Source organism: Eucalyptus grandis, chromosome 2, assembly GCF_016545825.1.
Source record: "Eucalyptus grandis isolate ANBG69807.140 chromosome 2, ASM1654582v1, whole genome shotgun sequence".
In the NCBI taxonomy this organism is placed as follows: Eukaryota; Viridiplantae; Streptophyta; class Magnoliopsida; order Myrtales; family Myrtaceae; genus Eucalyptus; species Eucalyptus grandis.
Window position 1 is genome coordinate 23,473,832 of NC_052613.1, and position 72,089 is coordinate 23,545,920.

Sequence of the window (72,089 nt, forward strand, 5' to 3'; positions counted from 1 at the left end):
TAAAATAAAGTAGTTCAGGAAAGAGAAAATGCACATAAAATTTATAGTGGTTCGGCTTAGATCAAGCTTACATTCATTCTCCATGTTGACAGCCTTCTAGCTAGTTTCCACTATGAATCGAAAGAGAATGTTACAGCCCTATGATCTCGACTTTTCAGTAAGGTGATTCTACTGCTCTCACAAAGTCACTCTCTAGACTTTCTCTCTTTCGGAGTTTGGGACACTTGGAATGCCATAACTTGGCATGGTAGGACATTAAATGCCATAACTTCGAAAATGTACACTTAAGTGCCAGTTTCGAAGTTAAATGGAACACTTAAGTACCACTCCGGCGAAAATCTGGGCAAATGGCTGACGTGGCAATTTTCCGGCGAGTTTAGTTTAAAACGACGTTGTTTTGCACGTCGACATGGCGAGAAAATGCAAAAACGACGCCGTTTCATGTCTGATGTGTAAATAATAATTAAAATTTTAATTTAATTTAATTTAAACTTAATTTTCTTTAAAATATTCTAAAAATTTAAAAACTAAAAATTAGAAAAAAAAAAAAAAGGAGGTTGAAGGGGGCGGCTAAGGGCTAAGCCCTCGCCGCCGCCGCCTCCCCACCATTGCCGGAAAGGACCGGCGACGGAGGGGGAGGGTTGGTCGGGGTTGCCGACCCCGGCTGACCGGCGGCGAGGCCCACGAGCCCTTGCCCAGATTCGGCGAGGGTCATGGCCCTCGCCCGCATTCGGTGAGGGCCGCGGGCCCTCGCCGCCTCCCCCTCGCCATTGCCGGGACGGCCGGCGATGGAGGGGGAGGGTCGACCGAGGTCGCCGCCCCCTGTCGACCGGTGGCAAGGGCCACGAGCCCTCGCCCAAATTTGGGGCGAGGGTCATGGCCCTCGCCCGATCCGGCGAGGGCTGCGTGCCCTCGCCGCCTCCTCGCCGTCGCCGGGAAGGGTCGGCGACGGAGGGAAGAGTGTCGCAGGGGTCGCCGGCCCTCGCCGCGATCCGACGAGGGCTCGCAACCTCACCGCCGGTCGGGCCGGGGCCGATGGCCCCGACCGACCCTCCCCCTCCGTCGTCGGCCCTTCCCGACCCTTTCGGCCTCCCTTTTTTAATTAATTTTAATTTTTTAAAATTTTAGACTATTTTAAATAAAATTAAGTTTAGATTAAATTTAATTATTTTTATATTATTATTTACACATCAGACATGAAACGACGTTGTTTTTACATTTTCTCGCCACATCAACATGTAAAACGATGCCGTTTTGGACCAAACTCGTCGAAAAATTGCTACGTCAACCATTTGGCCAGATTTTCACCGAAGTGGCACTTAAGTGTTCTATTTAACTTCGAAATTGGCACTTAAGTGTATATTTTCGAAATTATGGCACTTAAGTGTCCCACTGTGCCAAGTTATGGCACTTGAGCTGTTCTTCTGCCTTCTCTTTCGAATACAAGTTTAAACACTAAATAATGAAGGACAAGAGATTTTGGAAGCTTCAAACTTTGGAATTTTGCTTTCACGCTCTCTATCGAATGACTTGAAAAACCTCCTTAAATAATCCTCCATGCCTTGTCGACCGTAGGCACTTTTCAAAGGAATTCTTCCAATCAATGAGATCTTGAGCCGTTTGAAGATTGAGATGAAAGTCTATCATTTCTAGTCGCCCATACAATCAGGATATTAGTCTCCATAAGTAGATTCTTTCCAAATAAGCTTGCATTCCGAAATGATTTGCTATTTCCAAATTAATTCCAATAAAGATAACCAATATAGTAGGTGATATTTCCAACCAAAAAGCCTGATATATCTTGTACGTACTGAAGCCTTGAAGGAAGAAAAATAATCTAGAGTCTGATTAAGTCTTCATTCTTCATTTGCATTTAGTTTGGAACTTGTCAGAGTGGACAGATTTCTAATGTAAGATAATTTTGAAAGGCTTACACAGAAGTCTGGTATTCTTCATAATCAAAGTTTTGTCAGCTTCAAAATCTGATAAGAGTTTTCTCCAAAAATCTCTCCCTTTTTGATGGTGACAACTTTCCTGCATATTTAACACTTATATTCTGCAAGATACACCTTAGTAGCACATGAAAACTTATAATAACAACAGATTATTATAAAACTAATTTGCAATGATTCTGCATCCACAAAAAACATATTAGTCATGATAATTTAGAGTCTACAAAAGTTCAATCCAAATCCAAATTCTTGCATAACACAATCATTCACAAAGTTGATACTACCAAAAAGCAAACACAAAAACATAGGAACATTTAAATATGTTCTCATTCTCCCCCTTTTTGTCAACAACAAAAAGAAAGAGAAAGTTCCTTTTGTTAAAGGGGATAAGAGAAATGGAGTCCTTCAGGGTTGTCTTGGAACACGAACGAGTCGGAAATCCCCCAGCGATTGCACTACCTCGTCAAGCTTCTCCTAGCACTGATGGTAGACATTCTTGACTTTGGCTACAGTCTATGAAGCTTGTTGATTCAAAGTTTGAACTTGAGTATCTAGAGACTGTACCTTGCTAGTTAGAAAGTCTGAAGTAGATCTCAAGGTAGTGTGTAGCTTATGAATCTTAACATCCATTACATATTGCTAAGCTTTTATCTCCAATAGGAGCTCTACTATCTGTGGATAGTTTGGATCTGGTTCTATTTGAGCACTAGTTTCGGCAAATTGAGTCTGTGGAGTATTTAGAAATGAGGGAACATCAACTTGATTGAGGGCAATTTATTTTGTACCCTGTCTTGGAGTTTCTACATCAATTTTAGGAAAATGAGATGCGAAAAAATCTTCAGCGTTTGTAGGAGATCTACTAATTCCATCACTAGCAGTAGGTATAATGTGAGGAGTTTTCTCAACATCTCCCCCTACTTTGTTGCCTATAGGTGGAGAGGAGACCTCATCTTCTTGTGCCTGTTCCTTCCCAGCACTAGATCTCTTTTCTTGTTCAGTTTTATCTCGTTCAGACATAGCTTTTTCCCTGTTGTCTACAGAGTCATCCGATAGTGGTATTGCACCATTGTCTCTTTCAGAATCTTCATCCTCATTCTCATTTCCTGCTGATCTTTCAGCATCACTCGCTTCCTCTTCTTCTCAATCTCTTTCTTCTTCTTCTATTGCTTCAGAATCAACATCTTCATCCTTCTTTTCTTCATCACTCTCTTCTTTTGCTTCTGGTTCTCTGTCCTCTTCTTTTGTCTCCTTAGAATTAACAAAACCTTGAAGATTTCACAAGGCCAGCGTAGATATTGTCAAATCCTCCTCCTCTTCTTCATCTCTCAAGAGGATAGACTTCTTTTTCTTTAAAGTTGTTTGTGCAACATCCTTTCCTTTTCGCTTCCTTGCAGCAGTAGATCCTTCTTTGATTCTGCTTGAGGATTCCTTCTTCAAAAGCTCAATGGCCTTAGTCAATTCCTTCAGCCTCATTTTGGAGATCATCTTCATTCCTATCTCCATAGCACTGACAGTTCTTGAGCAAAGTTGAGAGGGAAACTGGATTTGAAAGTGTCGGAACAATTTTGTAATCAAAGTAGAGTAAAGCAATTGTCCTTTTTCTTTCATTATAGTCCCGTACAAATGCAAGAAGATGGCGTGCGGCGAAGGAGTTCCATTGCAAATAGCCCACATAATCTTTGCTTCAAATCTTAAAACATTAGTTTTGGAGGCTGCTTTGGGTTTGATGCAGTTAATGACAATTTTGTGCAACATAATGTTTGATGCTGGCAATCGAGAATATGTGATATTCCCACTTGGTAGTTTGTCCTTTACCAAAAATCGAGTGGCTTGACTCATGGAGACATTGATTGGTAGAAAACCACTACGTTCAACTCCAAGAATATCAACCAGAGTGTTTACATCCAAAACAAAGACTTTGTCACGAACAGTGAATTGAATGTGAGTTCAATCCAAGAAAGACAGATTAGAATAAAAATATGCTGTCAATTCAGGATAAGCCACAGTAGTCTCATCACAAAACTTTTCAAGTTGCAAATTGGCTAACCTTTCCCTCAAGTTAACCTTTATTGAGTCAAGGAAGTCAAAATCTACTGTACGAGGGTTTATCACCCCTCTGTTCAACATTTAAGCATAAAACCCCTTATGCTCCTTTGAACGAAACAATCTCGTTCATTCTCCAGGGACGTCAGCAGCCACACCAACGCGGGGTTGGAAATTCATAAAATCGTTTCATCATCATCCTTATTCTTAAGCTGACTCTCTGAACTGAATCGAGGATCAGAAGAAAAATGCAGAAAAGTCTCTTATACCGAACCTTTTGGTGCCACTCCTAATCTTTCCATGGCTCTTAAGAATAGAGTTTCATTTCCATGCCCATGACCTTTTAGAAAACTAGTGATAAAGGACATTGGAGACAACCCTGTTTCAAATAACAATAATGCTTATAAAGAACTTGGGGTGTCAAAACTCTAAGAGGAACCATTTCTTGATCAACTTCCTCATCTATAGGTTGACGAGGAGAGTTCTACGGAGAGTCTTCACCAGTAAGATCGAAGTGTGTTGGTCCTTCTGGCATGTTTCGAGGACCCTAGCTTGCAATGTGAGAGGATTTCCACTGGTACGCCATAGATGCAGACTTGGAGGATTTTGATGACATGTTCGAGTGAAGGAAAGATGGAAACTTGTAGGGAAATTTTGAGAGTAAAAGTCGAGGGAGAAGAGATTCAGTATTAGGGTTTTGAAAGACTATACTTGAAATGAAATGTTTTGAGGTATTTAAGGAATTCAAAAAAGGGTAAATGAAATGTCACAAAAGAAATGCATTTTCTAAATCAAATATAAAAATGGTAACTGCTAAAAATTTAAAATCGAATTTTAGCAAGAAAATATTAATTTCTAAAAATAAAATAAGCAAGCGATGATTAAGATAAAATCATACATGTTCAGAATTTACATTCTAAAAATAAAAATACCTGGATTTGAGAAAATGTACATACTGAAGTGGCTTCCTCAAGTTGAAGTTCTAAGTCGGATTATCTTAGACTTTACTTGAGAGAAGAGATGATATTCAGCTTGCTGCGAATAGACTCAAATAAGCTTTTCTCTAATGGTTTTGTGAATATGTCTGTCGGTTGATTCTTCGAATCAATAAACTGGACCATAATTTTGCCATTCTGAACATGATCCCTTATAAAATGATGACGAATCTCAAGTGCTTTGCTTTAGAATGAAGAATTGAGTTTCTGGTGAGATTGATAGCACTTGTGTTGTCGCATCTGATCTCAGTGCAGGATTCTTCTATTCCACTGCCTCTTAGTTGTTGTCTCATCCAGAGAATTTGAGAACAACAACTCCCAAGAGCAACATATTCTGTTTTTGTTGTTGATAAAGCCATCGTACTTTGTTTCCTTAAAAATTATGATACTAGCATTTAACCCAACAGTTGACATGTGCCAGATGTGCTCTTTCTGTCGACTCTACAACCGGCTAAATCATCATCAGAGTAACCAAAAAGAGTAAAGTCTATTTCTTTTAGATATCATAGACCCAGCTTTGGAAAAGCCGCAACATTTTTTATGAGGCGTTTAACAGCACTAAGATGAGATTCCTTTGGATCAAACTGAAATCTAGCACAGATGCACACACTGAATAAATATCAAGTCTAGAGGTAGTAATGTAAAGAAGATAACCAATCATGCTTCTGTACAATTTCTGATCTACTTTCTTCCCTCATTCATCCTTGTCCAGTTTTGATGAACTTGGCATAGGAGTTTCTGTCCTCTTGCAATTCTCTAGACCAAATTTCTTGATGAGATCTTTGGTATATTTCTCCTGGTGAATGAATATACATTTCTTTGATTGTTTGGCTTGTAGTCCCAACAAGAATGTCAATTCACCCATCATGCTCATATCAAATTCATCTTGCATAGATCTTGAAAATTTCTTGCAGAGATTTTCATTTGGAGAACAAAAAATTATATCATCTATATAAATTTGTACAAGCAAAAAAAATCTTTTCCTTCTCTTTTTATAAATAGAGTAGTATCGACTTTTCCTTTCTCAAACCCATTCTCTATTAGAAACTTACTCAACATTTCATGCCAAGCTCGTGGTGCCTACTTCAGACTATACAATGCCTTTTTTAGTCTGTAGATAGAGTCTGATTTTTTTGGATCTTCAAATCCTGGTGGTTGTTCCACATAGGCTTCTTCTTGAATGAATCTATTAAGGAAAGCACTTTTGACATCCATCTGGAATAACCTGAAATTTTGATAACAAGCAAAAGCAAGCAATAATCTAATCGCTTCTAACCTTGCTACTGGTGTATAGATCTCATCATAGTCTATCCCTTCTTCCTGAGTGTAGCATTTTGCCACAAGCCTTGCTTTGTTTTTTATCGCTCAACCTTTCTCATCCATCTTATTTTTGAAAACCCATTTCGTTCCAATAACAGATTTGCCTTTGGGTTTTGAAATCAGCTCCCATACATCATTGATGTTGAATTGTCTAAGTTCTTCTTGCATAACTTTTATCTAGTTTTCATCAGACAATCCTTCTTCTACACCTTTTGGTTCTATCTCAAAAACAAGTGCTATTGCACTGGAGTCTTCTCTTCCTTTGGATATGGTGCGAATTCCTTCATCAATCTTGCCAATGATGAGTTCTTTAGGATGACTTGACTTATGCTTCCAGTTGCTATTTGATTTGAGAGTTTGTTGATCCTCTGTTCTGTTTGAGTCTTCTATTTTGCTTGTTGTTGTACTCTAGAAATCTGAACTTCACTGGGGAGAACGGACTTTGTTAAGTCTGGAACTGGTTCAGACTCTTCAAGTTGAACCTAATTTGGTTGAATCTACATTTTTTCTTGGAATCTGACGTTCATAGATTCTTCCATAGATTGAGTCTTTTTGTTAAAGACCCTGAAAACTTTGCTTGTTAAAGAGTACCCTAGAAAAATTCCTTCATCTGATTTTTCTTCGAATTTTCCAGATCGATCATTTGCATTCTTCAAAATAAAGCACTTATAGCCATAAACATGAAATTAAGAAACAATTGGCTTCTTTCTTTTATATACTTCATAAGGAGTCTTCTTTAGGATAGGTCTTAAAAACACCCTGTTGATAATATAATAGGTAGTAGAAACTGCTTCTGCTAAAAAACGAGAGGATATTTTGCTTTTTATCAATAGAGTTCAGGCCATCTCCTGTAGAGATCTATTTTTTCCTTTCCACAACCCCATTTTACTCTAAAGTATATGGAGAGGAGAAGACATGCTAAAAACTAGATTCATTACAAAAGTCTACAAAATTCTGATTCTCAAATTCACCTCCATGATTTGTTCTTATGCTAGAAGTAACATAACCTTTCTCGTTCTGAACTTTCTTCGCAAAGTTTGAGAAGTATGCAAAAGTCTTAGACTTGTTTGCTAAGAAGAACACCAAAGAGAAACAAGAATAATAATCCACGATTACTAGACAATATTTCTTTCTGCCAAGACTCTAAGTTCTTGTTGGCCCAAAAAGATCCATATGAAGAAGCTACAATACTCGACTAGTAGAAACTTGATTTACTGGTTTAAAGGAACTTCTGACCTGCTTTCCTAAGACACAAGGAGTGCATAACTTAGTCTTTTGATAAGCCAAATTATGAAGCCCTCGAACCATCTTCTTAGAAGAGATTTTGGCAATCTACTTCATATTTATGTAACCGAGGTTTCGATGCCAAAGACTTGCTTCATCTTGAATAGAAGTAAGACATTGTGTATCTTCTGGATTTAAATCTAGAAGGTATATATTGCCATGCTTTCGCCTAGTAAAGGATCGAGAGAAGTCTTGACTTATTCTAGAACAAATGCCTTCTTGAAAGTTTATTATGAAACTTGTATCACAAGGCTGACTTATAATCAGCAGATTGTAATTTAGACCTTTCACCAGGAAGACATTATTGATAGTTAGACTTTCAATCTTCACAGTTCCGCATCCTATGATCTTTCCTTTGTTGTTCCCACCAAAAGAAACTTTTCTTCTTTTTAGTCTGTCACGTTTTACAAAAAAACTTGAGTCTCATGTCATATGCCTAGAACATCCACTATCCAAGTACCATTTGATCTTTCTTTTAATAGTGACCTACGATTAGAAGAAGAACTCACACTTTCTTTGGTATCCAAATTTTCTTGAGTCCAAGGGTGTTAGTGTTAAACACAGTTCTTGCCCAATCTTTCTTAATTGGTCTCCAAATCTTGGTACAATCCTTCTTGAAATGTTCTAAGCTGTTACACTTAGAACATCTAAGAGCACTTCGGCCAACAGGTTTTACAAACACTTTTTAAAAATAATTTTTATAAAATGTCTTTGCAGGTTTTTGTTTAAGTCTCTCTTTTACTTTAGGATAATCAATTAAATGAATAGTCTCATTATTCATACCCATACTAGACTTGTTAAAATGGGGTATTTGAGCTGTAAGAATTTTCTCTAATTTTTATGATCATTTTGAAAAAAATTTTGAAATATCTGAGATCTCCCTTTTTAAAACAACATTTTCTTTTGAGAGAGAATTAGAATTTTCTTTCAAATCATCAAAATTTCTTTTCAGACTTTCAAACTTTTCTTTCCAAGAAATTTCCTGTTGCCTGAGCTTTGAATTCTCCCTTTTTTGTTTGGAGATCTTTTTAAGAGAATATTTAAGATTGAGGCAAAGTTCATCTATATACAGGAATTTCTGAGTTACTAATCTCGACTTCTTTGTCAGAGTCTAAATTAGTGCCTGTCTCTAATTCTGAGTTTGATTCTGAGTGAGCCATCAAACATATGTTTGCGAATTCTTCTTCGCTTTCTTCACATTCGGTGTCACTCCAGGGTTCCACTTTGAGAGCCTTTTTGTATTTCTTAGTCTTCATTTTCTTCTTTTCAACAAGGGACAGTTTGGTTTGATATGCCCATTTTTCTTATACTCGAAGCATGTTACATCCCTGTTAGTTTCAGCTTCTTCTATAGGTTTCTTTTGGGAATTTTGCGAGCCTTGCTTCTTCCAATTGAACCTTCTACCTTTTCTGTTTAATCTTCTGAATTTCTTTATCATAAGGGCCAGTTCTTCATCATCCATACTTCTGAATTTGTATAATTAGAATCAATGTTAGATTTTAAAACAATTGATTTCTTACCTTTTGGATCTTCCTCATCATTGATTTGCTCCACTTCGTACGACTGAAATGTGCTTATTAATTCATCTACTGATAGAGGCATAATCTTTTAAGTCTCTCTGATTGAAGTCTTCACATGATTCTAGTCCTTTAAAAGTCCGCGCAATTGTTTATTGACTTTCATTGGTCCAAAAATTGGTTGTCCTTGATAAGCTAGGCCATTCACAATTTTTGTAAAGCGACTAAACATATCAAAGATAGATTCTCTGGGCTTCATTCTGAATGCTTCATTCATCATCCACCATGGCACCCAAGAAAGCTTACACTTTTGACTCATCAAGCTACCTCGGCAATTTGGTTGCTCTTCATATAGGGGAATGTGCCAAAGATTGTCACTTTAATATGTTGAATGCCGTTGAAGGCGAATCTGGTTGCTTCATTTTAGGTCCCAATCCTTTTTACCACAAAAAGGTCACACCTCCACTCAAGGCATGCTTTACCTCCAAGTGTGAGACCTTAGCCTTTTAACATCATTCCTTTTGAGATATTTGGTCTTTAGTTTCTCCCCAATTTCGAGGGTTCCTTCGTTTGAACCAAATTTTCACAATGGGTACCTTCGGCTAAAAAATGATAATCCTATGCAACTCCTCTGGATTAGTGTTGGAATTGAAAAGGCACTTGCCATCAACATGTCTTCTTATGACATAAACTTCTAGTCCCCCTTAACTAATTGTTTCTTTTTCCCTTGAGGACTCATGACTGTCACCCACTAGACATGCACAGAGAGGCCCGAAATGTTGGCCCAACCCACGACTTTTCTAAAGCTTTAAAAAAGAATTCTAAGCCCATAACTTTCTAGGCCCACGTATACTTGGCCCACACGCAATTGGATCTACTCGATCCGAACAAGAAACCCTACTTGGTCAAGGACCCACATCCGATCCGACTCAATAGTCGCAACTCGGCTCCTAAAAACCCTATCCGAATCCAACCCGACTTCGATTGCGACCTGCTTCCTGTGAGGAACCCTCCCCGAACATTAGCCCGTGCCCAACCGCTTTCCAACCTGGTTTCTTCTCCGCAGAATCGAATTTTTGGAACCCTCGAGTCCGGTGATCTGCGGCATCAAAGGGGGTTGGTTGGGACATCACCAAGTGGTGACTCAACAGCGGCGACGTGACGAACGAAGGCTAGGTTTTCGAGGGGGAAAAAGATGGCAACGACGACAGATGGCTACGAGATTCTCGGAAAGAGTGGCGGCAATGACGACGAGCGGTTGCTGGGTTCTCAGGGAGTGACTGTGGTGACACAAGGACGGCGTGAGGGGGCTGAACAATGGCGGCGCTGGGCTTACCACGACGGCGTCAGAGGCTAAATGGCGGCGGCGCTGGGCTGGTGCTGCGATGGGGCTAGATCTTGCAATGACTCGGCACGGCGGGGATAGGGTCGATAATAGGCGTCTGGATAGGCGGTTGATGGAGAGGTGCGGACTAGCGGTGTCATCAGCGATGGCCCAGCTTGGCAAAGATTTGGCACAACGATAGCGTCGGGGATAGCGGTGGTGGCTCGGCAGGTGACGACAAATGGTAGGGATTCGAGTCAGTGACGGCAATAGGGTAGGGCTTCAGCACAGCAACTGCGACAGGGGTTCAACTCACTCCCAGTCAGCCACTGGATGGCGATGGCGAGCCCTCTCCCTCCAGATCTGGCACCTAGACGACCCCTCTTTTTTCTCTGGCCGGCCTCTCCTCTGAATTTAACCTTCTTTGCTTCTTAGCCCGACCCTCTCCTTCGGATTTAACCTTCCTCCTCTGGCGAACTTTAAGATCTTGGCTTGCAGGCGTTTAGGCCTCCCTTGAAGTCTCTCAAGGGAAGGTTTCAAAGTTTGCATCCCTTTGATCTTACTCGCGTCGTCAATGGTCGGAGCTCAAGTAAGCTAGATGGCCACGAGCTTGGCCTATTCGGAAGCGAGGCAACAAGTAGGGGGTCGAGGAATGCTCACCTTCTTCGGGGATGCAGGCTGGAGGTCACCGGGGTCATCGAGGTTGAAGCAGCAGCCAATGATGGGCGGTAGCTTTGCTGCATCGGACCCGATGGCAGGGGACGGCAGTCCGCCCTTTCTCAAATCCACCACTAAGGCTTCCGGCTTCTCTTTCGCTTGCCTTTCTCTTAGATCTCCAAATCTGAAACTCAAATCTCAACTTAGAACTCTCACTTCGACCAGATTTAGATCTCGGGGTTGGCCGGCTCTCAGACCTCCTCCGATGTCTCTCGAGGGAAGTGATCGGAGCTAGCTACCTTAGATCCTCTCTTGGCCGTACTCTTGGCCTTCCCCCAATGTCCTATTTATAGGTGAGGGGGAGGCTAGTCGACGGAGGTCCGGGCGCTAGTCCTTTGCACATCGGATAGTCTTCGCTGGCCGAACCGGCATCCCATCCGTCGAGGTGGCTCTAGGTAGGGTGCCATGCATTCAAGACATGTCTTTTCCGCCTGTTGTGCTGTACATCGCCGTCTGCCCCTCCGTCCAACATTGCGCGTGTTGGATCTCCCTACGTGTGTTGCTCATCCATGGAGGAAGAAGACAAGAGGAGAGACGAGGGGGCTGGGCCAGGTTGCGCGAGCCGGGCCGTGGGGGCGTGCAAGAGAAAAAAAAAAGTCAGGGCTAGGCTTGTAGGCCTAGCCCCGATGGTTGCTACTTGTTTCCTTTTCTTTTTTGTTTGTTTTTATTTAATTTTTTGTTGTTTTTGTTATTTATTATTTATTATTTGGAAAAGGAAAGAAAACATAAATAAAGAAACTAAGGCCTAATTAAAAACCTAATCAAAATTTAGGTGTCAACAAATATACACTAGAATTTAATCAAGGGAAAATCTCAAATAATGACCTAAAATGAGCTTATTTTTTCAAATAAAGACTTGAAGTAGCCGTTGTCTCAAATAATGACCCGAAGTGGCTAACAAGTCTCAACTAAAGGACTTGAACCCGCCGGGCTGGCAAGCGTGTGACATTTCTGGTGGCCGGAATATGGACAATTTTGTCCACAAAAATATAGATAGAAATTAACAAACCCTAAAACTGTTGACACATAAATTTTGGACAAACCATTTAGTCATTTATTGCATAAAAATTGTGGATTAATTTTTAACCCCTAAAAAAATATTATAATTCAATCGCATAGCATATAATTTTTAGGTGCATTTATTTTTAATTTACATGTTTTGCATTTTATTTTTATTTTTAGGACCGGTGGTGGATGAGCTCAAATTTTATGTTTTGAGCTCTAGTTTGGTAGGCCGGGCTAGGTCCATGAAAGAATAAAATTAACCCAAGCCCGTCGTTATTTTAATTGATTATCTTTGCGAAAAATTAAGATTTGATGCGATATTATGGTTTTTTGAAAATTAAAAAAAATCGCATTGTAATCTTATTTTTTATCAATAGATGATGAAATTGGGAGAGAATATTTTTGAGATAAGGATTTGGGTGATCGAGAGGTTATAGATTATCTTCGTGCATATTGAAAAAACAAGATAAAATATTCTACGAAGATTACCTATTTTTACCTATAAAAGCAATCGTGTACGGAGAGAGAAAGGGGGCTTCTCTGGAAAAAAATTTCAAAAAAGAAAAGAAAAGGAGAAGCTGCAGAAAGTACACAGGGGGCAAGAAAAAGAACGTGAGAGAGAGAGAGAGAGAGAGGGAGAGAGGAGAAAAGTAAAAAAGCAGAGGTGATTTGACTCCTACTGTTCATCATCTTCCCCACTTTCACCGCCCCAATCGCCAGTTTCTCTTCACCCGCGCTGCGCTCACACCGCCGGTCTCCACCAGCCATCGTCGCGCCGACCCACGACGACCCAAGCGACGACCAGTAGCCCGCCGCGCCCACCGTCAGTCCCTGCTTGCGCCTCCACCTCGGCGTCCCCGTAGCCGAAGTCTCACCGCGCACGCCTACGCCGCCTGGAAGCCGAGGCCAGCTGCGACCACTTCGCTTGCAGCCCATTCCAGTTCCAGTGCCCGTCTCCCCCACGGCGACCCAGGTGCCGATCGCTCCTGACCCGATTTCGTTTTCATCCGAGATCCGACGAAACCGGAGCCCCACTGCTCCCGATCCGCGCAACCCGACGCCGCTCCTACCCCTGCTCTGCTCGTGTTCACTCCGCCCGAGCGCCCATCGATTGCCATCCGCAAAGCCGTCGCCGAATCGCTGCGCCAACCCGCGCCTCCGCTTGAGCCTCGCTCCGAACGACGCCCCTGCTGCCTTGCTACCGTCGCTCCATCGCCCGCGAGCTGCTCGTCGCCCAACTCGACGACTCGTGAAGCTCCGCCGCGCCTCCGCCTTCCCCGCGCCGACGTAGCCGCCGGTCTCCGTCTACGAGCCACCACGACGTCGAGCCTCACCGTGCCTCCTTCGCGAGCAACCCGCGACGCCAGCCCAGTCGTCCGTGACTCCCCTTGCCGACGCCGCTCGGATCCAAACCCCCTGCACAGCACCCGCTGTTCGCAATTGGTAGTGACCCGCGAGTCCCCTTCCGGAACTCTGCCACCTGCTGCCGCCGGAGTTTCTTCCCTGCCAGGCCTCTGATCTGCTGCCCCTCACCGGAGCCGGTGACCAGCCGCACAGACAGAAAGCTTGAAAGGGAAAAAGAAAAAAAGGGAATCAATTAGGTAGTTCTTTTTTTTATTTACTTTATTTTATTTTTTTAATGTTATTCTCACTTATTTACTTTTTTTTTTTTTAGTAGGATTATTCCTAAATATATGATTGATGTTCCAACATGAAAGTCCCCCTCAAGCAAGGGATTGATCGAAAATCGATTTTCGCGCCCGAAATCCGACTCGCAATCCTTATAAAATCGACAATCCAATCTCAAGTCCCGAGATTTGATTCGCGATTTAAAATTAAAATTAGTCAACCGATCTCACGCGAGATACGGTTCGCCATTTTTAGATATCAATATTGTCTTGCTTGATTTGATATCGTGTGTTTGGATCAATTTTATTTTCATAAGAGAAAAATCAAAAAAATTCAAATTAGGATTAAGTATGTTTTAGAATATTCTTAGTCTTAGGGTTAAAATCGCAATCTGATTTCGAATTTTTTAAATAAGAAAATCAAAAAGAAAAATCCGAATAAGGACTAGGTTTGTTTTTGTTATCTTGCATATTAGGATTGCAATCTTATTATGAATTTTTAAATAAAAAATCCAAAAAAAGTGCATTCATTTAGGTTGTTAGTTTTTTATTTGAATTGCATGTTAATTAGGTATTAATTTTAATTTCGAGATTAAAGAAAAACATAAAAAAAAAAAAAATCATTGTGCATATTAGATTAGAATTGCATGTTTCATTTTAAATTTAGATCATCTTTTTTAGATAAATGGCATTTTAGATTTAGATAATGTCTTAGTTTAAATTAGGATTTAATGACTTAATCCCTAGTTTAAATTAGATAGAATCTTAATCTAGCTAGATCATTTGAAATTTCATAAAATTTGTCTTAGGATAAATTAGTTGCAATTTCAAGGATAGATTGCATTTTTTTTTAAAATAAAAAAATGTTATTTGCATGTCATATAGATTTAGGTTCATGAAATGCACGTCATTTAGTGATTATTGTTAGGTTCATTTCTAATTAGAAATTGCCCGTCATTAGATTAGGTCATTTAATAAATGTCGCGTGACATATACCTCGCATATTAAATTGCATGTTGCATGTCATTTTAGTTGAAATAATTTTGTACGTCATTGCACGTCATTAGAATTAAGTCATTTTGGTTAATGTAGATTGCATATTTAATTATTGCATGTTCATTAAGAAATCACAAAAATTCTTATTCATTCAACATATTGCCATGACATATCATTTCATATTAGATTAGAAGCATTGCATTGCATATGGACTATATTTTCATTGAAAAAGATGAAATAAAAATTGAGTAATTGCTTGTTAATTAGAAACCATATCTAGGGTTGTTGATATGGATTTTAATTTAACATTGCAGATGCTTTCGTAGCTTTGGAGGTAAGTCCTGCATTATTTAATTGCTTTATTGGGTATTAAATTGGTGGTTTGCGCACCTGCATGAACACCTCACATGTTAAGAAAATAGATTTAAAATCAATCCAAATTGCTTGCCAAACGTTTTTTCAAAATAAAAAAGAAAGGTACCGAAAGGGCGTTAGATAAATCTAACGTAACGAAGTCCCCGTACCCTTAGTCTCTGGTTTGTAGGAGTAAAGTAAATCTCCCGTTACTTTACTAGGGTTTCTAATCGACCCACCAAAAATAGATTAGTGGCGACTCCTAATTAAAAAAATTGCATGTTAACAATTCAAACCTAAGTCGCGAATTGGTATGGGCTTGGGAGCCCGAGTTAAGTCTAGGCTTAACAATCCATTAGCCAAATCCTAGGTGGTTCACCCCGAAAAAAAATTGATCGCGACAAAACGAACCCCCCCCCAAACTCTTCATCTCGAGTACCCAACCAAGAGACAGAGAACATCTCCATCTCGAGTACCCACATCTTGGGCACAATTCGAATCCACTTCCACAAACCCAACTAAGAGAGAGAGAGAGAGAGAGAGAGAGAGGGGAGGGAGGGAGGGTTTGTTAATTTCTATCTATATTTTTTGGGACAAAATTTCTCATATTCTAGCCATTGGAAATGTCACACAGTCGCCGGCCGGCGGGTTCAGGTCTTTATTTAAGATTTATTAGTCACTTCGAATCCTTATTTGAAACAACGATTACTATAAGTCTTTATTTGAGAAAGTAGGCTCACTTTGGGTCATTATTTGAAAATTTCCCTTTATTAAATGACGGGAATCTTGAAAACTACGACTAAGGTGTGATAAAATAAAGATAAAGTAAATGCAATTGATGTGTTGTTTGGGGGAGGGCCTTCTCTTTGAGAAGCTGCATTATTTATAGTGTGGACTAATGTTCCTCAGTCGGTTACTTTTCCTTGGTCACTACTCTTCACAATCTCCACGTTTTTCATTCCTTCTAGACGACCTTATCCTTTAACAATCGCTTCTTGACCCATCGACCTTATGCAACTTGCTCATCAAACAAATAACCGTTCCCCATTTTCATGTGCATTTCTCATAGCAGTTATTCTCACTTGAGTTCTAGTACTAATCCCATATTATCTTTAAATCCGGTACACTACCCTAATAGCCTAACATGTGGCCATCAATTACCTAGATGTCGACTCTAGAGTTGGCTTCTAGAATTCCATGGGGACTTAGCTTAAGTAGCCTTCACGAAAGCTGTTTTCCTTTAATTTTGTGAACCAAATTGGGGCATTTCATTCAATCAAAACAGGGCATTTCATCCAATATTCTCTTGTGGCTATCACGTGATCTCAGGAGTGATTTTGGGTGTCAACAACGACATTAGTTACATAAATAATGATGTCATTTTGTGAGACACGCTGGCATTACGTGGGTATCACATGTTGTCCTCGTTGTCGTTGGACTTCTCTCTCTCTTTTGACCATGAAGCTAACCACACCGCAAACCACCGCTGGCTCCATCCGCCGCAATCCATGGACTTAAATGCCGCCACCACCAAACTTGACCGTATCGGCCACCCCCTCACTAATGTCAGCCGCCACCAGCCCCATCCTCTATCTCTATTTTTCTCGGACTTGCGACGCAAATCAAGTTGAGTTTGATCTTTAATCTTGGCTGCACAACCTTGATTCGTGCTTAGAGATCACAATTTTCATACGCGAGACCCTGATTACGGTCTGAACAAAGAGAACTAGTGGGATTCCATCAATGGTGATTAGGGAGAGATGATCTAGGCTCTGTTAATGTTGGTGATTGAAAAGAACGAGTGTTGTAGGCAGGTCATAGTGACGGAGTGATGAATTTTTGACAACGGGCGATGGGTTTAGATGGTGAATCTATGCAGCCGCAGTCTCTACAGGTGTAGAGGAGGAAGGGTGAAAGAAGAAGAAAAAAAAAAGAAAAAAAAAAGTGATAAGTGCATTGAGAGTCTTAAAACTTATCATGAAAGTGCAACTAAGTCATAAAATTTTGAAAAAATGCAATTAAATCCTGAAATTTGTCATGAAAGTATAATTGAGTATTAAAACTAATAAAAAAAAGTGCAATCAAATTCTAAAATTTACAAAATCAATCCAATCAAGTATTTTTGTTGATTGTACATTTTGAAAGTTTTAAAACTCGATTGTACTTTCTTGAAAAGTTTTAGAAATTGATTACACTACTTAAATATTTTAGGACTCGATTGTGCTCGTGACAAATTTTAAAGCTTGATTACACTTTCTAAAATTATTAGGGCTCAATTACATTTTCTTGATAAGTTTTAGTACTTCTAGTGCATTTATTCAATATATATAAGTGTAAATTAAAACATGTGCGATGGAAAAAGAAAAAAAGAGGTGACGGTCTGCATTTATATTTTTGTCCATTCATCGCATTGGCGGTGCCAAAAGCACGTGACAAGACGCTTAATTTAACAAGAAGATCACATCAAATCGATATGAAAAAATTTCAGTGATTAAATTAAACGAAAAGAAATTAGGGATAACTTTAAACCATGAGAACAATTGGGGGAACGCCTGTGGCATTAGCACAAAAACTTACTAAAGTTTGCCTACCAAGCATATTGACAATATTAGATTGAATTGTGGGTGTGTCCCATCTTTTCAAAATCCAAAGTGATTTTTCTTGTGAACTAATTTAGTAAAAAGAATTTAGTTCATGCAATATTATTCTTTTCATTTAGCAACTTTTATTGCTCAACAAGAGCCCTCACTTGTGATTTTACATACTTAAGAAGATCCTCTTTTGAAAATCCTCGTAACAGAGAGAGAGAGAGAGAGGGAGGGAGGGAGGTAACTCGTACTTAATAAATACTTAATAGGCATATAACAATATATAATTCATAATACATATTGTAAAAGTAACATTTCACATCACATATTATTAATCTTTCTTGAATTGTGGAGTAAGTGTTTGATTTCATTCTAAAATGATTGTTTATATTATTTACAAAAATGAATATAATGAAAAAATCTACGAAAATATTTAGATATATATTGTTATGAATAATGAAAGTATATTTCACTAATTAATTATTTTAATTGATATAATCAATCATTTTTAGGAAAATATTATTCAAATTATCCATTTTCGTAAAACATAGGGAGCCTAAATAATCACCTCTTTGTACATATGTCATAAATCAAGCCTATCATGGCACTAATCCTGTAGAATCCATGTGCACTACTAATCTAGGCAAGAATTCTTCCTCATTATTGTTAATAGAAATGAGTCTGGCGTGTCATTACTTATAGAAAGAACTTTTACGTGATTCATGACGATTGGACGTAGCCGTCAATTTGGAACATCTCGTCCTAATATAAACATTGCAAAAGTAATTATAAAAATTAAATGGATGAGTCAGTAATTTGATAACTTCAAATGAATTGGGAACTTTGGTTAGCCGCCGCATGCAACGTCAGTTGCCTGTATAGCACGAGATCCATGCTTTTTCTTCGGAGGACCAAGGAGGAAAGGTCGTCATTTCAAATTCAATCTGGGCTGCGCATTTTGCCTGGGTGACGTCAACGTGCAAGGAAGCGTCGATCAGAATTCCGGGGACAGAGACAGAGAGAGATCATTGGGTTGGTAGTCCGTTGAGTTTGTTTGCACTTATTGTTGGCCCACAAATGCTTGCACAACGTCACAGAAATCTTTGGGTAGATTTAAGTCTAAAAAGTTTTTAGAGTCAATACACGAAAATCATTTTAAAAAAATCTAATTAATATATCTGTGACATATTTACTTGATGGTAATTTTCTTAAGATTAAATTAATACAATTTAAAATCACAAGCTGGTTCATCTATAATAAATGAAAGGTAAAACTCAAAACTACTATATCTATCAACTATCACGTGTTATCTAACTTAACAATTTTAATTGTAAAATTTAACAGGAATTAATAAAGAGTAAATTATTCATAGGCGTACCATTTTGAAAAAAAATTATATTTCAAAAGCTAGTTTTTAGTAAATTTATCACATGTGTACCTATTTAATTTTTAACCCAAAATTTTATTAATTACATGTTACAAAACATTAGATTCTACCAACCAAAAAAAAAAAAAAAAAAAAACACACAAAATATCTTAGTACTTTTATACAACAATTGGCTTTATTTTCTAACTTTTTTCCTTTCCTTTTCCTTTTGCTGGTGGCCAGCCATCACCAAGTTGCTCTCTCCTATATGGGGTGAGGCTAGCCTGCCCAGCCATAGCCGGTGGCTGGCCAATGGCAAAAGGTATAAGAAAGGAAAAAAAAATATAATATTATTAGGATAGACGATGTTTATATCAATAAATTCCAATCAAAATTGATCGAATAAATTTAATGGGCAAAATATGAAAAATTTTATAACTCAATTGACAAAATTTAAAGATTCAAGATTGAATTAACAAAAATATAATAAATTTATGACTTTTTAGATAATTTTCTCCGGTTCAACGTAGTGAAAGACTGAGATAATGATTCCATCTTGTTTTGGAGTGCCCCGTCATGGGTGACCATAGATTATGTCAAAGGGCTTTACTAGTTAAAATGTAATATCATTTCTACGATCCCACAATATTGGAACATGTACTTCTATATTAGAAACAGGGTTGTTCAAGATGGTCCCACCCCACAGGGAAAATCCAAATGGTCAGCCATTCCTGACCGTTCACGTCCTCCTCTCCCAAAATTGCTGGACAAAGACGATCGCGTCAGGATAGATAAGACTTGCGTCATCCTCGCGCTTATGTTCTCGACCGTCGTAGAGCCGTCAGGACATCTAGAAAGTGAGACACATTTGTGATTGATTTCCTTACTCCCACACGAGCTCACACGTGTCCTTGATTTTCCATTGTTGAGTTATACATGAAACATTTACATAGAGAGGTAGCTATTATATACTCCAAAAAAAAATCTATCTTCAAAATTCTCATTACACATCGAGATCAATGTCTAATGGTCAAAGGATAACGATGGTGACGGTTGCTTGGCTAAGCAGAGTGGAAGAGAGAGAGAGAGAGAGAGAGAGAGAGAGAGATGGAGATGTTGAGTTAATTTGTGATTAATGAAGATTAGTAGGCCCGTGCAATATTTCTAAGGATGGATTTTCTAAGTTCTCTGCTCTTTGCACCATCCACCTTTTTATTTTGCTGGGAAAGAAAGGCGGGGTTGGGAGACTAGCCCGAATATATTTGATAATGCTTTCATAAAGATTCAATATTCAATCTAAAATGTTGGGATGTATTACTTAACATCACTCATAATTTAGAGGGAACAAAGGAGCATTTAAGTTTGTTTTTTATTCAATGTAGCTTTGGCATTTCCAATTTATCGTATTGGTTCGATAACAATTTAGTTGGCATTCTACAGTAGTAAAAGTCACATGACATCTAGTTCAATGTTGGGATGTATTACTTAACATCATGTTTTTTTTTTTTTACCAAAAAAAAAAACATGATGGGGACCCACCACAAATAATTTTAAAATGTTCTATATCTAATTGCACTAAAGGATTGTGCAAAAGTTCAAAAATAATTGATCTCATTACCCTAAAAGAAGAGGGAGAACAAACAAAGAAGGGAGATAGAAAGCCTTGAACTACATAAATTACCACCTTGCCTAAATTTGCTATGGATAAAATGATTTAAATCTTTCTTTTTTTTTGTCAGAGATTTGAATCGCTAAAGATGTCAGTTTCTTAGGATCTAGATAGTAAGATTTATGAGTCTTATCTAGTATCCCTAAGATTAAAGCATTCAAATCATTAAGTATTGTGGACTAAGTTTAGATAAGAACTTAAGTGACTCTTCTGAAAATCACAATTAAGTTTGGCTAACATGTGGACATATTCAGTGTTTTGACATAATATCATGGGATGGCACATTATTTGCATCCCTTAAGTAAGGGATACAATATAAGAGGACAACGGATGATAAATCAAAGGCCAAGTATGAAGTATGCCTGATTCAATAGTGTAGATGCATATTTACCATCACCCCTCTAACTAAAAGGAAAAAAAATCAGGTCCATGCTCTAATTTGCTACTAATTTTGCTACCTCACCGTGCAAGTCATGCACATTCATGCACACGTATCTGAGTTTTGCTCCCAACCTGGCCCAATTTACATAAATATGTGAGTGACATAATAAATAAGTTGAAAAATAAAACCATCGTCCAATCAGAATTCCACAAGGCAACCTGGGCGTCATGTTGCTCAAATCCTTTTTGTCTCTCTCCGAACTTGAAGGACACAAAAAAACACGAATCCCCCGCCGTCAGAAAGGAACTCCCCCCGCCCGACCCCAAACTTTTCAACGCGTCCGATCTTGCCTGACCAAACCCTATAACCTACCAACCCTCCATCATTTGTTTGTTGCCTGACCAAACCCTATAATAGTTTTTGAGGTATTACGAGAATAACAGTTTAGTGTGAGTTATAAATTTTTGAAAAAGTGAATCCCACAACAATTTATAATTATTTGTGATTTGATTTTTTTTTAATTCAGAATAAACTATTATTCTCACAAAGATACAATAAAGACCGTCGAGCAATCATTTCTCATTTGAAATTTATCTTCTTAAAGTTTACCGAAAAAGTACACGCACAAATTATCTCACTCTTCACTTCCGATTTGACATTAACTCACTTTGCCATGGAAGGATCTTCTTCAAGAGGTAATCAGAATAGTGAGAACAAAGATGAGATGGGGAAGAAGAGGGGATCACGGTCGCGATGTGATCAAAACCGGTACTGTGCATTCCGGTGGCGCCCCTGGGGCAAGTTTGCGGCTGAGATCCGGGACCCCTTGAGGAACGGCACCCGCCTCTGGCTCAGGACCTTTGAGACTGCGGAGGAGCCGTGCCTACGACCGGGCTGCCTTTGCCTTTCGAGGCCATTTGGCCATCCTCAACTTCCCCAACGAGCAACAATATTACACTCAGAATGATTACAATGTCTCCAGCCACCACAGTTCTTTCTTGGCATCCCATTCGCTGTCATCATCGTCATTCTCATCAGCAGGTTCGTCATCATCCGCTGTGTCAGCTCTACCGAGCCTTCCAGAGACATGATCGAGTTCGAGTATCTGGACCATAAGTTGTTGGAGGAACTACTGATGTCGCACAGCGACATGTAGGGTATATGCGGGTAGGCAAGTTCATCTTTAGGGTTTCCAAAAATTTTAGGTGAGAAATCTTTCTGTTTCTTGTTTCGATCGACTTCTTCGGTGAGAGTTTTCGCTTGAGGAAAGAGATCGCATGGCATTTCAATTGCAGCGTTTCATATTCTGCTTGAATAAATTACATTTGGCAATCATCAAGGGTGCATTTTCACAACGGGGCTTAATATGACTAGGCAATATTGTAATTTGTATGATAACTTCGACCAATATTAGTGGAACAAATGGTTCGTCATACATATTTCTTTCTAAAGTACTTCTCTGGGTACTTGCATTCAATTTAAGCAGTAGTATTCATACAAAGACAGATTTCTGGGACGCTTAAGTTATTTCTTTTCAATAAACCTTTGCAATATATCTTAGGTTTCTAATGTTAATTACCAAGATACAGTTTCCGAAATTCTTTCGTAGTAATCTAGTCTGGAAGAGCTTCTCTGTGTCTGAGAACAGGTTGATGTGAGACCAGGCTGAGCTAGGGTTTTGCAGTTTTAAGGTGCGATTAATATTTTTTTAAATTTTTTTTAGTGATTTGGGTACTTTGAAGTAGGGTTGATATGGTACAAGGTGGGTAGGTTCTAGACCTAGACTCTGTTCCCAACCCTGTTATAACCACTTCTCATTTTTTGAACCTTGTACCCGACCCTTTTTGCACTAAACCTTATTTTAGAACCAACCTATTTTTTCTGTTTGGTTCCTGGGTTAAACCTGTTTCCATCGAAACTTATTTTATAGCCATCCAATATCCTACACGATTTCAAATTTTACATTAATACGCGAGAAAATAACGTAATCCTCCTAATTTATATTGAAACATTAAGCACATATAATCAATAAGTATATGAACTTTTTGACTAAATGAAACTAAGGATCCATAAGGCTATTTATCCTAAACAAATATCATAAGGAAAAATAAAAATCCTATGTGATAGATGGTGCGACCGCGAGCCGGCAAGGGAGGGAAGCGAGTGAGAAAGAGGAACGACGAAGGAGGAGTACCGTGCGAGAGGAAAAACACAGTTCTAAGATTAGAAATCAGGGGGAAAAAAAAGATAGGGTTTTGGACTTTTTGGCTTAAGAACTGGTACCCAAACCAATCTGGTTGATCCGGTTCCCCGGTGGGTATTACTTGGAGCCGGTTCCCAAACTTGTCTTTTAGGTGGGCTGGTCTGGTTCTTGGGTAGACCCGGTTTGGTGGCATATCCCTACTTTGAAGCCAAAACAAAACTTTTAGTATATTCCAGAATTATCGGGCTCCTTATTTTGAATAGGACATGATGAGAAAGGCGACTGAGAATGTTGAAATTGTTCTTGATGGTTTGATTCTGACCTGAATTTTCCGGTCGCCAGTAAGCGTTTTCGCTCATTCACCTTTACAATTTTTTGTGCCTTGACCATCAACAGGAGAAGTAAAGGGATCCAAACCAGTGACTGTCACACGCACTGTTGCACCATAAAGTCGACCGCCCCCTAGCTGGACATGGCCTGCATCACCGACACGCCCATGAGGAGGACCGTGCACAGTGAGAACGCCGTGATGCCGTTGTCGTAGCGTGCCTGGTTGCCAAACCTCCCTCAAAGGGCAAGGATCGAGAGGGTTGCAAGTTTTGACACGCTGTCGGCGGCGAGGAGGCCTCGGGATGCAACTCGAGAGGGGAGATTGATCTATTAACTATTCGTGCAGCTTTCGTGCAGTTTTCGTTCATTGACCATGCCTATGAATATAAAACTTTTTAAAAGGAATTGATAAATCTAAATGAGAATTTTTAATCGGTTCATCACCCTCTTGTCTTCCCCTCTTCGACTTTGAATTCACTGCCACATGAAACCCTTTGCCATGAACTTTTGGTTCCTTACTATCGGCGCCCAAAATTGATTTGAATCTAGCAAAAATATGCTTACTGTATAAAACAAAAGAGGTTCCTCAAAAAAGTCATTTGTATGCTTTCTTGTAAGGAATAAAAGGAGGGAAAATTATTTTAAAAAATTTAAACTTGTTAGCACGAATATCAATTCAATGTTAAATCTTTCAATTTGACCAATTTAATCATAACATGTTGATAATATGCCAATGTAGCCCTTTTCACCAGAATTAGATAGAAATTGTTGATGTGGATGTCAGTTGGTGCCAATATAGATAATTTTTATAATTTTTTTTCCTTTTCTTTTTCTTTTGGTCTTTTTTCTTTTCATACGTAAACTTGTTTGAAGTTCAAGCTACCACACCACTATCTATAAGGTCCTCCAGACTTCAATAAATTTAGCAACGATATCAACAATATGTACATAAGAAATTTAAAATAAACATGCATAGGTTATATTTGCACAATCACAAGAGCTCATACATAAACTTGTTTGAAGTCCTCGATACACCAACAACTACAGCAACCATGTCAATAATACCTACAAATCTAAAATAAGCATGCTTAGGTTATATTCGTACAATCACAAGAGCTCATTTGTAAACTTGTTTAAAGTTCAAGCTGGCAAGCCACTTATCTATAACTATAAGATCCTCTAGACTTCGACAAATTCAGCGACCATGTCTTTGCTTAGTAGATGATCAACTGCTCTTAAACTGCTTACCACGAACAAAATAGCCGATCAACAATTGAAGGGAAATCACCGTCCCGAACACCACCCAGCAGAGATTTAAAAGAGAGTTGATAATTAGCAGTAGTTCATCATTCATTATAAATTCTAAGCAATTTAACCCAGCAATCTTTTAATTGAGAAAAATGTAACTACAGAACGACGTGGTTAATCAGAAAAAATTGAGTAGTACTCATGCAATGGTGTAGACTTTCACATGCAATCCATATTCGTTTGCAAACACAAAGGAAGCAATGGTCTATGGATGTGCCGCCTGTATAAAAGAAAAAGTAATTAAAAAAATTAAATAAGAAATATATTATCAAATTAAAGCATGTTTGGTGAAATTAAAATAGTTGTTTATTGTTGTTAATAAACAAAATAAACTAAAGTCAACCTGAATAATGGCAAGCGTAAGGCAAAACGCAAGCTACAGCAAGAGAAGATAGGACCATAGTTGCCCAATTACGACCCTCGACACCACGCCAAAAACTACGGTCTAATTCCGCATGCTATAAGTTTCTCTTGATTGCTATGAATATCCCTGTATCCATATGCACCATACACTTTCATTTATCGTCCAAACCATAGTGAGTTCAAAAATAAAATAAAAAATATTTTATCACGCAAGAAAATATTGAGACATAAATTATTATCGATAATGAAAATATTTTTTATTGACTAAATATTTTAAGCGATATGAGTGATGATTTTTATATAAATAATTTTTACTTGATTTATGATAATCGGATGTTGAGTGTGGCCATCAACTTGGAATATCTCGTCGCAACATAAACATCGCAAATTATATTATGAGAAGAGGAGGTCGTCCTTTCAACTCCAATATGGGGGCGCATTTGCTGCGGGTGACGTCAAAGTTCACGGAAGCTCCAATCAGAATGGAGAGAACCGAGAGAAAGAAACATCATTCGTTGCGAGTTGTTGAGTTTGTTTGCACTATATATTGGCCCACAAATACACGTAACTCCTCACGGATACTGTTGGGCGGACTTTAGTCTAAAAAGTTCGTATTAATGTCATAAAAAGGAACATTCGAATCCACGTAGAGTCCACCAAAAATATAATATTTTTTTATATTGTGATTGGCCATGTTCCTATCCCATTTATAAAATTAATCTATCCATCTTCTCAATGAAAGATTTCAAATAAGAGTTCAAAATGAAATCATTTTGTCAAAAAAAAAAGATCTAAAGTGGAAAATATCTCAAATTTTGATATAAACTTCAAATCTTATTCATAAACAGGGGCATTTCATCCAAGAACATTTTTTTTTTATTTCTTCATTTTCACTTTATTTTTGTTTTCTTTCTTCATCTTCCTCATGCCTTCATCTTTTCTCCAAATCACCTTCGACCCCATCATTAGCCTCCCCACAGCAAGCTCGTGAGCTTCGCGTTGTCATGTAGGCTCTCATCGATCAAGGTGACACGAAACTGACTTGAAGTAATTTGATGTCGGTCGCCTTCTCTGACAACAAAATCCTAAGTTCCTTAGGATGCATCAAATCTCAGCTTGCCCCTGCTCGATGTAGGGCTCAGATTGGCCTCCATCTAATGACGAAAATGTTGGAATTACAATCAAGGGTGGTGGCCGACGAGATCGAGGGCTCAAATTGGACTTGCCAAATAATAGCAATGTGCAATTGGAGAGGAAGGCGTGGATAAGGATAAGGTCAATCTCAGGGAGTTACGAGATTTGAGAACTGAGGTTGGACAATGTGGAATTGGGAGGAGATCCTGTGATCTGTAATTGGTTAATGGTGGTAGATTTTTTATGATGTGCGTGGGGCTTCTTTGGCCATGTGATCGGTAGGTAATAATTTGAAGTTGATTGACAATCAATTTGAGGATGGGTTATCCAATGAGGAGAAGAGTCGCATCGATGAGAATGGTAAGAGTGCGAGTGGATGTCTCCAAACTGGGAATTACTACGAGGAGCCACTTGCATTGCAAAGGAGAAGGATGAGCTTTGAAAGATCAAATTTGCCCAAATGGGGCAAACTTGAATTTGAAATTGATGAGGCAAACTTGTTGCCGAGGTTTAAATAGTCACCGGCTACAATGAAATTGTTCTTTTGCATAAAATTGTTGATCATCAAGTGAATTTTAATTGATTGGAGGCTTAAGTCAGTCAAACAAGATGATCTAGCGATGCTTAGTTAATATTGCTTCTGTTGTTGGCAAGCAGTACCAAAACTAGGCAATAAGATTGCAGTTTCTAGGTTGACAACAGGCATGAAATTTCTGACCAAAAAGAAGGCATGGAATAAGTAGCCGAGAGAACAGATGTTGCTAAAGGGATAAGTTGCATTGCTTGAGAGTTGGATAAGAAGTTGGAGTCTCGGCAAAAGCAGAAACATGTTGCTAATGAAGATTAACCAATTGGTAATATTAGTTAGGGGCTTAAGAGTCATGTGACATCCATGGTTCGGACCACTATCTCGGTCATGAAAGGTGGTCTAGCAATTGGTACGCCGATAATGGTGATCGGCCATAGATCAATCCAAGGATCAGTCATGGATCAATTGACCCGATTTGGAAAGGCGACTAAGAATCAGTTATGTTCAATCGAAAGATTGACCATTGGTCGGCCACGGGATCGACAGTGAATCAGTCCATCAATCACACAAGTTGATTAGAATATTTAACCAAGGATAGGTTGTTCGACCATGAGGATCGGTCATGGGACAATCATGTACTGTCACAGATCGATCAATGGATGGTTATGGTCGATTTTGCGCAGTCATGTACCGATAGTGGATGACTCCGCATGGTCATTGTATTGGTCGTGAATGACTATTGACTGATTTCGTGTGACCATGCATTGGGTCGGATCGATCGACCCCACACGATCACATGACAATCGAGGACCGACCATGGATTGACCATACGCAAACATGGATAGGTCACGAACCAACAATGGAATGTTGCAGGGATCGTGGACCGGCCACAGACCAATCCTAGGCCTGGTTACTTGGACCAAGAACTGGCCATAGGCCTAGCTGATCCTGGCCATGCCCTGGTTAGAATAAACCACTGACCTAGTTATGCCAATCAGGCTCAACTATATCCAACCTCGTTCGATTGTGAATTAACCACAAACCTTGGTCCAAATAGGATAGTTGATTGTGGATAAATGCGAAAAACTCTCACTAAATAATGATGGCGTTTACCTTGGCTTATTTCTCATGATTGACGTTATGTTCCTCGGAAGATTACAATTTAATGAGGAAGATGACTCATGTGTCCAAGTGGCAAAATAAGAACTTGGCTTATTATGATTGTATTTATGTCCTTTTGAAGTTAGTTAATTAATGAAGAAGATGACTCATAAGCTTCAGTGTAATGGATATCATTACAAGCCATTAATGAGGGAGATTACTCATAAGCTTAGGTGTTATAGTCATCATTACAAGCCATTAATGAAGGGAGTGACTTATGGGCTTATGTGTCTCTATTAAGGTAAGGTTATTATTACCCTAAATTTAACCTTGAAGAGCAAATTTACCCAAATCATTAATTGCAAGATGGCTCATTATACAAGTGGACCAATGAGAAGATGGCAAGTACATTTTCAAAGCCTTCGGTGCCACTTCACCATAACAGGTGTGCCACCTCTTCCAAAGAAGGTCTTCTTTAAAGTGGTGACTCATGACTAGGTGGACCAATGAGAAAGACACGAATAAGGCTACAATCATTCCTTTAAAATTATAGGCGCCACTTAATCTAGGTAGTGTGCTACCTCTCTTTAAATAGTCTTGCCACCTAAAGACAAGCTATTGGACCATTTGGAAAGGCCATCATGGAGGATTGGGTTATGAATAGAGGCACTACCCATTCATTTCCCCAAGTCTTGGCTCATTTCTCCCATTCCTCCCCTCGCTTGCATGCCCTCACTCTCTCGGTTACTCTTTCTCTTCCTCGGCCACTTTCATCCTTGTCACTCGCTCGTGCCGGCTATGGCCACCGCTTGAGCAATTTGTAAGTAGAATTCCTAACCCTTGACCAAGGCAATGTGTTATGTTGTTGGATTTAGTCGCGTGCTCACTCATGTGTAGTCATGTGCATGATGATGATTGATTTTGTATGGTTTGCTAATATCTTGTATTCAAAAATACAATCACACCCCCAGTCATGAACGAGTCTCACTCGGTTATGAGATCAGCATTGAGACGTAACAGTTTGAGACTTACTTGGCTTTGAATCGGCATTGAGGCATGTCGATTTAAGTCTCTCTCGGCTTTGGATTGGCGTTTAGGCATGTAGATTTGAGCCACGAGTTCCATGCCATGCTCAACATATTAGGGCGCGAATGATAATTATTCAATTTCTATTCTAGAACAATTTTTCTATTTTATACTTGTTTATGAAATAGAAATTTGTTTGGCAACACAATCTCATTTTTCTATTTCTAAAACACATTTTTAGTCCAAAAAATAGTTTTGAAAAGAAATGAGAAGCAAAAAAATTTTACTCCTCTCTTTTTGGAACATAAATGAGAAATAAAAACTATTCTCATTACTTGTCCTTACTACTAGCCGAGGCCACCCACCTACCGTTATTGCCCGCCATTTGTCGCTACTGATCGCATCCTCCATTGATTGCTGTCACCGGCCTAGTTGGTCATTGTCCACCGACCGTTGGTGATTGTTGCTTGCCGGTCACTACCGTCGGTTGTCGGTTACCACCACTTGCTGATCACCGACCGCCAATCATCGGGTGCCGTCCTTCGCTTAAGAGAGAGAAATTTTATGTTGTTATCAAATGAATTTCTAGTTTGGGAATAAAAATTTTGTATCATTATTAAATGCGTACTTTTGCTTAGAAACTCATCTAAGAATAAATAAATTATATTTCTTTCTAGAAATCAATTTTTAACCACAATGGTTGTCATTCGCACATTTAGTAGTTATGATGTCTTAGGTCCTGGTACACACATTTGCATGAGTATGCCTTCAGACCTTGTTTGCATTGGCTAAGATAAAAGGATAATGAACCGAATTGTGTGATGCATGATGTGTCATCCTATAAAAGGAAAGATAAATTCTGTCAACGTGTCTTGGCTATGCCAAGGACAAATCATTGAGGAAGATGGTCTAGGAGCACGCCTTGCAAAGGACAATATTGGGTTGGGATGAGGGATGGTCCAAGAGCACACCTTTACCCCCCAAATGATGCGTTTTACATTGCCTCGTTCATGAGAATGGGATGCCCAATGGATTTTGAATGCACGGTGGATTCCGGATGCTCGATGGATTTCGAATGCCTAGTGGATTTAAGAAAAACTGATGGATTTTGATTATGTTAATAAATGAAATTCTGTGTGCATGTTTCTATGTTTCAATTTGATGATTCTGGTAGTGGTTGCACCACAAATAAGCCGAGTTGTTCACATGAACATACTCAAGGTAATGCAATGGATTTGTTATTGATCTACCATCAATGCCTTAACGAGGTTGAGATTCATAGGTTGATTCAATGATGAGACGTCCTCCTCTTTGGAGATTAGTGATTTTACTTACTGAGTCTTTGACTCACCCCATTGTTTTTCTCAGATTTCTAGGTATGGAAGTCTCACCCCTTTAAACCGGAGGCCATGCTAGAGGAGATAGAAATCCCCTAGTCTACAATTGATAGAAGATTAATGTAAATAAGGAAATGCACATGGAAAATGGCTTGTAATTGTACTGATGTAATATAGTATGCTTTGTGTAGTGTTTTCCCGACTGCTCAATTATTTTATTGTCTAGGAGATGGTTGTTGTACACACTTCCACATGCTCACAAGAATAGTATAGAAACAAAAACGGGTCGACAACGCGCTTGGGACGTCGCAATAATAACCCCCATCAAGTGGTCACAAGTCATATGGGAATAACATTAACAATGGCTAATAATAGCGAGAGGCTTAAGAGGAGTCATCTTAGCATCAAGTGATTTGACATATCATGGCATGTTTGGTAATGCTCCAATTTTTCTATTTTGCTGTTATTTTGTTCTTGGAATAGAAATCCATTTGGTAATGTCAGTTAATTTTTCTATTCTCAATAATAGAAAAGTGGCCCTATATAAATTGGGAACAAAAATAAAAAGTAAAAATAATAATAATAATTGTTTGTTCTCGAGAACAATTTATGAAACAAGGTCATTTTTTTTCTTTTCTTTTCTATTTTTCCTTCCTTCTTCTTTCTCATGTAATGAGTCGCCAGGCCTCGGTGATAGCTAGCGACCGACCAAAGACTTGGGCTGGCGAGGCTCGACCTCTCTAGATCTGGTGAGGCTTGACCTCGCCCAGATCTAGCAAGGTCGAACCTCGCCATGGTTGGGCAAGATCAAGGGGTAAGTCTTGACTTTGCCCAAATCTAGCGAGGTCAAGTCGGTCACTAGCCATTGCCAAGGCCCTGTGACTGCCTAGAGGAGGAAGAAGAAGGGATGAGAAAAAGATTTTTTTTTTTTTATATATATAAAGAAAAATCCTAGAAAATTATTTAAAACTAAAAATTCACGTCATAAAAAATTTTGAGGGTCGACATGTTTTTGTTCTTTTTCCATTCATAGGATATAAATTTAGAGTCACACTAAATGTGTTTTTATACTCGGAAACTCGTCTAGGAAATAGAAATGGAAAAAGTTATTTTTGAACATAAATTATTCTCAAAAATAGAAATGTTAGCAAATGCATCATTAAAACCCTAGACAAATCATATCGTCGCATTAGAAGTGAAGACCTTCGTAATTATCTATTCTTAAAACAAAATAGACCCATTGAGGCGTTTTAGCGAACATCTTTGAGGCGCGTGGTATGCCTCGAAGGAAGACGCTCATATCAGACCAAAACTTGCAATTGATGTCAGGATAAAGAGAACCTAGTTTTGCAAGCATGTCGCTTGTTTTGGCTCCGTAGAATTGTCTAGGAACCATTTTGAGGAGCAAAAATTAAAATCTTCAACAAATTAGCTTGTGTTGTAATGACTTGCACCGAAGAAAAGCCGATCCTAATAATACGATGAGATGGCATTGCAAGAGAGAGGGCCTGATGATGGCGTCGAAGGTGGAGGTGATGAAGAGCAAAGGAGGCGTGAGGAAGATGAAGAAAGAAAAAACAAAAATAAAAAGAAAGAAAACGAAAAATTAAGAAAAAAATATTCTTAGATGAAAATGCCATTACCTGTGAATAGGATTTGAATTTTGAATTCTTATTTGAGACTAAATTAATCACTTAAAACTCTTATTTAAGACTACAATCACTTTAGACCCCTTTTTTGTGCCAGTGATCTATATAATCAGATATGTGAGCCTTATTTGGTATCCATGGGAATTAAGCACTCAAATCATTAAATATTATGGATTGAGCTTCGACAAGAATTTAACCGTACAACACTATTCTTGCAAGTCATGACATTACTTTGGATATTGACACTATTGTGCAAGGACTGATTCTACCCACCACATACCCGTTAAAAGAGATTATATATAATTCATGATATACAATAATGACATGTAACAATGGCTATTTTGAAAATCACAATTGAGTTGGATTTCCAATTTTGACATCCTCGGTATCCGACACAAATTGAGGCACAATAAAAGAGGATGATAAATGATTCGCACCCCGTGTAAAGGACACATTATAAGAGGATGACAGATGACAAATTAAGGCCAATTGTGCTAACGAGCCTCGTACGTATATCGTATGTAAGAAGTATGCCTAATCCAATAGTGTAGATGCATATTTACCATCACCCCTCGAATTAGAATTGTGTATGGTATCATCTGTAAATCTCTACTTCAAATCATTTTCTTTAAATTTTTAAATAATTTTATTACTTTTTTCTTTCATTTCTCCTCTTCTTCTTCAATGATTACCAGTTGCTGGCCTTAAGATGACCGGTGACTGGCCAAACAAGGGCCAATGACCTTGCTAGAGGGTCACCAGCCCTTGCCGAGGCCACTCCTCATCGGTCAAGCCTTGCCAACAGCTAGGTGAAGCTCGGCCGAGCCTTGGCTGGGCTAGTGGCCACACTCAAATCTGGCAAGGCCGAGCTCACCCAACCGCCGACGGGCCAAGCTTGACGGAGCCTTGCTCGATCAAACGAGGCTCAAGGGAGACCCGAGTGAGACCTGCCTAGCTACCGGCGAGGCTCAGCCACGCCAAATCTAGCGAGGCCGAGTCTCATCGGTGGTTAGGCGAGCTCGCCAAACCTCGCTACATCGATCGCCGATGGCGGCATTGGCGGTTGAAGAAGAGAAGAGAGGGAAGAAGAACAAAAAGAAGAAAGAAGAAAAAGAGAAAAAAAAAATGAGTTGATTTGATTCTAAATTGTTCCGAATAACAAATAATCAATTTTTTTTTTTACTTTTCAATTTTCTTTCAAATCTACTTTCAAGAACAAAAAAAAATAGAAATTTATTTCTAGAAATAAAAGTTTTACCAAACGAATTTATGTTCCAAATCTATTCTCGAAAATAAAATAATAGAAATTATTACTATTTAGGAAGTTGTCAAATGCAACCTTAGCCGCCACATCATGACATCATGCATACGGATCTGAGTTTTGCCCCCACCCTGGCCCACAATACATAAATATGTCCGAGACATAGCAATTGTATATAATTTGAAAATAAAGCCATAGTCCAATCAGAATTCCAAAAGGCGGACGTCAAGTTGCTCTAATGCTTTTTCTGTCTCTCTCCGAACCTTCTCACAAGAGGGCATAAAAAAAAACGAAACCCCCACCGTCAGATACGACCTCCCCCACCAACTTTTCAACGCCTCTCAACTTATCAAATTAGACTCTATAAATACCCGCCAGCGTCCGTAATTTTTTTGTCGCCGCCAAATTTGAACTCTTTCTTCTTCTAGCTTACCGAAAAAGCAGCCACACAAATTATCTTACTCTTCACTTCCTCATTTGAGATTTAACTCACTTTGCCATGAAAGGATCTTCTTCGAGAGGGAATCGGAACAATGAGAACAACGAAGAGATGGTGAAGAAGAGGGGATCACGGTTGCAATGTGATCAAAACCGGTACCGGGGGATCCGGCGGCGCCCTTGGGGCAAGTTTGCAGCTGAGATCCGGGATCCCTCGAGGAACGGTGCCCGCCTCTGGCTCGGGACCTTTGAGACAGCGGAGGAGGCCGCCTGCGCCTACGACCGGGCTGCCTTTGCCTTCCGAGGCCATTTGGCCATTCTCAACTTCCCCAACAAGCAACAATACTACGCTCAAAATGACTACAATGTCTCTGGCCACCGCAGCTATTTCTCGGCGTCCCCATCGCTGTCGTCGTCATCATTCTCAGCATGTTCATCATCATCCACGGAGTTAGCTCCTGCCAAGCCATCCAGAGATGCGATCGAGTTCGAATATCTGGACGATAAGTTGTTGGAGGAACTACTGATGTCGCACAGCAGCATATAGGATAAATACGGGTAGGCGAGTGCATACTTAGGGTTTCCGAAATTACATGGTAAGAATTATTATTGTTTCTTGTTTCAGTCGTCTTCGTCAGCGAGAGTATTCACTTGAGAAAAGAGATCGCGTGGCGTTTCCTTCGCAATGTTTATACATATTTTGCTTGAAAAGAATTCTTTCGGCAATCTTCAAGGCTGCATTTTCACAGCAGGGGTTCAATATGACTGAGCAATGTTGTCAGTCGAAGTAAATGGCTCCTATCATTCCTATATCTTTCTAAAGTACTTCTATGGGTACTTGCACTCAATTTAAGCAGTTGTATTCATCCAAACCCAGATTTCTGGGATGCTATAGTTGTTTCATTTTAAAAACTTTGCAATATGTCTATGGTTTCTATTAGAATATAATATACGAAAACGACAAGATTTTATAATTTATGTTAATGCGAAATCATCAGAGAAATAAACAAGAAATAATAAAGACATCAGAAATTTATGTGGTTCAATCTGAATATCGATACCTATGTTTACGAGGAGAGTCGGCAGCAAATAATATATTATAATTGGAGAATCAGAGTTTGTAATCGTCCACACGCTCGAGTGTCTTTCACACCTAAATTTAACCTAAAACTCAAAATATTTATAAATAAACAACTCATTTGGCCGAAAGCAAGAACTCCTTTTCTTGATGGCGTGGGTGGCTTCACTTGACGTTGTGTGGCAGCAACTCCATGTAAGGTTTCAGCAGCACTCACCAAAGGAAAGAAGACGTGCATAATCTATTTTATGTGAGCCCAAAAGGTCAAAACTTTGACCTGGGGCCCATCTCCTTTTAGCTTCACGTGGGAGAGAGAGGCTCTCGAGGCTTCTTTTATAAAGTTTATATTGTGACTGCCCGAAAGTCAAAGTCTTGACTTTTGGACCCCACGAGGAAATCATCTTTCAGCTTCTGCGGGCTTCCGTAAATATGTGAAGAAACTTTGCTTCGCTTTTTTTTTGTTTATTCTATTATTTGCTCTTTTGTAAATCTTCAAAAGTCCAGCGAAGCTTTTCTGTTACTTGGAAAATCTTTATCAATAAATTCGGTTTAACAAATCGTTATCTGAATTCAAACTCGAGACATTAATTTAATAATTTTTAACATTAATTACCAAGATACAATTTTCGAAATCGTTTGGTAGTAATCTATGCTGAAAGAGCTTCTTTGTAATTGAGGATAGGTTGATGTAAAACCAGGCTGAGCTAGGATATTGCAGTTTTAAGGTGCAACATATATATATTGGGTAGTGATTTGGGTGCTTTGAAGCTGAACCAAAACTTAGTGTTGGTAAAATATGTCTTCGAAATGGGTTGAACAATGAAATCGGATCGAGTAAAAACAACTCGGACTTTGAGGCGTGATATCACTTTCTTTAAGGATTTATTTGCCCCACAACGTTGCTAATGGTCACCGGCAAAAATCCTCCAGGATACAACAAAGTCTCGGATGAGAATACTAAATAAAGAATTCTAGTATTTCTCCGGGGTCTCTCTAAGAAACAATCGAAAATTGGCTGCAGTTTTTTCGAAAAAGGAGACTCGAAAATGACCACACATTTCTTTCCGAAAATGACAAGTATTTATATGAAACGGTCTTGCAACTCTTCGTGAAAATTGCGAACAAACACGTCTTTTAGAAATTTGTTCGGATAAACAAATGTGACTCTTCGGAAGAAGTCGAAAACCGAACAATTGCAATCCTTCGGAAAAATTAAAACCAAATAAGTAATTTTCCAAAGGTTGTCTTGAAAAGAAACAAATAAAATTCGGAATAATTATTATTATTTTTTTTAATAGAATTTCGAATTTTCATTTATATTTCATTTCCGAAATTCTCAAATTAAAAGGCAACCTTTGAACTAAAATATAAAATAAAATAAAATAAAAATAAATAAATAAAAAGCAAGGATTAAAAAGCACGCGGGTACGGTGGGTCTAGCCCCACCGAATCACTCCTTTAACTACAAAAGGAAATTCCTCATTAATAAACTAATCCTCCTGCTCCCACCTTTTCTATGTGGGACAAAGTAAAATGCACTTATTTTGTTTTGACAAACAAAATTCCAACACTTAGTACTTTTCAAAATCATTGAGGTTCCTTTTCTTGAATAGGACATGATGAAAATGGTGACCGAGAATGTTGAAAAATTACCGATCTTCATTTGACCTGAATTCTCCGGTTTTTAGTAAGCGGTTTCGCTCCTTCTCCTTCTCCTTCTCCTTCTCCGAGCCCGTCTGCTTTAATTAATCTCTTCATGTCACGACACTTAAACTATAAGAGAGGGAGGGAAGAAGAGAGACAGGGAGGAAGAGAAAAAGAAGGGTGGGGGGAGTGGGGGAGAGAGAGAGAGCATGGAATGAGCTGAATTCGCAATAAACTGGGTTGACCTAGTCTATACTTTAAAACTTTTCTAATCGAAATAACTTATATCCGAATGGGATATAGAATATGAAACCGAAATAAACTGAATTGAAATTGATTGGACCGGCCAAATCATCACCTCAAGCTACCATGAAGCCTTATCCAATATAGGTAAAGAAATTGTTTTGTGTCAGTACAAATTAGCCAAATCTCTAATATAAAGAGTTAATCGGAGGTTTTTAATAATACAAGTCAAATTTCATGGGATGAACAACCAAAATTTGAAAGTCAAGGTCTTCAATAATCAAAAGTAAATTTCATAATATTTACACAAGGAATTATTTGCCTCCGTATAAATTAACCGAATCTCCAGTTTAGAAAGAGTTGATAGTAGATTTTTAATAATATAAGTCAAATTTCATGGTATAAACAGCAGGAATTTGAAAGTCAAGGTGCTCGCACAAAATGGCTGGACAAGGACGACCGCATGAGTATATTGAACAGGATAGAAAAGAACTCACTACACTTTTGTCTATCAAGTGAATTGACAATATTACATTGACTTTTGAGTGGGTCCTATCTGTCTGAATATCCAAAGTGTTTTTTTTTTTTTTTTCAATATTTAGTAAATAAAAAATAAAAACAAAATCTTAGCACATGCAACTTTCTTCTTTTTACTTTAGCAATTTTTATTGCACAATAATTCCCATTCCAGCACAAGAGCTCATATTTGTGCTTGATTACAAAGAAAAAGCTCCCATTGGTGAGTTACGAGTGAAAATTTACAAAAAGGTTTCGCTGGTTTAAAAAATAAATGATTTGAAAAATATTTTCTTCAAATTATTTGTATTCATCATCCATGAATATGCTTACGAGTATAGATGCAACATCGAATGAGAACTCAAAGGTCATGCATATTTTTGTAGGTTTTGAGAAAAAAAAAAAAGGAGAATGTTTTGTGCAAAAGTGACGAGGGTTTTAAATTTCTCCCAACCAATCCGAAATACCCTCCCAACCCATCTAAATCCAACTCGAATTGACCAAGAAAAGTCAATAATTTATACCAACTTGTTTAATAAACGAATAACCCGAAAAGAATCCAATTTATTCAAAAGCATCTGAATTTGACTATTCTCGAGATCAAATCCTAAGGGAACCTGAATCCGACTAGGCATAAAACCCATCCAAAGTGAAATTGAAGTTCGTGAAGACTCGAACACGAAATTGTCTGTAAATTCATTGTGCGTTTGTTTAAAAAAAATATCAATTTTAAAATTATTTTTCCTAAAATTGATAAATTATATTTTTTGAAAAAATTAGTTGTCAATTTTTTTGACATCAATGACTCATAGATTAGTGTTGATAATTAAAAAAATTATGCTAAGTACCTTTTCTAAATGACATAAACGATCGGTTCTAAGAATATATTTTTCAAATTGTTACTTTTTCGTAAACCAATTACATTTATGGCCTATTTGGTAAAAGTTGTTTCTGTTTCCCAGAATAACTATTTATGTTCTTCGGAATAACTATTTCTATTCTTTTATTCTAAAAAAAACGAAAAAAGAATAGAAACTTGCTTGGTAAAAACTTTTGTTCCCGAACAAAAAAATTATTTTTTATTCTAGGGAATTGATTTGGAACAGAAATAAGAAGTTGAAAAAAGTAATTTCTTGTTCCCCGAAAACAATTTTCTAGAATCTAATTTTATTTTTTCTTCTCTCTTCTTCTCTTTTCTTCTTCTTCCTTTTGGTCAGTCGCTGACCTTAGCCATGGCCGGCACCGGTGATCGGCCAAATGAGGGCTGGCGACCTCACCGGAGCATTGCTAACTCCTGAAGACGCCAAGCCACGGCAAGACTCGACCTCATCGGTGGCTGGGTGAGCTCGACCTCGCCAGATCTTAGCGAGGTTGACCTTGCTCAACCAAGGTGAGGCCGAGCCTCACACGGCCATGACGAGGTTCGACCTCCCTAGTCGGCGCGAGGCTAGGCCTCGCTAGGCCAAGGTGAGGCCGACCTTGCGCCACCTAGGCGAGGCTGAGGCTTGTCATGGCCAAGCTAGCCTCCGGCTAGTTTGCTAAACCTCACCTAGCCAATCACTGGCCATCACCAAAGAGAAAAGAAAAAGGAAAAAAAAAAAGAAGAAAATATAATAAAAGAATTAAAAATTAAAAGAAATAAAAAAAAAAATCTAAGAACCCTACCAAATATATTTTTATTCTGGGAATATAAATTTTAGGAAGTTACCAAATGCATTCTTTTACTTAGAACATAATCGAATGGATTATAAAAAAAAAATCGTTATCATCAAAAATTATTTTTCGGAATAAACTCGTTATCAAACACACCCTTAGTAACTCAAAAACACTCGAATGGATTATAAAAAATTTACAGGCCAGTATAATGGGTCTATAAATAAAAATAAAAAAGAGACAAAACAAGTGGATTATAAATGGGTGTATTACAAACTCATTTCAACCTACTTAGGATCCATTTGTTTCACAAAAACTAAATAATTCGAAAAAAAAAATCAACGATTATTAATTTTATCATTTGAAATAATTAGTTAATAAAATATGTTTTTCATTATCGATAATATTTAATATTTAAATAATTTCATGAATAATGAAAATATTATTTGTCCATTCATTCATTTTTGTAAATTATACAAATAATTGATTTTGAAAAATATTTTATAATCTTTTATAGTTTGCGAAATAAACGCATGGTTTACCCAATTTAATTTAACCCTACAGTGATCACTTTCTATCGTCTCAGTATCAGTCACCTCGAGCGGCTTCTTTGCGTCCTCTGCCTCATCCTTCGACAAACCCCCTGCGTCTCCCCCTGCTAAGGGCGCCATGGCCACCACCGTTGGGCTGAACTCGGCCGTGGAGACCCCCAACATGCCCTGCAAGTAGTCCACAAGGGCGAGGGCCTCCATGAGGGTGAGGCTGGAGATCTCGTCGAGCTTCCCGATCTTCTCGGGGGCCTCGACAGCGGCAACAGGGTGGATGGTGGTGGTGGGGCGGTGCGTCAGGTGAGTGATTCGGGAGGGCCTGAAGGGTAATTGGAAGGTGGATGGCTTGGTTTTGAGTGGGGTAATGGAGGAGAGGGGAGTTGTGTAATAGGATGGAGAGCAGGAGACGAGTGTGGAGAGACCCGTGTTGCCACAGAGAGAGAGAGAGAGAGTGAAGAGGGAAACGAGGAAGGGGTAGAAGAAAAAGGTAGGATAAGACTGCGAGAGGAATACCAAGGAGAGTAGTGAGAGGAGGCACATTAGAGTAGAGTTAGAGATCCCTGTAGCAATGGGCTTCCTTTACTTTTTATGAATTTATTATTATGATCATAGACTTCGTTACTTTATATCTGTGCGTTTTTGTATGGGTTCGAACTGCATAATCGTTAATTAAAATTGAAAACTTTTGTACAAAAAAAAAAAAAAAAAAAAAAAATTAAAATTGAAAACATCGCATCAAATTATGTATTATTAAACAGTCGTCAACCTATATGTTAAGATCTTGTTTACTTGTACTCAAAACCAAATTTCGAATCTGTTTCATGATTTATGGATAGCTCAGCCCGAACTTTCACCATCACATTCATGTCCCCATCCATAACTTGATTCCGAAGCTCCTCACTAACTCAATGAGTTAGTCCATGGAGCCATTCATTCTTAAAAGGCAATAATATAAAGAGAAAAATGCTAAAAATGAATCCTAATACAGGTTGGGTATGATCATAAATGGATTAATGGGCCACTCTAGTTGGACCATTGATGGCCCAATCCAAACCCAACCTAGCCCATCCATTTGACAAGTCTTCTTTTCCATGAAACAAGTGCGCCCTAGGATAATATCCTTGATGCACGTGTTTCATATAACTTCAATTTCTATCCTAATTAAGGTATTGCAAAATAAGATGTATGACTAATCGTTGAGAGCTAATTTCGACAATCAAAGGAGGTATAGTATGCACAAAATTAATTTGAAAGAAGGACCGATTTGCTTAAACTAGAATATATATGATAATTGACTCAAAGTCACTGATCAAAATTGATCCTTATCCAAACTATTTGAAATCCAGCACAATTTGAAGCTGGCAATGACCAAATAAAATTTGTTGCATCAGAAAAACAAACATTTTGAAATTGACTTGAGTTCGCATTGACCCAAATCAAACCAGGCCTATAGTTGAAATTTTTCAAATTGAAATGGCCCACATCCATATAAGATTCAAAATCTCATCAAACTGAATCAAAATTGATCCAACCCGTCAAATCACCATGTTTGGCTACCGTGAAGCCTTATTTAATGTACGTCAAACAATGATTTACATCCATGAAAAATTAGTACAATCTTCCATATGCCTCATCCAATATTTAGATTTCATTGGAGCTTTAATATAAAAAATTTCAAATTTCATATGATAAACAACGCTAATTTAAGAGTAAAGGGCATTCCAAATGCTCAATATATAAAAGAAAATTACCATAATATTTCCAGAATGAATTATTTTCTCAAAGTTGCGGAGATAACACGGAGTAAAATATAATCTGAGATGCACTTTGGCTTAGCCCTCGCGTAGAAAGGAAATGAGCCCATATTATTGCCACTTTATATTAAAGAATATAAGTCTCTGAAATCTGTGCATATAGTCTTTGCTCAACCTTCGTTTTTAGTGAATATCGTTCGATGCACTAGACAAGTGACACAATGATTCCGTCACGTTCCGGAGTGCCACGTCATGAGTGATGAGCCAGTAGAATTTTTAATATGATTTCCACGGTACCACAACATTGAAACGTGTATATTAGAAAAAGGTTTCTCAAAATGGTTCCGTTGGGGCCCACAGAGAAAATCCAGTGCGTCAGCAATTCGTGTGCTTGTAGGGCCCCGCACGCAATGGCTGGACAAGGACGACCACGTCAGCATGGACAGAAATTGTGTCATCCTCGTGCTTATATGTTTCTGATCGTCAGAGAGTCATCATCACACGTAGTGAATGAAGACATGATAAAGGACTCATTACCAGGGACGTTCGATGCTCGAGTGATTTGTTTCCTGATCTAGACTCAGGAACCGATTTTATAATCCCCGATTTCAAAAGATCGAAATTGGGAATCAAACCAGCGGTTCTTCAATTCTTAAATGGTGGGTTATGGTGTAATTTCTTATTCTACTTGTGAATTAGCCCCTTATAACTTTTGGATAAAAAATGAAATTCTTAATGTAAAATATAAAAGTTTTACCATTTTTTTAGAAAAGCATATTCTCGTCAAGCATGTGTTATGGTTTCTTCATGTTGGAGATCAGCATTCAATTCTCGAGTTGCAAAATATGAATATCTTTTAGAAAAGACTTTAAAACCAATTTCAATTTTGATACTTGTTCCATACTAGTCAACTTATTCTAAGTTCGCAAAACTGAAAACTAAATGGATTTTCCTTAGAATTGACCTTTAACTAGTTGATTTAGGCAAATTCAATCTAGTTCTCGAATTAAACTAGACATGTTATTCATTAGTAGTTACTACGGTTTTTATCAAAGTGAATTAACAATATTACATTGAATTGGGAGCATGTCCCATATATTTGAATATCCGCATTGATATTGTCAAGTTTTAGTTAAAACACAAAACAAAGGAACAAAATCTTAGCACATACAACATTGATCATTTTACTTGAGCAATTATTATTGCACAAAAATCCAAGAGCTCACGTCTGTACTTGATTTCCCATTGGTGAGTTATCCACATATTTTACATAGAGAGGTGGCTATTACCATGAAGTATGCCTAATTCAAAAGTGTAGATTAATATTTACCTCACCCAGTGAATCATGCACATTCATGCACACGTAACTGACCTTTGCCTTACCCGGGCCCACAATACAAAAACATGTGAGAGACATAGCAATTATATATAATTTGAAAATAAAGCTATCACCAGGTTTCGTCGAATCCTAATTCCAATCGGCATCCTGGGCCTCAAGTTGCTCCAATTCGTTTTGTCTCTCTCGGAACTTTCTTACAAAAAGACAAAAACACGAACCCCACTCCACCCCACCCACCCGCCCCCAAACCAAAAACTATCCCCACCGTCAGAGACGACCTCCTGAACTTTTCAACGCTTCGGATCTTACCTGAACAAATCCTATTTATACCCGGGCAACCTCCATCGTTGTCATCAAATTTGAAATCCACATTCTTAAAGTTTACCAAAAAAACTTACCCGCAGATCATCATACTCTTCACTTCCTCATTTGATATAACTCAGTTGGCCATGGAAGGGTCTTCTTCAAGAGGGAATCAGAACATTGAGAACAACGAAGAGACGGGGAAGAAGAGGGCACCGCGGTCACGATGCGATCTACCCCAGTACCGAGGGATCCGGCGGCGCCCATGGGGCAAGTTTGCAGCTGAGATCCGGGACCCCACAAGGAACGGCGCCCGCCTCTGGCTCGGGACCTTTGCAACGGCGGAGGAGGCTGCCCGCGCCTACGACTGGGCTGCCTTCGCCTTCCGAGGCCATTTAGCCATCCTCAATTTCCCCAACGAGCAACAATAGAATGACCATTATGTCTCCAGCCACCACAGTTCGCTTTCAGCACCCGTGTCGCTGTTGTCATCACACTCTTCAGCTGGTTCGCCATTGTCCACCGTGTTAGCTCCCGCAGAGCCACCCAGAGAGGTGATCGAGTTTGAGTATCTGGACGATAAGTTGTTGGAGGAACTACTGATGTCACACGGCGACATGTAGGGGGAAAGTGCAGGTTGTCGAGTGCATATTTAGGGTTTTTGAAATTTCATGGTAAGAAATTTGTTGTTTCTTGTTTCGATCAAGATGTCTTTGTGGTTGAGAATTCTCAGTTGGGGAAAGAGATTGCAGTGGTGTTTCCTCTTCAGGGTCTATGTATTTGCTCGCATAAATTACATTTGGCAATCTTCGAGATTGCATTTTCACAGCAGGGGCTTAATATGACAAGTTAATATTGTATGATAACTTCAATCATTATTAGTGGAATAAATGGCACGTATATGCCTATATCTTCTAAAATACTTCTCTGTTGTACTTGCACTCAATTTAAGCAGTAGTATCAGTATGTATCCAAACACGCATTTCTGAGATGCTAAATTAGTTTCATTTCAATAAATTCTTGAAACATATCTTAGGTTTCTAAAGTTAAATACCAAGATACAATTTCCAAATTTGATTCGCAATAATCTATTTTGAGAGGCCTTCTCTGTACTTGATAACAGTTTTACGTAAAAGTTAAAACCAGGCTGAGCGATCTTCAGGCCCAGGTCATCTGGTCCTGGTCAACCACAATTTCGTAAAAAGAGATAGAATTTCCCTGAATTGGAAATTCACCTCCTAATAATGAGTAGGTAGTTATATCGTTTTGATTCTTCTTTAGTGGTTTGGGTGCTTTGAAGCTGCAACAAAACATTAGTATATTAAAACATTATTAGGGTTCCTTTTTTCTGAACAGGAACACGATGAAAATGGCGACCGAGAAGTTTGAGAAATTGTTCTTCATGTTGACCTGAATTCTCCAGTCTCCAGTAAGCGGTTTCGCTCCTTCTCCTTTCCAAATTTGTCTGCGTTGAATGTGACCCGTCTTTCCTTTTTCTTTTTATTTAAAAGGTTGCATGTCCGGGCCCACTTGCTTAATTAATCTTTCCTACCTACTGGGAAAGGGTCATGAACAATTTCCAAAAGTTCGAGATGTAATTGAAATAAACGGAAGCCAGAAATGAGGGAGATTAAATATGTTGCAAAAGTTCATAATTAGATGATGATTCCCCTAAAAGAAAAGGGAGAACAAACAAAGAAGGAAGATAGGGAGTCTTGAAGTACATAAAATGTTGCATAGCCTCTATTCACCCTTGATTGAATTATTATATGGCATTTATACATTATTGGGACATTGCATGTTCTTATCTCTACCTCGTGAGTATGTGATTTGTTGTGGAAATTGTCTATGTACTTATGTTGTGATGACCTCAAGAAAGTGAGATAACCGTTCTTGTTAATAGTGGGATAAGTACACTATTAGTGCCAAAAGTTGTGTATGGTGCTCATTTTGGTGCCAAAAGTTTCCGTCAGATCACTTAAGTGCCAAATCAGAGAAAAAATGATCACTTTAGTGCCATCGGCGAGAGATTCCGGTCAGATTAATTACGTGGCTTTTATATTTAAAAAAAAAAAGTTGCTTGGCTTTTAAACGATGTCGTTTTGCCGCTATACGTGGACATCCTCGCAAAAACGACGCTGTATAGCTCATATGTTTATTGAAATTAGGGTTAGGGTTTCTTCTTCGCCGCTCAGCCACCGTTGTTCCCTTGCCAACGCTCGACCATCGTCGCTCAGCCACCATTGTAGCTGCTCGACCAGGTGAGAGTGTGGAGAGAATGAGATTGTTGCTCAAGTATGAAGTGGTAGGAAGAATAGGAGGCGATGACGGAGGAGGAGGAAGAAGAGGGGTCGAAGGTGCCGCTACTGGTGCGTCGCCGCCGCCACTACTAGTGTTATTGCTGGTGCTGCTACTAGTGCCGTTCACTGCTGGTGTTGTGAAGAAGATGACATGTCTCCTCTCCCTCCCTCCCTCCCTCCCTCTCTCAATTTGGGAATTTAGGGTTTCAATTTGGGGGAAAGAAGCCGAACAACGTCATTTTGTGGTTTATATGTTGACTGTACTCTCCGACGAGCCACGTTAGCTTCAAAAATTAATAAAAAAGTGTCACGTCGGACTTCTGGTCAATCTAATCGAAATTGACACTAAAATAATTGTTTTTCAATTTTTTTGGTATTTAAATGATCCGACAGAAACTTTTGGCACCAAAGTGAGTGCCATACACAATTTTTGACACTAATAGTGTACTTATCCCGTTAATAGTTGAGGCAAAACAAGGGATTTGATATTGATCTGCTATCAATAGATAATTTACATGTTTAGGTTGACTCTGAGGTGAATTAGCTCCATACTCAAGGATTAGGGAGCTTATTCAATAAGTTTTATCTCATTGGTGTTTATTTAAATTTTTTTAAGACTATGAATATCTTAACCTTGTCGCCACGTTTGGTTGGGGATCCCTATTGAGCAAAGTCAAGAGGTTACTAAATATTCAATCGAGGGGACCAACGCCAGCTATGAATGCTACATGATCATGATCTGGGTCAATGAGGGGCTTTAGAATTTAGTGCCCCATCACTTCTCAACCTAGTACTTTTAGGTAGGGGACTACCTATACGGCCCCATCCGAGATTTTAACGGACCTCTGGGTGCAACGCCACGGAACACCAACTATGATGCAATGGATCTGGATGTGCCCGATGGGGCAGTGTCCGATTTGGAAGTCGACCTCAACTTGATCATTGAGCTAAAGCCTCGATACATGGAGCCCATGGGGAGCTAGGTGGTAGTGGGGGTGCATCACTTTTTTAAATAACCTTCATAGTACTAAAGGAGTTAGGCTTACCCCAAGACCCTTTTAGAGATAGTTGTGGCCGTGCTTTTGGGTTGTTTTTGGAATATACATGTGTTTTATGCTATCCCTATTTGATTGGTTGAATGATTGTATTTCCGCTTCCACTTGTGCATAAGTCTCGGCGACGCCTGCTAAGACGTCGTAATCAAATGGCTTAAGAGAATGAGGGTTGTTGTGTACCCGAGGGTTAGGGCGTGTCATCCCTATTTGGTTGGTATCAGAGAATGGTCATTACACGGAGGATAAGGCATGTTGAGACCTTGGGATAGTTAGAAGAACACTTACGTTATGCATGTGATTGTTGATTGTCTTATTGGTTTATGGTTTTGAATTCCTAACTATATTTTTGGGATGGTGGAATCAGTTATTCTTAGTGCTTTAAGAGGAGTTTAGCCCATATTTAAGGATGCGTCGAAGAAGGTTAACTCTAGGGGCAAGCTGGTGCCCAAGAAAGGGTACAGCAGGATCTCAAAGTAGATGGGATTTCGCAAGCCCTATTGCTACCACCGTGGCTACCTCTGCTGCTCACAACGATGCCCTATTAGTTGGAGACGGGAGTCAAAGGTTGGTGGAGCAATTCATAAAGCTAAAGCCACCCCAGTTCACTGCAAAAGGCTATCCTGAGGTTGCTGCCTCGTCAATTAAAGGGCTGGAGAATGCCTTTGTGTTACTAAGGTGTAAAGATAGGAAAAGGTGACCTTAGCGATTTGCCAACTATAAGGAAATACTAATGACTAATGGGAGGTCACATGGGGAAGAGTTTTTCTTGAAGATACTGTCTTGACTTGGGGCATGTTTGCGGAAGCATTTAATGGAAGTACTTTTTCAAGTGTGCTCGAGAGCAAAAAATTGCTGAATTCCTGCAATTTCGTCATAACCACCTGTTCATCGACCAATTCGAGGCTAAGTTTGCTGAACTGTTGAATTATGCTCCAAGGATGATTGATGATATGGCAGATTGAGCTAGGAGGCTCCGAGATGGACTAAAGTAAGAGATTCGTAGCCAATTGGTGCCCTTAAATCTAAAAGATTATGATGAGCTTTATAAAAGGACCCAACTAATTGAGAGGGTGATGTTTGAGTGAGTAGCTGCATTTGAGTCGCGGTTCACTGCTAACAGAGACAATAATCGGTTCAAGAAGAGGTAGATGCATGAGAAAAACACTTGATCTCTCCCAATAGGAGGAATGATGTTAGAGAGCCGATGCACAATCTAAGCCATGGATGCCGATTTTGTGGCAAGTTTCATGGATCCGTACCATGCCACGCCTAGACAGGAGCATGCTTTTGATGTAGCCAATAGGGCCATCATGTACGAAACTATCCATAATGACGTCATAATTGGAATGGATTGGCTCAAAAAGTGACGAGCCACGGTGATTGCTTTAGTAATGTCATATAGTTCAACCCAGTTGGGGTTCTACTTTTGAGTTCATAGGGAATAGAGGTGGACAGCCTACACACTTAATTACATTGCTTGAGGTAGAATGGTTGCTAAAAGATGGTTGCCAAGGCTATCTGGCAATGGTTGACGATATGATCATAGAGAAGCTGACGTTAAAGGATATCATTGTGATATGAGACTTTGCGGATGTCTTTTCAAATGCAGGGATTGCTTGACAAGGGATTCATTCACTCTAGCACATTGCCATGGGGAGCGCCCATCCTATTCATGAAGAAAAGGGATGGACTATGCATCGATTACCGACAACTCAACCAAGTGATGATCAAGAACAAGTATCCGTTACAAATGATAGACGACCTATTTGATCAACTTCAAGGAGCTTTGGCATTGTCAAAGACCTAAGGATGGGTTATCATCAGCTAAGGATTAGAAAAGAGAATATCCCAAAACCACATTTGGAACACAATATGGCCATTATGAGTTTATAGCGACACCATTTGTGTTAAGCAATACCTCAGCGCTTTCATGGACTTAATGAACCGAGTGTTCAAGGTGTACTTGGATCAGTTCGTCATAGTCTTCATTAATGACATATTGGTGTTCTCGAATAACCTAGAGGAGCATGAACAACATTTAAAGATAGTATTGATGACCCTCCGAAAACACGCACTTTATGCTAAGTACACCAAGTACTAGTTCTAGCTCAATTGAGTAGCATTTCTAGGTCATGTAATATTAGGCGAAGGAATTTCTGTGGATCCAACAAAGATTGAAGCGGTCATGAATTGGCCAAGATTGACGATGGTGATTGAAGTTCGGAGCTTCCTAAGATTGGCTAGCTATTATCGGCGATTCGTGGAAAGATTCTCCGGCATAGCTACGCCACTGACAAGATTGTTAAAGAAAGAAGTGAAGTTCGAATGGACAGATAAGTCTGAGAAGAGTTTCCTTGCCTATCCCCCTAATTTCCTATGTGTACATATCAAATGCATTAATTGCTTGGACTTTCTTTCTTCATGAATCCTTCCCCTCCAAGCAAAATACTAAGTTGTAATGGATTGGAGGGATTTCAACTACAATGCTATTAATGGCAAGATCTTTCATTCTCTCTTTCCCCTCCCCTTTTGATTTGCATAGCACTCTCTCATTCTCTCTCTTCTCTCACTTTGCTCTCATTTCCTTCCTTTTCATTGAGCTAGTTGAATCCGCACTCCTCCATTTCCTCCCTCTTTGCAAGCCATTTTCTCGCATTTTTCCTCCTTAGATTCCACTCCACCATCCAAAGTGGAAGCTGATGTTCCTGCACTGCTGTCCTCATGATCGCCACCTCACTCTACTCTTTTCTCTCTCGGTTTGGACCATTGATGCTCGGAGAGTGCCGTCCAGCCCTGCCGTCGCCATGCCTCAGTTGTGATGCCACCACAGCCTCCACCATGAGCCGTTCAGTGTGTGATTGGCCACCACCACCACTGTCCAGCCCTCGCCACCCCTTCACCATCGCTCACCGAGCTTAGAACTAAGAGTGAGTGGCTTTCTAGCCCTTATTTAGGGTTGTGATTACACTTAGAACTAAGATTAGTATTAGATTAAGGTTAAATGATAATTTGGTTATGTGATAAGTAGGTTTAAAATACAGGTTATTGTAGTTTCTGATAGGTTATCGTGATAGATTATTGTAGGTCACGATAGGTTATCGTGATAGGTCATTTTAATATTCAATAAGTTATTATAATATGATATATTGATGTGTGATAAGTTATCATACTATGATATGTTGATATGAGATAAGTTATCGGATAGGTTATGTTGGCATGTGATAGGTTATCATAATAACTTATACTTAAAAACAATGACTGATCTTACCTTTGATGAGTGTTCTATATGCTTTGAGTTCTAATGGATTGGTGTATTGTTGGATGCTAAATTTAATTTTGGTGTATATTCATGAAATTCTTAGATTAGAAAAGAAAGAGTAAGTGTTTATGGAATTCAATAATCATGGCTTATTAGTATGCATATAAGGTTATATGAAAAGATAATATGTTAAAAGTGTTTAAGTGACGTTATGAAGTGATATGATATGAGATACAAGCATGACATGATTGTACGTGGCAAACGTTATTGCATATTGTACAAGTATTACACACTCTTGTTTCGGTTAATGAGAAATGTATAAAATGAGCTTGAGTGATGGTATACTTGTGCGATTATTTAAATATCATGATGCGTATGATTATGCGGGTGATGGAACCATCTTGATGCGCATGATTATATGAGACGATGCCCGATTAAGTTCGGATGCTCCCACGTTAACAAGATGCCGTTCACGAATAGATTTCAGAAAGAAGCTCCTCAACTAGAATGCCGTCCTGAGGCGTATGCGTACGCAAGATAATGTTGTGCTTGATGGGGGTGGGACGATACTTAATTATGCTGAAAGGCCACCGACCTTTGGGTTGTGGCCTTGAACGGTCGTAATAATCTGAACACATATGTGTGAAACGTGTATGAGAATATGTGTGAAATGTGTATGAAAATAATATTTGATTATGTTTGGATTATTATATGGTATTACTGCATGGGACATTGCATGTTCTTATCTCTGCCTCGCAAGTATGTGATTTGTTATGAAAATTATCTATGTGCTTATATTGTGACGGCCTCGATAAAGTGAAATAACCATTCCTATTAATAGTTAAGGCAAAGCAAGGACTTTGCAACTGATCTAACATCAATAGATCACTTACACGTTTAGGACAACTCTGAAGTGAATTTCCTCCCTACACGAGGATTATGGTGTTTATTGCCCGAGTTTTATCTCATTGTTGTTTATTGAAATGTTTTCAGGCCCTAAGAATGTCTGAACCTTATTGCTACATCCGATTCGAGGTCCCCATTGAGTAGAGCCATGAGGTTACTGAATATCCAACCGAGAGGACCAATGCCCATTATGAACGTTTCGTGACCACAATTTGGGTCGATGAGGGGCTTCAGAATTTAGTGCCCCAGCACTTCTTGACCCGGTACTTTTGGGTAGGTGACTACCTATACTGCCCAATCTGAGATTTTGACGGACCTCCGAGTGCAAGGCCAAACAACACCAGTTGGGATGCGATGGATTTGGTTGTGCCCGATGGGGCAGTGTCCAATTCGGTAGTCGATCCCGAGTTGATCATCAAGCTAGAGCCCTAGTACATGGAGCCCATAGGGAGCTAGGTGGTAGTGGGGGTGCATTACTTTTTGACATCACCCTCGTAGTACTAGAGGTGTTAGGCTTGCCTCGGAACCCTTTTGGAGATGGCTATGGCTGCGCCTTTGGATTGTTTTTGGAAGTGGCATACCGGGTGATGCCGTTGTTATGTTGCTTAGTTTGTCTAAAAATAGTTTGTATGGAATGATGTGGTTATGAATGTGTGTGCGCGTGCATGTATATAGGTATGTTTTCAGCTATCTCTGTTTGATTGGTTGGGTGATTGTATTTACGCTTCTGCTTGTGCATAAGTAAATGATAATACAAATGAGTCAATGACGCCTTCTAAGATATCACAATCAAATGACCTAAGAGAACGATGGTTGTCGCGTAAACTAGAATTAGGGCGTGACAAAGTCTTTCATAGGTATGCATGTAGTCTTTGGTCAACTTTCGTTTTTTTAGTGAATCTCGTTCGACGAAGTAGAAGAGTGACGCAATGATTCCGTCACGTTCCCGAGTGCCACGTCATAGTGATAAGGGATTACGTCGATGACTTTTTGGGGTCGGTTACGTCGACGACTTCACCAGTTAAGATTTGATGTGATTTTGATGGATGTATTAGAAAAGGAGTTGTCCGAATTGGCCCCACGTGGGCCCCACAGAGAAAGTCCAATTAATCCAGCCACTCGCGTGGGTTTAGGCCCTATCCCGGAAATGGCTAGACAGAGACGACCGCGTCATCATGGACAGGACTTGCGTCATCCTATGCGCTTTATGTTCTTGATCGTCATAGGATCGTCATTAGACACGGTTTTGATGGGACATTTGTGCTTGATTTCCCTACCACCACACGAGCTCACGTTTGTGGTTGAAAACGTAAGCTATTGCATATTCAAAAAATAAAAATAAGAATAATATGCTATTTTTGAAATCTTTGTATAAATCTATATCAATAAATGTTGGTCGCCGGAGGTGAGAGTTATGATGATGATGGTTGCTTGGCTAAGAAAAATGAAAGGGACATGGTTAGAGAAAAGAGGGAGGGGGAGAAAGGGGGAGGGGTAAGGAGGAGAATTTGATTTGAGATGTCAAGTTAATTTGCAATTAATGAAGATTACACATATGCCCATATTTCCAGGGATGGACCTTTTAATTTCTTCGCTCTTTGCACCACTCACTTTTTTTTTCCTTGCTAGGAAGAAAGGTTGGGGTTGGGAAACTAGCAGCCATTAGATCTCAAGATGCTATCATAAGCATCCCATATTTGATACGAAATATTAAAATTCAAAGAATGTAGAGATGAAGTTAATTTGCATCACTCGTGATTTAGATGGAACAAAGATGCATTTGGAGTTCTCTTTTATTCAAAACGCATTTGGTGTTTCCAATTTATCATATTGGTTGTGTAACGATTGGTTTGCCACCGTACAATAGCAAAAGCCACGTGCCATCTAGTTCTATATAATGGGGAATGGCCATGAATAATTTCAAAAAATTCTAAATTTAATTGAAGATGCAAAAGTTCCAAAACGTATGTTGCTATCACCCCAAAGGAAAAAGGCAGAACAAACAAAGAAGAAAGATAGAAAGTCTATAAGGACATAGATTTGTTAATTAGCCGCAATTTATTGTGGATCACATGATTTGAGTCATTAAAAATATCAGATTCTCAATATCTTATGGACCGGGTAATCTAAATAGCTTGTTCTACGAGTCTCAACTAATATCATTTGGAACCAAGCATTCAAATCATTAAGTATCATGGACTAAGCTTAGACAAGAATTTAACCTTACAACACTTTTCTCGTAAGTCAGAATGTTACAATGACTATTTATACTATTGAGATTGTCACTTTTGATATCTAGCCCCCTCTTTCTCATCGGGAAATTGGAAAAATTATTCAAAGAGTTCTAAATCTATTGTACATCTTCAGCTCTATTTTTATTTGATTAATATAATTCTAAATTTTTTGACCATTTTATAGTATAGTCCATCTAGCCAATTTAAGTTAAATTTAATTTACGTGATGGTTAAATTAGTGTCATCTATTTTATGTGACAAAGTTGGGGATTGACGTGGACGATCTTAAGTGGAATGACCCCAGCTTTGTAATTTTTATTAAAATTTCTGAATTGATCTTCTCTTCTTCTTTTTTCTCCCTATTCTTACTTTTTGGTGTTCATCATCTTTCTTCCACTGCAATGGCCAGCAAAGGACGCCGACCACAAGTGAGGGTCATGGCCCTCACTCAGATTTAGATGAGAGCCACGGTAATGCCCTAGCCTAAATCCGGGCGGCAAGGCTAAGCTTCTCTCTACTTTGGCTGTTGGCGCAGTCTCCAACATCGTTGCCCGGTAAATCATACGCTTCCCATGCATCCCTCTTCATCTCCCGAATAAACCCATTCCAATCACTGACCCGATTCACGCTTTGCTTGAAATTACGGGCTTGGGTATTTTGGCAGCGGTGTGAGGTGCGACGCCCCTAGTGGTAACCGCCAGTGGCGCTGCCACTGTGAAGTAAAAAGGGGAGAAGGGAGAAGATGGCGGGTCGGACAAGCAGGTCTCGTGGGCACCAGACCCGAGATCAAGATGGCTGAGTTGCGAGCAGAGCTCTTGAGGCAGATGAAATGATTATTTCGAATTCATTTAGTGGGGTTTGATAGGTGAATGGGGCTTTGTTATCGTTACAACAATACAGAATATCGACATATGCCATGATTCGATTGATTAACCATTATATTGTTACAAATCCTCTGTTTTTGGGTTTCAAATGCCCGCTTCTCTGAACACGCACCATTAGCTCGTTTAGACACGGGGCATATATCATAAAAGCGGACAAGCCCGCCTACAAAGGCGATGGAGAAGACGCCCTCGACTCTCTCGCCATGGCATTACAATCCAACCTGCAGCCATAACGCGGGCAGGAAAAATACCAAAAAATCCTAAACTTATTACGTTTGTGCCAATTCACTTTTGAACATTTCAATTATGCTAATTTAGTTTTAAAAATTTTCACAAATTGCCAATTGAATAATTTTGACCAATTTGATTGGAAATTACTAATATGGATGTTAGTTATTTTACATGGCACGGTCGGTATTGACATGAATAACATATACAATTTTTAAAAAATTGATTTTTTTTCTCCTTTTAATTAGGCCAACAAGTATCGTCGGCTTAGGCCATTGCTAGATTTGGGTGAGGCCCTAATCGGCCACAAGGGTACAAAGACCCTAGCTAATTCTGGGTGAGGGCTGCCTATCTCATGGCTAGCAAGGGTGGGTGTGAAGGCCCTTGCCCACAGTCTTCACCGCCCCGCCAGCTCTAAGTGAGGTGGCCCTTGCTTAGATTTAGTGAGAACATGGGTGAGGGTCGCGACCCTCACCGGCTAAAATGCAAGGGAAAAAGAGAGGAAAGAACATAAAAATTCAAAAATTAAAGTTGTCAATGTTAGCGCTGATTATGCCATGTAGGAAGGTTGACATCAATGTTAGCGATTTTCAATCAAAAGTGATTGGATGAATTTAATTGGCCAAATATGAAACTGTTTAAAAATAAATTGATAAAATTGAAAGATTTATGACTAAATATATACAATAATAATAGATTTACTTTTTTGGTACTTTTTCCTAATGCGAGCACTCAAAGAAGTCCTCCACCAGGGGCTTGTGGTAGGTTGAGGGCTGCCGGTTATTGTAAAGGCCTCGATGACCTTTGCTGACTTCCAATGATGGTGGGGGCGGTGAGCGGTTATTTTTGAGAAAATGAATAGTGAAGAAAAGAACAAAGAAAAGAATTAAAAAAATAAAAGAAAGTAAAAAAACTATAAAATGATTCAAAACGACGTCGTTTTTGTTGGAGTTTGACACATCGGATTATCAATTATGTCATGTAGGACGGTCGGCACTAACTAATCGTCATGTTAACAATATCAAGCATAAATTGACTGGATGGGTTAAATTGCAAAATTGTTAAAATGTTTAAAATTACACTAGCTAAATTGAAAAGCTGTGGACTTAAAGAGGCTATACAATCGATTTAAGGCTTTTGTGCACAATTTATTTCAAGAAACTATATAGTAAATCTCTTGTTATATCTCTTTTATTCACCAGCGCAAAGTTTCACTTAAAAAATGTCCATGATACATGTACAGACCTACAAACTTTTTCCGAAACGCCAGCAATATTGCTGATTTCTTACATAAACAAGTCTATGATTGAGACACATACTCGTTTTCATATTAAATAATCACCTATTTATACAGACATCAATATTTTATTTGAAGATTAATTATGTTCATTACATCGTTTCTAAAAGAGATTTTAGATAATCTGCAGTTTACGATAAAAATATATAATGATGACTCTTTTGAAGGGACACAATATGAGAGGATGATTGATGACACAGCAAGGTCAATTGCACTAAGGAGTCTCCCGTGGAAAGTATGCCAATTGCAATAGTGAAGATTAATATTTAATATTACCCCTCTAACTAAATATTAAAGAAATCAGATCCATGCTATAATCGTTGCTTTCGACTTTGCTACCTCAACCAGTCAGTCATTGACATTCATGCGCACGTATTTGCCCTACCCGGGCCCACAAAACATAAACATGTCACAGACATAGCAATCATATACAATTTAAAAATAAGGCCTATATTAAAGAAAAAATCAGATCCATGGTACAATAATTGCTTTCGACATTGCCACCTCTCCAGTAAGTCATACACGTTCATGCACACGTATTTGCCCTACCCGGGCCCACAACACATAAACATGTCAGAGACATTAGCAATTATATACAATTTAAAAATAAGGCCATCACCCGGTGTTCGTCAAATCCGAATTCCAATGGGCGTCCTGGGTCTAAACTTGCCCAAATTCGATTTGTCTCTCTCCGAAATTTCTTACGAAAAGACAAAGAGCGCGAACCCCCCACCGTCAGAGACGACCTCCCCTGAACTTTTTCAACGCCTCCGATCTCATTCCCGAACCCCATAAATACCCGAGAACCTCCATCAATTCTTTGTTGCCATTGAATTTGAAATCCTTATAAAGTCCACCCAAAAAGCTTACACGCATAACATCATATTCTTCACTTCCTCATTTGATATAACTCAGTTGGCCATGGAAGGGTCTTCTTCAAGAGGGAATCAGAACAATGAGAACAGCAAAGAGACGGGGAAGAAGAGGGCATTGCAGTCACGATGCGATCCACCCCAGTACCGAGGGATCCGGCGGAGGCCTTGGGGCAAGTTCGCGGCTGAGATCCGGGACCCCTCGAGGAATGGTGCCCGCCTCTGGCTGGGGACCTTTGAGACGGTGGAGGAGGCCGCCCGTGCCTATGACCGGGCTGCCTACGCCTTCCGGGGCCATTTGGCCATCCTCAACTTCCCCAACGAGCAACAATACTATGCTCAGAATGATCACAATGTCTCCGGCCACCCCAGTTCTTTCTCCACACCCCAATCACTGTCGTCTTGGTCGTTCTCTTCGGCAGGTTCATCGTCATCTGCTGTGTCAGCACCCGCTGAGCCGTCCGGAGATGTGATCGAGCTCGAGTATCTGGACGATAAGCTGTTGGAGGAACTACTGAAGTCACACAGCGACATAAACCCGGGTCGGTGAGTGCATATTTAAGCGGTAGTTTTCATACAGACAAAGATTTCTGGGATGCTAAAGTTATTTCATCTCAATAAATTGTTGCTTTATGTCATAGGTTTCTAATGTTAAATGCCCTGATATAGTTTCCAAAATCGGTTCGTACTAAACCATTTTGGAAGAGCTTCTCTTTATTTGAGGACGGGTTGATGTCAAACCAGGCTGAGCTTGGATTTTGCCGTTTTAAGTTGCAATTTCTGTTTAATTTCAGTTGATTTGGGAAACTCTAGTATATTTCAGAATTTTTGGGGTTCCTTTTTTGAATAGGACATGATGATTTCTTCAGTCTCCAGGAAGGGGTTTCGCTCCTTCTCTTTTACAAATTGGTCTGCCTTGACCGTGACCCGTCTTTCCTTTCCTTTCCTTTCCATCTTAACAAAGGCTGCATGTCCGGGCCCACCACCTCAATTAATCTCTTCACGTCACGACGGGACAGTCTACTATTTTGCAATAAAATCGAGTAATTAACAGGGGGCAAATTGATGAGAGGGTTGCCTCTTTTGAGACGTAGTTTGGCGTTGAAATGAGCTGGACCGTGACCTTTTATCTCGTTCATGCGAAAAATCGACTACTAACAGCGTATATCTTGACCTCAAAAGTTAGGAAGGTTAAAAAGATATAATAGGAGGTATACTTTGGTTAGGCCATCCGTGGATAGCCTTGGTCATCTTTCGTTTCTAGTGAAAATCATTTTCCTGAAGAGCAGCTCAGCTCCAGAGTGAGATAATGACTCCATCACCGTCTTGAGTGCCACGGCATGAGCGATGAAAGATAACGTCAAAGGCTTGACCGGTTAAAATGTAATATGATTTCGAAGATGCCGCAACATTGGAAGATATACTTGTATATTATAAATAGGTGGTTCAATATGGTCCCACGTGAGGCCACTGAGGAACTCCAACTAGTCAGCCATTCGTGTGCTCTGGCGTCCTCTCCCCCAAAATGGCTAAAAAGGACGACCATGTCAGCATGGACCGGTATGGATAAGACTTCCGTCATCCTCGAATATAATTTAGAGGTAGCAGATTGGTTAGTTGAGTCGGATTTCGATAAATGAATTTGATCTATATTCATCCATTTAATTTATATTTGCTTTTTTTTTTCTCAACAATTTAGACAGGGATGCACAAATTTACATATCTCACATCTTTTTAACCATAAAAATTAGGCATTTAGCAATTTTAAAATAATAAGAATTAAGAGAAATAGGGATGCACAAATTTAGCATATGTAAAAGACAAAAAGGGTCAAACAGATCTCCATCGCACTAGTTACAAAATGAACATCAACTATGCCCCTTCCTCATTTACGGGCACCACCCTCAGCCGTCGCAGCACCTTGGCCACCACCCTCTTCATATGCAGGAACGCCATTTCCTTCCTCGGGACAAACCCTTGGCCCCACCTGGAACACTGGACACATGAATGCATCCTTACCAACGAACGCCCAATTCTCACTACCGTCCTTCGTAGCCCTCGTCCAATGCTCTGGTCCGAACTTCAGCCGGTTCTTTCCCCATAGTTCCTCTAGCATTCCCGTCGCGAAGAGATTACACGTCACCCCCGTCCCTTTCTTCACCATTCTGCTGTTTTCCAGGACATCGTCGCTCACCACCTCCGTCAAACGGCACGGGTGGGTAAATCTGCATACTCTCTCAAAATGACGCGTTTTTTACACCATCTCCTTCACATTGTCGTACCCGGCCAATCACTAACATCGATAGTCCTCTCCTTTGAACCACACAGCCGTTGGTGTCTGACGCAAATGGTTGTGGCTTAGCGAACTACGAAACCCCCACCTATACAATAACTGGGGATGATACAACCGTCATTTCATTCGAAAGATACTTCCTCAAATATAACAATCATCAATCCGTGATCGAAATACATAAATCTATATGTTCGATAAATAGTTCTAGAATTAGAGTTTCTATAATCTATCAAAAGAATATATATATATATATATATATATCTCCAACTAACATATCTCCAACTAACAACTAAACTCAAAAGTTCACCTCAAACATAAACAACTTATACTAAAAAATCTCACTACCAAAACGTCATGCTTGTAACGTAAACATTCTTATCCTACTTGGGCTAGTTGAAGAACCTAAAAAGCAAGTAAGACAGATTAAATGAGCAATCACAATCCAGTGAATAGTATATCTCTTCCAAGTAAATCGGACATTGACTATGCATCTTTATAAACCGATATCATAACTCATCAATCCCAAATTCAATATACAATGTACCTAACATATCAAAATCGAGTTATATTTTCAGCAAAACTTTTTGTATATCAAATCATTCAACGATATCAAATCAATATTAACAAATCAACCATCAATAGTCATTCTATTGATCGATCTCTGTCAAATCAAACGTCAAATCTAATACGCAATATCTAATTATGGTCGCACTCAATGCACATGACAATTGCAACTAAATTTTCCTCTCTTGGTTAGGTCTCCACCTATATTAGTTGATAATTTGACCTAAAAGAACAACCTAATAACAATATGTATACTTACCTCCTCAATGGGTTCTAATTCTAGCAACATGAGCATATTTCGCTTATATCATTCTCCAATGACCCACAAATCAAATCTAGAATCCATCTCGAAACTCAAGTTCACTAATAAAAATATATAAATTTTCACAATTCAATATATATCCAATGGAGTTCCTTTCATAAAACAAGTTCACAATTTGGAATTTTTCTTAATTCTTTCATTAAAGGTTTTTCAAACCAATTATGGGCAATCAACTCAAGATATAATCAAAAGATATTTTGCCACTTCAAATAGATAAAACAATTTAGACAAAAAGAAGAAGAAGATAAAACGATAATAAATGCTCGATTAAGTTTAATGCATTTAATATACCATAAGCACCACTTTTTCTTTCAAAGGAATATCAAACCATGCCATGCCTCTTTCACTTATAATATATCTTTTATCATTTCAAAACATGAGTTTTACAAAGCTAAAGAAGAGATAAGTACCATTCATCTAGAAAAGTTGAAAACCAACTTGTGAAGGTTACTTGAGCCGAAGAACTCAAGAGAGGAAAAACACTAAAAATGTCAAACGTTATGTACGATGCTCATTTTAGTACTAAAAGTTTTCGATAACTCACTTTAGTGCCAGCTTTTTTAAAAACAATTATTTTTATTGCCAACTCATATTTGTTTAGTCGGAAATTCGATGTGTCATTCTTTTGTAAATTTCTTAAGCCGATGAGGGTCCGGTCAACATCTAAAGCATAAAATGACCTCGTCCAGTAGCTTTCCTCTAAATAAGAACCCTTAATCTCCAAATTGAAAGATAATCCCAACCCTAAGCCAGACATTGAATTGGCTGTTTTTGTGCCTTACCCGATGACATCTCTCTCACCCTCCCTCTGTCTCTTTCTCCCTCCGCATCTCGTGTGAAATGAGCATGTTGATATTTGTTTGTGACTGTGAATCGATTGTTGTTTCGTAAAAGATTTTGGATTTTTCTCTAGTGGCTTTGGGAAATTAGCAGAGAATGTGTATCAGCGTGGTGCGACAAAGGTGCGCCTATCGCCGAAGGTGATCTCTACGAAATCGAGAAGGGGAAGGTAGGCAGTTGTCGTTCAAACTTCTTCCCATTAGGCTCTACGACAATCATCTTCCCCTCATTCCTTCTCGCTCTTTTCTTCTTCCTCCTTCAAATCCCCGTTTTGTTCCAGAACATTGAATTGCTTCATTCTTCTGATCACTAAGCAGCACTGAAGATTTCTTCAATAGTAGAGGAAGTGGACAAAGGGATTTGAATGGATTGAGACAGGAGAGCAAGTGGGGACAACAAACATGGAGTTGGTCTTGGCGTGTGACGTAGAGGAGGGAAGCCAATCCCAGGCCTTGCTTCGAGGGACGAATGTATGGGAAGCCAAGCCAAGCCTTCTTGTACTCTGTCTCAAACCTTTATTAGGGCTAGTTCCACACGATCTTCAGGCCCTTGCTAGAGGCTTCGTTGTCGGTGGTGGTGGTCGCCACTATCATCTCTCTCTCTCTCCCCGACTTTCGCTCCGTAGGTCTGGCGAGCTGGGAAGCTAGAAAGCATGTTGTACGACGTCGTTTTGGGTGAGCGAGCCACATGCGCCGTGCGACTTCATTTTCATAGTCCACATGGACTATATTTTTAAAAAAATTGTCAAGTCATACTAACAAGTTAATTATAAATGCCATGTAATCAATTTAGTTGGAATTTCTCACTGGATGCACTTAGGCGATATTTTTTTTTTTTTTTTCCAATTTGACACTCAAGTGGACCATCGAAAACTTTTGACATTAAAGTAAATGCCGTATACAACTTTTGACACTTTTAATATTCTCCTCCACAAAATCAAATGCCAAGCTACCTTTAACTACTCTTTGACTAAACTAAAACTTAATCATTGACAAAACGACTTCTACGCAACAACAAAACGTTTTCCCAAGGCAATTATTTAAAGTTATTTACTACGCAGACCTTGAGCTGAAATTTTAGAAATTCTCTTCAATCAAACCTTAATTCGAAATCAATTTCATCAAATCTTACGGCTCCACAATTCTATAAAATTTCATAGCTTAATAACTCCTCAATTAAACCTTGCGGTTCAAAATTCACATAGCTTCAAATTTATGACGATACTTCGAAAATTCGTTTGATTAGACGAATAAAAGTTTCGTATACTCACCAGATGCTGGGAAACAAAGTTAATTCGGTTCGCCAGAATGTTCATAACTTTTTTTTTTTTGGTCGGAAAGCCCTCATTCAAGTTAAAGTAACATTACACCCCGCTTCAATAGCGTCCAAGAGAATTAAGGTCTAACAAAATACGAGGAGAGGGGGGGAAGACAAGCCAAGAAGAAGATAAAGTCCCGTAAGAATGGGCCCTGGCAGCCCAATCCGCAACAGAGTTGGCTTCGCAACGGCAAAACCTAATTTGGAGTCGAGAGAAACAGGGGAGGAGTGTAGCCGCTTCAGCAAACATTGAGTGAACCTCCCATGGCGTCTTCTGAGGATTAGTCATTGCTTCTACCATTGTAAGGCAATTCGATTCAACGATCAATGGATCGCTAGACTTGTCGAGCCGCAAAAGATGGTGCAGAGTTGTGTTTAGCGCTTGAATTTCAACCTGCAAGGCCGAGGAAGCAGTGACTCCATTTGTAAATCCTTCCATCATTTTGCCCGTATGATCTCGACAAATATAAGCTATTGAGCCTGTGGTGCTGTCAATCTGAAAAGCTTTGTCAATGTTGATCTTTAGCACGCTTGGATAAGGGGGCCGCCACAAAGAACCTGGATCTGAAAGATTGTGCCCTGATGTTGTTGTGGTGGAAGAGATATGTTGGGCTAAGTGAGACTGGGCGAAGGATGCTTCGACAACAAAAGAAGGATCGGGCCTCTGACGACTGAAGATGAACCTATTTCATGCCTTCCATATTTACCAGAGGATTACAGCAACAATCTCCATACTAGATGAGATTTGGTTATGTTTAAATCTGTCTGCAATCCAAGCTTCTATGCGGTGTGCTTCTGTTGGTAGTATGCGAGTGTTAATCTAAGGGTGAGACCAGACTAAGGTAGTCCAAGGACATAGTAGAAAAAAGGTGCTCTATCGATTCAGGGACTTGATTTGTGCATAAATTGCATGTGGGTTCCAAATTGATGTGTCTGTTAAAAAAATTGGCTTTGGTGGGCAGAGCATTCTGACAAATAGACCAAGGGAAAAGCCTAATTTTGGGGGCGATTTTAAGCTTCCAAATACTCTTCTAGAGGAGCTGAGATGTCTGAAAGGAAGAGGATGCTCTATTGTTGATTGTGAGAGTGGCTACATGTTTGATTGAATGATAGCCACTCTTCACAAAGTACTGACCTTGAGGAGTAGCTGTCCAGATTAACTAATCTTCTGTACAATTAGGTCTTACTGGGATGTTGAGAATTTCTTTTTTGATCTCAACATCAAATAAACATTGAAGTAGAGAAACGTTCCACTGGTTGTGATCCGGTAAAATCAAATCAGCTACCATTTGTGGCTCGTCTCTGTCTGCAGGTCCTCCGAGAGTTCCCCTAGGTAGCTATCGGTCCTCATGAATTTTGATCTTTGTTCCATTTCCCACCGACCATTGTAGCTTTGGTAAAATTGAGTCCCGCCCTATTAGTAGGCTTTGCCAACCCCAGGAAGGGCGGACACCTTTGGCAGCGCTACTGAAATCCTGTGAGTGGAAGTAGAGACCTTTGAAAAGTTTGCTCCACAGGGATAAAGGATGCTGGATTAGTCGCCAAGCTTGTTTTCCAAGCATCGGTTTATTGAAAGCAATGAGATCTCTAAATCCAAGATCACCATTCTCCTTCCTGTCCTTCAGTAACTTCCAATTTTTCCAATGAATACCCTGCTTTCGACTATCATTTGGCCACCAGAATCTCACTATCTTTTTTTCAATGGACTGACAAAGAGACATGGGAATCTTAAAAATGGACATGGCATATTGAGGGATAGCTTGAACTACACTCTTAATGAGAATCTCTTTTCCATCTTTCGATATAAGATTTTCTTTCCATCCATCTAATTTTGAGTTCACTCTTCCCAAAATCCAAGCAAACATATCTCTCTTAGAACGACCCCAATCTGATGGGATTCCTAGGTATTTTCCGATCTTATGAAGCACAGGGATTTGGAATTGCTGCGCCAAATTTTCCTTAAGTGTACTAGGGCAGGCTTTACTGAAGAAAATACCCGATTTATTCCTATTGACTGCTTGACCAATAGCTAAGTAATATTGGTTCAAAATGTTAGCTAGATTCTGACATTCCAGGACTTTCCCATCTAAGAAAAATATAGTATCATCTACGAAAAATAAATGGGATAGAGTAGGACACCACCTGTTCAACTGGATTCCCTTAAGATGACCCATATCAAGGGCTTGATGTATGAGTGTTGACAATAGATTTGCCAATAGAATGAACAGGTAAGGGGAAAGTGGATCACCTTGTCTAAGGCCGCTCATAGGATGGAAGTAGTTCAGTTGATCGCCATTAAACTTGATAGATATAGAAATTGTCATGATACACTGCATCACCCATTGCACCCAAATGGAATGGAAACCTAGCCGGAGAAAATAGTCTTTCCAAAAGTCCCACTCCACTCTGTCACATGCCTTTTGCATGTCCATCTTTAAAATTGCTTGAAAGTTCCTCTTCCTATTCTGAGTCTTCAGTTGGTGTAGCACCTCCTGAACGATTAAAATGTTGTCCTGGATTTGGCGGCCGCTTACAAAAGCACTTTGTTCGGTAGATATCAGGTCAGGTAGGAGGGGTTTGAGTCCGTTGGCAAGGACTTTGGATATTATTTTGTAGGCATAGTTACAAAGGCTAATGGGCCGATATTGGTCTAGGCTTTCCGGGTTAGGGACTTTCGAGATTAGAGAGACAATGGTCTTGTTTAGGTCGACAGGCATTACTCCTGTTTGAAAAAAGTTCTGGACCGAAAGGACAAGCTCTTCTTGTAGGATATTCCAATGAGTTTGGTAGAAGAGACCATTTAATCCATCAGGGCCCAAGGCTTGAGTTTTACCCAACTGAAAAGTTGCCTTTTGGACCTCTTCTGATGTGACTGTAGCAATTAAGCTTGCATTCATTTAAGGTGTAACCACACTCGAACATTGGTCTAGGATGGGGCCATAGTCTCGATAACCTGCTGACCTGTAAAGGTTTGAAAAGAAAGCCATAGTCATATCCTTCAGAGTCTGATCATCGCTTACCCATTGCTGATTTTCGTCTTGTAACATGCTGATTTTGTTCCTTTGTCTTCGCTGAATGGTAGTTGCATGAAAGAATTTGGTGTTTTTGTCTCCCCACTTTAGCCAATTTATTCTAGATCACATCGCCCAGTACTGCTCCTCTTGCTGCCAGGCCGTTTGTAGCTCTTCCTTTAACTTTGCAACTAAATCTCTATCGTAGGAATTGTGAGTTTGATTTGTCAGAAATTGTAATTGCTATTGCAAATTAGAGATCTGTGACTGGGCATTAGAAAACTTGACTCGACTTCATTTATTTAGAGCTGAGCTGACAATCCGAAGTTTGTGTGGCAGGTCACGCCCAACTTCCATTGCTGAGGTCCATGATGTTGCAATAATGCCGCTGCAATCTTGGTGTTGTAACCAATAGGCTTCAAATAGAAAAGGTTTGCATCTTCTACTTTGTCTGGCTTTTTGTATTTAACATCAAAGGGCTATGGTCAAAGCTCACAGCAGGTAAGGCAAATACCTTAGCTTCAGGGAAAGTAAGTCGTCAATTCAGATTACAAAGCACCCTATCCAACCTTTCTTTGACCAAGTCATCACCCTGACGATTATTCATCTAGGTAAAAGCACAACCTTTACTTTCAAGAGCCATTAGTGAGCAGTCATGTAGTACTTCTCTAAATAAATGTATTCGATGTGAGTCTATTGTTCGTTTGCCCACTTTCTCCCAATGATAGAGAATATCATTAAAGTCTCCAGCACAAACCCAAGGTAAGGAGTTGGTGGATGCAATCTAGCGGAGAACTGTCCATAATAGTTGGCAAGATTGGAATGTCGCTAGTGCATGTAAACAAGTTAACTTCATCGTTATGCCCATCCTTGAATCCATACATATAGTATCAAAATAATCCGGAGTTGATTGTTCCACTTGTAGGGAGATATGAGATTGCCAAAACATAGCTAGTCTGCTAGCCAATCCTATAGGACTAATCAAGTGGGAGTTTGGGAATTTAAGTTGACGCTGAAGTCTAGTTAGCACAACCTTTTTGCTCTTCGTCTCCATCAAAAAAATTAGGCCAGGCTTCTCTTTGACCACTAGGGCCTTAAGGGCTTGAACTGTCAGGGGAGAGCCCAGTCCTTGACAGTTCCAACCGAGGAGCTTCATTTTTCAAGCGGTGACTTTTTAGGGAAAACCACCTCAACCCACTTACCAGCATCTTTAGCCGAAATAACAGGAGTTTTCATTAGTGGATCTTCATCTAGGCCATCTAATAAGGAAGTACACGAGTCATACGGATTGTACCTTTTAAGTTTCTTTGCAATCTCTGCCTTGGTCGAGAGTCGAGTATGCTTCTATTTCTTTAGGGATGCATCCTCCCGAATCTGATTTTGATTGCCTTGCTGTTTAATAGGTGAAGGAATTATTGCTGCATTTAGAGTATTCATTGACAAAGTGCCTTCTTGAAGGAGTGGCTGAAGTAGAGCAGTCTCGGGTGCTTTAAGTATCGAGCTGTATTGATTCTGGTTACCTGTGTGCCTATCATTAATAGTTAGTGGTGCTTCTTTTAGACCTTTCATCTTGTTTGCAACATGTATTATGTCACTGGTGGAGGGGTTCCCAGATTGTAGACCTTCAAGACAAAGGCGCAGATGTTGCTGTTGATGTGCGCAGAGGATTGAAAGTATGGCCTGGCTGGTCTTGATTGAGGTCCCACTGTTGTGTCTTCTATCAGAGGTAATGTAGGGATTTTTGTGGTCGCTGAGGGAGGAGTTTCAGGGATCACTTCTTCAGTGTCATCAGAGTCAGCCTTTGCCCCATAAAAGGTAAGCCAATAGGGACTATGTTCCTTGACTTGTGCTCTTAACCATTGTCCAAATGCCATTTTTTCTTTGCTTGCTAGTTTTGCTTCATTGAATGGAATGTCTTGACAATATGTAGCATAGTGTTCTAGTCGACCATAGGAATAGCAGAAATGAGAGAGCTGCTCATAATGAAAATCAAGCCAGATAGCCTTTCCAACTATATGAATTAATTGTCCTGTCTACAATGGTTGGCTTAAGTTAAGTTCAACTCGGATTCGGCCAGCTCTGAGATTAGTTCCCTCCTTTGTATCAATTTTCACCTCCAACACTCTTCCTACACTTTTAACCGCTTTACAGAGCATTTGATCTGAACACCACTCAAGGGGTAGGCCAAAAACATGTACCCATAATGCACAAGTAGTAAAATCATAGCAATGTAATGGTGTATTTGGTCTCCAAGGCTTAAATATTACCAAATGACTAGCAAAAAGCCATGGACTACCCTCTAACACTCGCTGTTTGTCACTTTATGATTTGAATATCGTGACATAAAGCCCAGCTTTGCGTTGGGTAATTTCAACTTGTTAGTATGCCAAGCTCACCTTAAAGTATTTTGAAAAGCTTGAAGGTTGATAGAGGGATTTGAAAGAATTGTACCAACTAATACCTTTTTGCACTCTTCTAGTTGTTCCATCGGAGGCAATTCGTCCCAGACATCAATATCTTGCTCGGACCAAAGACGACCCATTCTATTGCAGAGGGCAGCAAGGTGCGAGTCCTCTTCCTGATCGTGGGAGTCCATGAGTAATTCCCCAAGGCAGGTCTCAGCTGATTCAGGGCAGAATGGAAGAGGACATGCAGGGATTGTATCGAAAAAACTGAACGACCATAACGGGAGGGCAAATTGAGGAAAGATAGGATAGAATTGGGGAAGGGAACAGAGGATGGTCGATTGAGTGGGTGGAAGGAGCTGAAGGGTGGTATGCTACTGTGGGGGTGGATAATGCCAGCGGTATTGCCATCGTTGGCGTAATTAAGCCTGAAATTGAGAGTTGGACAGTACAAGACGTGAGTGGGGAGGGGAGTTGTGAAGGAGACGGTGAAGAAAAAGGACAGAGGGATCTATCGATAGCTGGGTCGAATCCGTCTACAGCAAGGGGACAGAAAGCGGATGGTCTGAGGTGGGATTGTGGGTTGTGAGATTACCGTTGTAAAGGAAAGGAGGATTGTGAGCTGGGGGATTACTAGTAGGGTTTGAGATGAAAACTACCATTAATGGTAGACAAGAGCTCTGCATGTCGAGAGAGTTTTTTTAAGTCGAAAGGTTTTTCACAATAAACAACTTGACTATACCATCCACATTGAGCTTGAACAAGTTGGATTGAATGTTAAGAACTTGCAAGCCACAAAACAGTCGTTTGGTCATGCTGTCATCTCTTGTCTTCTTTTTGTTCTTTTCGTTCTTTTCATTTTCTTGTTTTTGTCGTTAGAGTCCCCTTCTTTTCTTTGTTTCATGCCAACTGCAGAGTAAAAAGAGAAGTGGCCTGTTTCCTCCCCTTGAGTCCTTTGAGGACCTTGTCAGGTCCAATGCTATCCCCTCTTGTCTTATTTTTGTTCTTTTATTTATTTTTATTTTTATTTTCATTTTCTTGTTTTTGTCGTTGGAGTCCTCTTTTTTTTTTCATGCCAACTGCAGTGTAAAAAGAGAAGTGAGCTTGAGGCCCTTATGAAATTACTTGGGCTATGGACTAATATTTTTCATATTTGGAGAGACAGGAGAGAGAGAGAGAGAGAGAGAGAGAGAGAGAGAGAGCTATTTTTGCTCTCACGACTATCGCTCTGGCTAGTGATGCCGCCACGAGACCGGCCAATGTGTGCGACGTCGCCGATGACAAAAAGGCACCTTCGGTGGCAGTTCTGTTCGCCCTTTTTTACTCTCCTTTTCCACAAATCCTACTTTTTTTTAAAATTATTTCTTGAGGTAATAACTTCTTTTGGGGGTGAAAATGGGCTTGTATTAGACCCACGTTGAGTTGAGCTTTAATATTGTGAACATATTTTAACTCATATTTAAAATTTCAAACAACCTATATTTCACCCCGTCCGTTGCAATTGAATAAAAAAATGGGTAATGAACTCATTTTGTCAGCTCTATATATAAGACACGAGACACTTGTTGCTAGCCCCAACTCGTTATGGATCAAACGATGAGTCATCAAAGACGTTTTTCAGTATATTATGGACTGAGTGATATAAATAATCTGATATCTAAGTCTCGTCTAGTATCCAGAATGAAGCATTCAAATAATTAAAGTATCATGGGCTACAGTTAGACAATCATTTTTATTTTAGAGCAGCATTTTCGCAGATCAAACGTGAGTAGGTATTTGAACTCCTGACCATACGGTCCATAGATTGCAGAGGAGAACGCCTCCACCAACGCAACCATACATGGGTAGGTACAAGATATGTCACTTTTTTTTTTTTAATGCCTAGGATCCGCCAAGCTTGCCAGGCTTACGCCAAGCAGCCCATGGCTCGTAGAGTGCGCGGTGCACCCTTGACTAAGGGTCAATATCTGGGAAAAAGCTAGTACAAGACTCCACTATCATGGCCCCTCACTTAAGACGTGTTAGTAGTTATGGAGTTTCAACCGTAGGATCTCTGCGATGAAGTGCCCAAAGCCGAACCAACTCGGCTGTCCACCGGTAGGTGAGATATGTCACTTTTTATCTCTCTTTTCATCAAGAAAAGAGGACGATGGATGATTTGTACCCAAAACATAAGGGAATACAGCATAAGATTAGAGCGGATGACAAGTCAAGGTCAACTTGCGCTAATGAAGCATGCCTAATTCAATAGTTAGATGAATATTTACAATTACCTCATCCCATGCGTCATGCAATTGCACATTCATACACACGTATCAAAGTTTTCCACTACCTTGGCCCACAATAAAAAAAAAAAAAAATCAGGTGAGGGACATCCTGGGCCAAAAAGTTGCTCGGGTTCGTTTTCTTTCTAGAACTTTTCTCAAAGAGAGACGTAAAAAAACACAAAACCCTCCACCGTCAGATACGACCTCCCCGAACTTTTCCTCACCTCCGATCTCATCTGACCAAACCCTAAATATCTAATTTGAAATCTATATTCTTCAGGTTTACCAAAGAAGCTTACACGCAGATCATCATAGTTTTCGCTTCCTCGTTTGGTATAACTCATCTTGCCGTGGAAGGTTCTTCTTCAAGAGGGAACCAAAGCAATGAGAACAACGAAGAGACCAGGAACAAGAGGGGATGGAGGTCATAAAGCGATCCACCCCGGTACCGAGGGATCCGGCAGCGCCCTTGGGGCAAGTTTGCAGCCGAGATCCAGGACCCTTTGAGGATTGGCGCCCGCCTCTGGCTCGGGACCTTTGAGACAGTGGAGGAGGCTGCCCGAGCCTATGATTGGGCCGCCTTCGCCTTCCGAGGCCATTTGGCCATCCTCAACTTCCCCAACGAGCAACAATACTATGCTCAGAATGACCACGATGTCTCGGCCACCACAGTTCTTTCTCCACGTCCCTGTCACTACCATCGTCGCCATTCTCTTCAGCAGGTTCATCATCATCCACTATGTCAGCTCCTGCCGAGCCATCCAGAGATGTGATCCAGTTCGAGTATCTGGACGATAAGTTATTGGAGGAACTACTGAAGTCGCACAGCGACATATAGGGTAAATGCAGGTAGTCTATTTGGTAAGAAATTCTTTTGTTTCTTGTTTTTGATCGTCTTCATCGATGAGAGCTTTCACTTGAGGAAAGAGATGGCACTTGCTTCGATAAATTACATTTGGCAATCTTCAAGACTGCATTTTCACAGCAGGAGCTTGATATGACAATGCAACATTGAGTTTGTTTGATGACTTCGATCAATATTACTTCTAGCAGATGGCTCGTATCATACCTCTATCTTTCTGAAGTACTTCTCTGGGTGCTTGCACCCGATTTAAGCAGTAGTATTCATGCAAACACTGATTTCTGGGATGCTCAAGGTATCTCATTTCAATGAACTGTTGCAATATATCTTAGTTCTCTAACGCTAAATTCCTAGAAACAGTTTCGGAATTCGTTTGCCAGTAATCTATTCTGGAAGAGCTTCTCTATATTTGAGGACAGGTTGATGTAACGCCAGGCTGAGCTTTTTGCAGTTTTTTTTTTAGGTGCAATTGATATATATATATATATTCTTAATTTTCAGTGATTTAGGTGCTTTGAAGCTGAAACTAAACTTTCGTATATTCCAGAATGATTGGGGTTCCCTTTTTTGAATAGGACATGATGAAAAAGGCGGCCGACAACTTTGAAAAATTGTTCATGATCTAGACCTGACGGTCTTTACTAAGCGGTTTCGCTCCTTCTCCTTTACAATTTCGCGTGCCTTGACCGCGACCCGTCTTTTCCTTTTTCTTCCTATTTAACTAGGGTCAATGTCCCAGCCCAATCTGCTTAATTAATTGCGAAATTGACAGCGGCAGTAGCTAGAGAAGCTTGATCCTACGACGACGCCTTTTGAGATATAGTTTGATGTTGCATCCTAACCAGTAACGTGTCGAGATGAGTCGGATCGTTTGACCTTTGGTTCCCGTTCATTCAAAAAAATCAACTCGCGAATTGGCAAATCCTGATGGTCGAAAGTTAGGAAAGTTAAAATATATGCAGAAGCCTTCTCATCAGATACAGAAACCGACCAGCAGCCTCTCTTTGGTGCGACCGCTGATTTGCCAAATCATCATGTACAGAAAGTCAAAGGCCAAGTCGGCGTAAGAACCGTTGACCGCAGCAGATAGGAGGAGGGAAGAAGAAAAAAGGAAGAAAAACAGAGCATCAGAGTTGCTTGAGAAAATGGAAAAACAGAGCCTGCTTCTGATCTCGCTGAGATCGCCTTCAACAACTAAATTTCAGGGCCCCCGCGTAATCCGAGTTCCAACATGATGATTTATTTACATCGACCACATTCCATAATTTATTCGATTTACTCAAAGTTCACTTATCTTTTGATTTGTCGGAGAAATCAAGCAGAGCTTCCAACACCTCGTCGCCAAGGCACTCGATCTCGAAGACTTCCCTCCCCTGCTCCGGCCTGTCCCCCCCGCCCCGGCCAAGGCCAGTGGATGGTGCTGATCCCGATGACGTGGCTGGCGATGTCGCCACCGAAGAACCGCCCCCGCCAATGGCTGAGGGATACTCGCCAGGGAAATTGAGGATTGCGAGTGGGCCCCTCAACGCGAAGGCGGCCCGGTCGTACGCCCTCGCGGCCTCCTCTCCAGTGTTGAAAGTGCCGAGCCAGACGCGGGCCCCCTGCCTCGTCGAGTCGCGGATCTCTGCTGCATACTTGCCCCACGGCCTCCGCCTCACGCCCCTGTACTTTACTTCGCTCGCTCCTTCTCCTCCCATTTTCTCTTTAGCCTTGCCCTTGGGGTCTTCGTCCATGCTCAGCGAGCCACCTCTCCACCGCTCTCCCCAGTTTTATAGCAAGCTTGGGGGAGAGCTTGGAATCCATTGGGCCCGATCCGAAGTTTGACATTGACATAAGCGATCGAAGAGTTGTTAATAAGGTCTTGTGACTTTCGGAAAATTTTCAACGTGCCGAGAGACTGTTCACGGTGATGCAATCGAAAGAGCCGAAGTGCGTGCATGGAGGATGATGATCTGGTTTGATGGCTTTCAGGTTCAGGCCCACACAGTTAGTTATTTTTGTCGAAATTCGTTCTTGAAAGTCTGCTGCAAGAGTGACGTCATCCGAGCTTACGTTAGCGCATCTTAGGGGAAGGTCTTGTACTAATTTTGCCGAATTGAACTTGGGTTATATTAATTATAGCAAGTTTTCGAGTGACGTCATGCGATTGCGTTGGTCTTACGTCGTGTCCATCGCGCAGGTGACGAAGGCGTTTGGATTCTTTAGAGGCCATAAGATCTTTGGGAGGATTCGCACTTAGGTTTTGGAAATGGAGACAATCACGCATGTGATTATAA

The 72,089-nt window shown here is 39.7% G+C and overlaps 5 protein-coding genes, 1 long non-coding RNA gene and 1 other non-coding gene across 7 annotated transcripts; 5 read left to right on the forward strand and 2 right to left on the reverse strand.

Moving 5' to 3' along the window:
- The first annotated feature begins 21,813 nt into the window (after nt 1–21,813).
- Nucleotides 21,814–22,296, forward strand: LOC108955374 (ethylene-responsive transcription factor ERF098). Its single transcript, XM_018863076.1, has 2 exons — nt 21,814–22,019; nt 22,182–22,296. Exons 1-2 carry the CDS (start codon nt 21,814–21,816, stop codon nt 22,294–22,296), a joined length of 321 nt encoding a protein of 106 aa, XP_018718621.1.
- A 6,453-nt stretch (nt 22,297–28,749) lies between these two features.
- Nucleotides 28,750–30,712, forward strand: LOC120289789. Its single transcript, XR_005547775.1, has 2 exons — nt 28,750–28,928; nt 30,503–30,712. It is a non-coding gene; the product is annotated as an uncharacterized LOC120289789 (long non-coding RNA).
- Nucleotides 30,713–33,880: 3,168 nt separating this feature from the next.
- LOC104434836 (ethylene-responsive transcription factor ERF098) lies at nt 33,881–34,366 on the forward strand. Its single transcript, XM_010047694.3, has one exon. It carries the CDS (start codon nt 33,881–33,883, stop codon nt 34,364–34,366), a length of 486 nt encoding a protein of 161 aa, XP_010045996.2.
- Nucleotides 34,367–36,546: 2,180 nt separating this feature from the next.
- Nucleotides 36,547–40,041, reverse strand: LOC104434833 (50S ribosomal protein L12, chloroplastic-like). The gene is made up of 2 exons (XM_010047693.1): nt 39,496–40,041; nt 36,547–36,633 (listed from the first exon to the last, which is right to left on the reverse strand). The coding sequence occupies exons 1-2, from the start codon at nt 40,039–40,041 to the stop codon at nt 36,547–36,549; spliced, it is 633 nt and encodes a 210-aa protein (XP_010045995.1).
- A 15,728-nt stretch (nt 40,042–55,769) lies between these two features.
- Nucleotides 55,770–56,769, forward strand: LOC104427858 (ethylene-responsive transcription factor ERF098-like). Its single transcript, XM_010040879.2, has one exon. It carries the CDS (start codon nt 55,982–55,984, stop codon nt 56,480–56,482), a length of 501 nt encoding a protein of 166 aa, XP_010039181.1. The 5' UTR covers nt 55,770–55,981; the 3' UTR covers nt 56,483–56,769.
- A 3,268-nt stretch (nt 56,770–60,037) lies between these two features.
- LOC120290996 lies at nt 60,038–60,183 on the forward strand. Its single transcript, XR_005548806.1, has one exon. It is a non-coding gene; the product is annotated as a small nucleolar RNA snoR135 (small nucleolar RNA).
- A 10,257-nt stretch (nt 60,184–70,440) lies between these two features.
- LOC104427847 (ethylene-responsive transcription factor ERF096) lies at nt 70,441–71,923 on the reverse strand. Its single transcript, XM_010040872.3, has one exon. It carries the CDS (start codon nt 71,544–71,546, stop codon nt 71,100–71,102), a length of 447 nt encoding a protein of 148 aa, XP_010039174.1. The 5' UTR covers nt 71,547–71,923; the 3' UTR covers nt 70,441–71,099.
- Between the last annotated feature and the right edge of the window lie 166 nt (nt 71,924–72,089).

What these genes read in the sequence shown, in the direction of transcription:
- LOC104434836 (XM_010047694.3), top strand. Translation starts at nt 33,881, where the DNA reads ATGAAAGGATCTTCTTCGAGAGGGAATCGGAACAATGAGAACAACGAA.
- LOC104427858 (XM_010040879.2), top strand. Translation starts at nt 55,982, where the DNA reads ATGGAAGGGTCTTCTTCAAGAGGGAATCAGAACAATGAGAACAGCAAA.
- LOC108955374 (XM_018863076.1), top strand. Translation starts at nt 21,814, where the DNA reads ATGGAAGGATCTTCTTCAAGAGGTAATCAGAATAGTGAGAACAAAGAT. An exon ending in TTTGAGACTGCGGAGGAGCC is followed by an intron (nt 22,020 to 22,181) that starts GTGCCTACGACC and finishes TCTCATCAGCAG; the next exon opens with GTTCGTCATCATCCGCTGTG.
- LOC104434833 (XM_010047693.1), bottom strand. Translation starts at nt 40,041, where the DNA reads ATGTGCCTCCTCTCACTACTCTCCTTGGTATTCCTCTCGCAGTCTTAT. An exon ending in GTAGGGTTAAATTAAATTGG is followed by an intron (nt 36,634 to 39,495) that starts GTAAACCATGCG and finishes TAATTAAAGCAG; the next exon opens with ACGGGCTCGGAGAAGGAGAA.
- LOC104427847 (XM_010040872.3), bottom strand. Translation starts at nt 71,546, where the DNA reads ATGGACGAAGACCCCAAGGGCAAGGCTAAAGAGAAAATGGGAGGAGAA.